Source organism: Lottia gigantea (assembly GCF_000327385.1).
Source record: "Lottia gigantea unplaced genomic scaffold LOTGIsca_8, whole genome shotgun sequence".
In the NCBI taxonomy this organism is placed as follows: domain Eukaryota; kingdom Metazoa; phylum Mollusca; class Gastropoda; family Lottiidae; genus Lottia; species Lottia gigantea.
In genome coordinates, this window is record NW_008710662.1 from 3,836,837 (window position 1) to 3,890,257 (window position 53,421).

General features: G+C 30.6%; 2 protein-coding genes across 2 annotated transcripts; both read right to left on the reverse strand.

Moving 5' to 3' along the window:
- Positions 1 to 4,255: 4,255 nt before the first annotated feature.
- On the reverse strand, positions 4,256 to 42,981 carry LOTGIDRAFT_211133 (hypothetical protein; the record flags this gene model as incomplete). The annotated part of the gene is made up of 16 exons (XM_009067067.1): positions 4,256 to 4,408; positions 10,753 to 10,893; positions 11,136 to 11,243; positions 13,057 to 13,137; positions 13,349 to 13,487; positions 13,951 to 14,013; positions 14,441 to 14,532; positions 14,888 to 15,061; positions 17,002 to 17,127; positions 17,506 to 17,737; positions 19,291 to 19,447; positions 20,073 to 20,201; positions 22,044 to 22,152; positions 40,421 to 40,503; positions 42,640 to 42,671; positions 42,830 to 42,981. 16 exons carry the CDS (start codon positions 42,979 to 42,981, stop codon positions 4,256 to 4,258), a joined length of 1,971 nt encoding a protein of 656 aa, XP_009065315.1.
- Positions 42,982 to 46,117: 3,136 nt separating this feature from the next.
- On the reverse strand, positions 46,118 to 49,168 carry LOTGIDRAFT_108334 (hypothetical protein; the record flags this gene model as incomplete). Its single annotated transcript, XM_009067068.1, has 8 exons — positions 46,118 to 46,249; positions 46,490 to 46,620; positions 46,943 to 47,118; positions 47,394 to 47,499; positions 47,787 to 47,978; positions 48,327 to 48,519; positions 48,715 to 48,853; positions 49,086 to 49,168. Coding segments are annotated over 8 exons (1,152 nt in total), but the record flags the coding sequence as incomplete, so codon positions are not given.
- Between the last annotated feature and the right edge of the window lie 4,253 nt (positions 49,169 to 53,421).

Consider the following 53,421-nt stretch of genomic DNA (forward strand, 5'->3'; position numbering starts at 1 on the left):
CACCTTGATATCTAATTTCCCGGAAGTAGTAAATCATTGTCCTTGAATACTGTCTTATCAAGTAAATCAATACGGTTTTCTCTAATTTTGGCTGTTAGTTTTACTGAAGGGTGGTAATTATTGAGAATATCAAAATAGTCCCAGAATACTTCAATGGTCTGAGTCTAAACTATAAAAATGTAATCGAGAAAGCTTAAATAAAATGAGGAAGTAATTGGCAAGAGTGGAGACGTTTCTCGTTCCCATTCTGCCATGAACTTATTTGAATATGACGGCGCAAAGCGTTTACCCATCACAGATATCTGAAGATAAACTTATTCATTGAAAGTAAAGTCATTTCTATTAAGACATATTCCCAATAAGTCTAATAGGTCATTATCTGGGCGGCTAATGTCAGGATTTCTGTCAAAAGCCTTTCTTATATAGCGCGGAGATGTAGGCTATATGCTTTGAACATCCATTGAAATTAAGATAGCATTGCTGGGTATTTTTAAATCTTTAATTTTTGAAACAAAATCTTTTATATTATGCCGAGTGCTTTGATGCCAAAGGTTATAGAAAATGATTTATAATCTGACGATTGAGCAATCCGGTATGATTTGGACCCCTTTTTTTAGATTGTTAGGAATAAACCATTCTGTTGATGGATCTTTGTGAATTTTGGGTAAAGAACAAAAAAGTCGCTGCCTAATTTGCAATCTAGGATTCAAGTGTATTTATATAGTTCCTTTCCACCAATTTTAAAAGAATATTAGATATTTGAGTTGCTGTTTCTTGATAAATCGCATTGTCCAAATTAGCATAATGTTTAACATTTGCTTCAGATTCTATAATGTAATCGTCTCTATCGATAGAATTACCTTTGTCACTTTTTCAAAATCAACGATCGAACAGTTCTGTATGATGATACGAGAAGTTTATAAATTTCGTGCAAAGTCTTCTACCATTAAAGAGTTGTGATTCTTTATTCCTTAGAGTGCTCTGAGGTCTTTGTCTTTTTTTATACTTTCCTGGAAGACGCGGTGGCTCAGTGAGTTAGACGCTTGCTCAATCCCGACATAGGTCCAGATAATACCACAGGCCGCTGAAATTCTGTTCATATTAATAAAATATAGGCAATGTGGAGAAAATAGTGTCAACGCATAGAGATAGATAGCTTGCCAGGCAAGGTAATATACGTCCACTGGCAGCTTTGATTTTAAACAAAACAGTAACAATTAGCATTATGAAATATTCAACGCTTCTTTTGAACTTTTTGGGGCGATACTGTATGCAAGTTTCGAACAAATCTGCCAAGAATTGGGCCTTCTAGAGTGTTTACAGGCTAAAACACTCATGCCAAGTTTCGTCAAAATCTGTCAATAGTTCAACCTTCTTGAACGTTTACGAACTACAAATTGAACGCATTTCAAGAACAAGGGCAAAAGCTCATTCTAAATATTTTCGATTCGTCTGATTTTCAATAGGGTTCATCCTTGGGTGATTACATACAATCGTACCAAGTTTCGTCAAAATCAGTCAAGAATTGTGCCTTCTCGAGTGTTTAAGAGTAATTGTGGACGTACGCATGAATATACGCTCCACATTTCAAGTGGCTGCCTGCCTGCCTGCCTGCGGATCTGTCTGTCTGTCTGTGGACACGATAGAGAGCTGGATTCTTGATGGATTTTGACGAAACTCGGTATGAGTGTTTGTAATCACCCAAGGATGAACCCTATTGAAAATCAGACGAATCGAAAATATTTACTATGAGTTATTGCCCGTGTTCTTGAATTGTTTGTGGACACGATAGAGAGCAGGCTTCTTGATGGATTTTGACGAAACTTGGTGTGAGTGTTTGTAATCACCCAAGTAAGAACCCTTTTGAAAATCAGACGAATCGAAAAATATTTACTATGAGTTATTGCCCTTGTTCTTGAATTGTGAGATGTAAACGAAACTCATGAAATATGAAAATTTCACTCTCAGAAACATTCATTTACTGATAACATTTGTCAACCTCCAGGACAAATTAGCTGCCATTACAAATGTGGGCGTATTATGATGGCAGCGCTATTTTTATAAACATTGCCCGCATTTTATTAATATAAACAGAGCTTCAAGGGCCTGTGATACCTACGCATTTTTCAACCTGGTTTCCCCCTGTCAGTGATGCAGGTAAGAGGGGCTGACATAGAAAAAGCATCTTGTCGTCCGGATGGAACAATAAACCGAGGCCCTGTGTGCTACAGACTGCACGTTGAAGATCCGTAGACATTTGGAAATCGAAAAAGAGCATGCTAATGCCGCTGTCCTAACAAAAGTTCCCTCGTTGCACCCTGCATGGCGTTGTCCGTCTTCATTAGCCCACATGGTGTAGAAAAGAAGAATGTAAATTCATTTCTTCACATCTTCCACAGACGTTTAACAATCTCGAAAGCCTTGCGGCTTCTCTGTTTGAACCGTGGTTTTACTTTTATTTGTACTCTCCACTTTAATCCAGCCATCCAGAGTGTAGGCCCTATCTGTCTTCGTCAAGAAATACATCAACTCCCCGAAGCAATTTTATTGTATATTCTAATTAATTTTTTATCTTTACTTCTCTACAAGTAATTCAGTTCTTATCAAATTGATTTACATGCATCTCTATTCGTGTCCAAAGCCATTGCTTCTATATGAGAGTATCTATTGGTTTTTTTCAATATCATAAAAGCTGAGTTTGTTTGACTGCAAAGAATTGTTTCAACTGGTCGAAGGCTGATTCTGGTTTAAGAACTAATGACATAATGACTATTATTTAAACTGAGGCTTGGGATGAGTTTTGTCAAATCAACATAAGGTTGTATTCAGTAATTGTTCTTTTCATGGCCTAAAGGGACAAAGGTGCCATTTTAGGGATTGATTTTAGTCTTGAATATATGTTAATAGTCTTCAGAAGTACTAGAAATGTACGAAAATCACATAATTCCTTTAAAATTACTTCAAACTGGGAATTTTACTCACTATTTCTATATATGTATTTTCTATAAATCACAGAGTATCTTAAATTGGCGAGTCGTCATTTAACATTCAAGTCATTTAACATTCAATCGCAGATAATTCTGGATACACATAGATTTGAAGGTTCAAATTTTGACAGTGAGCTGTGAACACTATTGCTGAGTTGCTTAGATAAAAAATTCCCATTTCTGAGACTAAACTGTAATTAGTAAAAGAAAATGGTGCATCTGTCCCTTTAACATCTAATTGATGAAGTATATTATCCATTATCTATGGCTGTAGCTCCTTCATGCCTTCCAGCACCTGATCCATAATTCTTTTGAACTGTTTCTTGAAAACATTTAATCCCAAACCAAATGAAAGTCTGTCTGAGCCAATAGTCTGCATAAGCCATTTAAATCTTCCCATTGGTGTGTGGTGGTATGGAGCGACTCAAACTTTATTTATAGAAATTGAAAAATTTAAAAACACCTCGCTTATTATAATCGCTAAGCATTTTACGAGGATTTCTTGGATCAATGTCTAAAATGATAAAAATGAGATGTAGCATTTCAGCCCTAAATAAGGCTTCTTAACTGAATTCTGAATGGGATTTGAACGACACTTGAGCAGCAACAGATTTTCTATTGTGGTTGTTTTAACTTCATCAATTTCATTTTAGCTAAAATTCTGGAAAAACCTTGTATTGCTTCAAACACATAACATGAAATATAACACATTTGCTAATTTTTCAAACACTTGCAGATTGTTACAGAAGGTAAATGATGACCAAGTTTAAAAACCTCAGCCCGCTCTTTACCCACTTGCTATTGACTGAGTTTTCTAAATGGTTCATTTTTTGAACTGACCCCTGATCTGATAAAAAGACAACAAAGTAGTAAAAGAACAACCATTTAATGGATGAACCAGATTGGTTAACTGATTAAAGAACAACAATAATAATAATAATAATATTAACAAATGACGTATATAATGAAAAAAGAATTAGAGCAATAAAAATGAATATAGATGTAACAAGTTAATAAAGCTAAATGAAGTAATATAATCAAGATATCAATAAAGCTGATAAATTTCAAATTGGATCAAGATATTAATAATAGAAAATAAGCATTACTATATTATAATATTGAAGTTGAATACAATATGGGTTTATTCAAGTATTTACATTATTTCTGTTAACAAGTGAATATTGAAATAGATCTAGTAATGTAAAATGAAATGCTGTAATAAAGAACACAGAGCAATAAAAAAGAGCACTTAAAAATGATGGTTCCATTTACACTGTTACTACAAATTCTGGATTAACATAAGAAAATCCGGAAAATTCTGTCTGATCAAGATTCATTATAAATAATTTATCTGTTGGGGTCATTTTAGGTGCTTCTGATGTGAATTCACGATCAAAATTACTAACATCCTTTCGACTTTTCTGAAATAACAAAAAAAATGATATATGAGGCAAATAATGCAAAAATACTAAATAATGTGTAAAATTAAATTAAAATGGGAGGTATCTTAAAAGGGGGACTAGAGGGTTGGATTTATAGATTTTAAATACCAATCTTAGATTCACAATCTGAAATATGGAGCAATATTTCAAGCCTACATTTTTTGGATACAGTTATATTAAAAGGTAGACAAATATTTTAATGCTTAAATCTAAAATTTGTTTTTTTTTTTTCTGCTTGTCTAGTGAGAAATTAGCTCTAATTGCATTTTGCTGAATTTTCCTGATGATTTTTTTCAATATCAATTACAATTTTTGTATCCACAATCAGTAATGAATATAAGTAAATAACTATCTAACTACCATTTCTCATATAACTTTATAAACCAAAATGTGGTTGCAGAGAGATAGCTCTAAAAAGATGTTTGGGAAACTTCAATATCAAGACTAGAAAGGAGTTCTAAATAAAAATTGAATCATGAGTGCAAATTTTCAACTCTAATAATCAAAATTTTGTTAATTGTCTAATATATACCTATTATATATCTTTCTAAAACTATTTTGGCACATTTGTTTCTGTCACTGTAATATCCCTAACGACCCCCCACGCCCATCTCTCTAAACCTTATCACACAACCTACTTATAATGAGGAATTTTTCACTTTATTCCAAGATACAAAATAAAAAGCACACTGTCAATATCATACTTCTTTATTATATACTGTTTTATTACAAACCTGGACTTTATAAACAGCTTTTTTTAATCAAATTAAAAAACATAGTTTGATACAATGACAATTCAGATTTTTATAACTATGATCACAAATCACAGTACTTATTTTAAGTACTGCCAAAATGCTATCAACAAACTCTGTTTGAAGTAATGTAAGATATGATCTAGCAACCGTTGGTCTAAACATATCAGAGGAGGATTTACAGATTGCTAAAATTACTAGTTCACAGCTTGACCAGCTATGTGAAATGGTGTCACTCTTCATAATGAAGTTCAATTAAGCTCTTTGTTTCACCTCAAGGTAATTAATTACTGAATTTCTTATAACTTTCCTTTGAGTACAAAATAGTAAAAATTACAGTAGTCAGATCAAAAACTAAAAATGTCATTATTTTCAATAGCAGATCTTTCTAATATCTTCAGATATAAAAATTGACAAGTGTTTCTTATTTTAACTTTTTTTTATCAAAATGCAAAACATAAAAAAAAACAAAAACAGCAACAATTACATTCCGTCACACATAATGGGTTAAAGTGAATTAGATTAATGACTGTAGTAAGAGTGGAATAAGAGCTTCAACACAAGAAAGAGGTGCAGTCAAGGTTCAATCCAACTTTAAATTTACATCACATATCTGATTTGGCAGAAGTGATTAGGGTATTATTTTGGTGAGATCACATCTCAGATGGCAGGTGACATTAATGGACTAGCACTGATGTACCTCTACAAGCCTCCAAAACAATTCTTCAAAAGATGTGCTATTCAAAATATGTTGAGATAGTGATATAAAATTATTTGGATGAATAAAAGTAAATCAACTTTTGAATTTGTATGGATTTTGAGGTGAAAGCCTAGAATAGATCAAAGGTCCAGTTTGGTGAATAAGACTGATTATAACTGTAAAATATCTATAAATATGTAGATAACATTATATCTGTCTCTTAACTTGTTTGTTGTAATAACCTGATAAAAATTTGTGTGAACAAAATTGTTTGAAGTAGCCTTAAACTTGAGAAAGTTATAATAAGACTACCCCTTTCACACTGAAGAAGTAATTGGTTCTATCAAGTTTTATTTTCAAATAACTTCTAGTTGCTTTCACACCGGCAAATAAACTTCTTCGATTTTAATCAAATTTTTCTATTCAGTTATAATCAATAATCCAGTTGTGGAGTGCAAAAAGGGTACATCATTACTATTTAGAAGATGCGTCCATATCAATATAATGAGTAAACTTCAGTTTATCAACATCAGTAAGATACAGGCTTAAAAATAGTTTTGTGAAGTTGTTTTACACCAAAATGAAAACAGAAATGTAGAGGAATGGTTTTGAAGTATAGCATGAAGTGTAATTAATCCAAATAAATCGGAACTCTCAAAGAGACCATGGACCTGGTTGGAATAACTTTTGGGTCAGGATATGAAAGTTCTTATTAGGAGATGAATTATCATTATCAAGACGAAACACAATTTGACCTTATTTTGAAGCAAAGATATGACTTTATCTAACTCCATGATGGGAAATGGGTTAACATTGTTGGATTTATACTTTATATTAAATACTGGAAGCACACACAACACACACAAACATCATCATAAAATCATTGAGCATAACTTGAGAACAGGTCTGTAATTGAAAGACTTGGGTCATTTAAAATCATTTCTTAATCACACACACACTCTCTCACACAGTCACACTTAAAGGCAGGCAACAAACATATATCATGTTTATAAACACAGGTTTTCTATCATTGAATATACCAAATCTTCTGTCAAATACAAATCTACAAAATTTTAAAATTTCAATTGGGTCATAATAATTTGATTAGTTTCCAATCTGACTAGATCATTGAAATCTTGTGTTTTGATGTCTCCTGATCTAGAAATAATGTTACCAATATTCACAAAGATTTTAATAAAGTTTTTTCTGAAAAAATTATACCAAATGGCAGTGAGGTTATCAATTGCTTTATTGGCAAGTGCAAGTGAAGGATAGATTGACTTTTTTTTTATATATTTTTCGGCTAATCCTAAAATATATTTTCAAGAAAATACTTAAACATTTACCTTAAATTAACAAAACAACTTTAAAAATCTGTAATTCAATAGTCTTGCCATTTTAAAAGATAACGCCATGAGAACACACTAATAAGAATTTCAAATTCTTTACGACTTACAGAAATTATGACTTTCTTACAGAACTTACAAAACTATTCATATCCTAGTTGTCATGCAGTGTTGTGCAAAATGTATAGTAATGTAAAAAGATAAAGTTAAGTTTGAAAATTACACTCTTTATGAAAAATCTACAGCCAAATAAAAATCAGGAAATTCCTGGAAATCAGGAAAACGATTCCTCCCTGAACTGACATCAATGGAAATAGAAGAACTTCACAATATCAATAAAACTATATATTGTAGACCACCATGTTTAGTCTATATCTGGTTTTAATGAAGTTGGCACATTAATCTTTATCTTTATAAACATCTACATACAAATCATAACCCAATCACTCATTCACCTCACACAGAAATTTGAAAGAGGAGTTTTTGACATCATTGATATGTCAATAGGTCAACTTAGTCATGTTAATGTCATGTAAAATAGAAGAATAAAAAAACCATGATGCATTCATGTTATTAGAATAGAGAAAATAGAAAAATATTAACAAACAAAAACGTAACAAAAATAGAATTAAATGAAATAAAACAAAAAGGAATCACATCAAAATGCTAGTTACATCATAAGTAAAAATGACATGTTGACTTCAGACGGTTTTCGGTGGTACACAAATAAACTTAATAATTTTCAGCCTTCCAGAACAGATCTAGTTGCTACAGGCTGTGTTTTTCAAAAGAAGCTAATTTTTTTGTTCACTTTGATTCTGGAGCCCAACGCTTTTAGAAATATATGTAACTATCATAAATAATCATAATGCAGCTTGCAGGTTAGAACATTGTTAAAAGAAGCTTTGTTTTGAAGAAATATAAAACTATATTTGTTTTTCATTTTCAATATCATGAATTTTTTGCTGAATCAAGTTTCTCAAAAATTTAAATCTATTTTTTATCTTAACAAATTCTTCCAATAATTAATTTTGATAAAAAATGAATTTAACTTTTCTTCCATTTATTTCATGCTGTTAATTAAAACACTCAATGATCAGGCCTACTGAACACAATTAGAAACATTTTGAAAGTGTATTTAAATATTTCAGTATATAATTAGTTAAATCTAATCAGTTCCACTTAATGAACAATAATTAATATTATACTTTAAACAATAAAAATATACAATAATAGAGCGGAATAATAAGAGATAAATAAATTATTATATTTGCTTGATTTGATAAAAATGATATCTAATGGTTAAATACAATTTTAATACCTTAATAATTTGATCCATTCTGAATGGCTAGTTTTAATTTTGATACTCATAACCTCAAACATTACAGCAATAATCAACCTTAAAGGGATTATAAAGAGGTTTCCTAAAAATGTTATGTGTATAGGGGACACTGATAGCATCAATTTGCAGTTCTTGCACTTGCAATTCCACTAAAACTATGTGTTTTATGACATCACTATCATAATGACCTTGCGATAATGATAAAATGCTTACTATTAGTGGAATTGCAAGAGGCACAGACGTCCAACTGAAAATTTGAATGGTGCAAATGGATATCAGCGTTCCTGATACACATAAAAGGTTTAGGAAACCTCTTTAAAATCCCTTTAATGCTTTTGCTTGAAATTATGAATTTTACATTTGTTAAAGAAAGTGCCAATAGAGATATTTCAATGAAATGATTAAGAATTCCAAATTGTGCTGTTCTAATACTTTTAAGGATATACACTAACAGACATACATCAATCACGTTATCCATTCATAAATTTTAATCATATTCGTTGAGCAAATAAAAATATGAATAATGCTATATTTAGGGTATATAAAAAATTATTACAATAAACAATATTAAAATACAGAAAGAAATATTTAAAAAAGAAACAAGAAAAATTAAAAAAGGAGAAATTAAAAACAGTTAGGAATTAAGATTGTCAATGAAATAAGGATTAACGAAAGTAAAGTTCCTGAATGCATCATCGTCTATATTCATTATCACCAGACTGTCGATTGGTGTCATTTTCACAGGCGCTCGAGTAAAATACTTGTCGAAATTCTCAGCTTTCCGTGAATCATGCTACAGAATGAAAAGAGAAAAATAAAAACAAATGAAAAATAAAACATCAAAAATACAGCTAGCTACATATAATTTTAGAATTTTTCAGCCATAAAAAAATTGAAGGCAGTAAATGCTTAATTTTTTAAAAGATACATGTTCATGATGTATTAAGAAAGTAAATAAATGAATAAATAAATAAATGAAATAATGATATAACTATAACTATACTATAAATCATTCTAGCAAACATGCACTCTAATAACTACTAAATATAGTAATAATCTTGGATAAAAAATCTAGGTCATATACTCCAACCTAGCAGCATATTATACTATCATCAGGCATATTTTGTGACTGTAGCAATATCTGTGATTTCCCTAATTTGAAGTAAAAATTTTCTACAAGTCAGTCCTATATCCGAGCTCAAATGATGCGAATTGAACTTTAATGAATCATAAAAAAGTCCTAAACATACAATTATATATTCATTATGGCAACACTCTTTTCACCAAGTGGACTAACTTGTAATTTCTACTGTATCAAGAATTCATTGTTCAATATCAATGTCCAAGAAAATAGAGCCTATATATGATTCACAGTAAATAATACCAAAACTGACTGATAGGGAGAAAACAACATAAGATTTGAATGTAAGAGTAAAATGCAAATAAATCTTTACAACAGTATTATATCTGCAACAACAATCTTTGTATAGCTTTAGATAGACTAATACTCTTTTAAATCACAAACATATAAGATACAAAGTCCTGAGTAAATAGAAGATATAAGAACAACAATAATAGAATATTAAATTTACAATAACAACAGAATCAGTAAACTCTATTCCACTCTTACTTTTATATCATATATCATTTATCCTCCCATATATATATATATTTATACAAAACTTGATTAAATGAACAAGAAAATTTGGCTAAAATTAATGTAACATGTTGGAAAGAAAAATTATCATATCATTTATAAAAATTAAAACAAATTTTAAAAAATAGGCCAACCATTACTTGTATTTCAAAGAAATGGGAAAAATATTAATGTAGATCTTCTGTATTAGAAATTATTTCTGTATGCCTATACAAACCTTCCCAGGTCCCAGGGCCACAAAACATTCTTCATGCTCAGCTTAGCTTTTACTCAAATTCATAATGACCCCCACATCAAGGAAAGGTAAAATTTAAATAATAATGTCATAATGCCAGAAACATTGTTTATTGATAAATAATTTTACCTTTGATAAAATCAGTTTTACACCTGTAATAGTTGCTTCAAATTTTTTAAATTGCAGCTGAGTGTAAAAATAATGGTTTGAGACCCCAAGGGGGCTGTAATTGTTAGTTAGTTAAGCTTCTAAAAACTACTACCAATTCATGAAAATATAAAATAAACTTACAATCTTTGGTTTATATGGTGGTTGAACATCTTTTGTTTCCATATTTATCCAGTGAATTCTTCGGAAAAATGCATGATCTTTAATATCTCTTTCACCATTAGCCCCACAGCCTAAACGCTTAGCAGGGTTCTTATTTAACAGCTGAAAAGTCATACATTAAAATACATACTACATAAAATACTGACATAATAATGAAATGAATTGAAATGATGTGATGTCCATTTTGTACCATTCCTACAACTTTTGTTTACTAATCAAAATGCAATTCCAGTTGTTTTGTTTCTTGTTTTTCTTTTTGTTCACAGAATAAGCAGTTAGTTATCAGGAACAGATGAGACTTCTGATATAGATACAGTAAGTACACCCTTTCATAAACAGCTTACCCCTTTACATATTGACACAGCTTCTTTAGACATGGATTTAGCATAAGACACATTGTGATCTGTGATAGATGTAAATAATTCTTCTTCATCTTCACCATCAAATGGTGGCTGAAAAATAATTCACCATAAAGTAATGAAATGAATTCAATGGGATCAATTATCAATCTCCATATTCAACTCGGTCATCACTTTTCAATAAGCATCAAAAGATGTTACATTCATGAAAACTAAGTAAAGTGGATTGCAGTGTTTCTAAATTGAAACAATTCAAGAGATGTTTTGACATCAATTGTAAGGAAAGAAATTGATTTGAATCAACCTAGTCTGTAATAGAAAGTAAGAGATAGTATTTTGGAAGTCCCTAATTCTCAAACAACATTGTAAATTGTCAATCACTGATTTTAAAACACCCTGTATAACTCATTTCATATCTATCTTATGGATTTTATTGTGGACATGGATTGTAAGTTGTCATATAAAATGCTAAAATTATTTTTGCACGAGAAACAAGTATAAAAGTAGATCCACAGGCTTCGCGAGGTTCTGATGCAATGCGTAACAGTTTTGATTTTACGCTTAAAACTGTGCTGCAAAGTATCGTAACAGTGACATAATATCCTATCATAATTAACTGGATATAGATCGCCCAAATTGTTCCGGTCACATGATCACCAAAGGTCAAGGTCACGATATACGACCCTTCAAAGTATTCATATTTTTCAACCGAAAATAAATAAAAAGCAAAATCAAAATTCAAAACTTGGTTCTCAATATTATTTAGCAATCGATAGTAAATACCATAGATATCAAATTTACACAAATTGGATTACACCCTGAGGCCCCATTTCGATATATTGAAAATTACGCATAGTTACTATAGAAGAAAGTACAAAATTTTCGACTATTAAAAAGCGCAATTTTGATCGAAATATCTAGTGTTATATATCATTTCAAAGGGCAGATGAACACTAGTAAAATTCAATAAGAATTTTTGGTGTATGTAAATAGGTCACGTGTCAGAGCTCTTTGAAGATAAAAATCGTAATTTTCAATCGGCTATAAAACCGGAAGTAAACATTGCACAGCACAAATGAGTATATCACTGGATAGATATCATCAAGAGCAACAAATTTTGTTCAGGCCACAAGGTAACCAAAGGTCAAGGTCACGAAATAGGAGCCTTTGAAATTTTGGACATTACCGAAAAATTTAAACCTGAAATAAAAGAAAAGCAAAATCGAAATTCAAAAATCGGCTTCCAAATTTATTTTCGCAATCGATTGTGATATCCAGATATACCAAAATTATGAAAAACGCTCTATACCCTGAGGCCCCATTTTGAATTTTACAAAAGTTTGACATGTTAATATGGCGGCTACTCTGTTACATCCGGGTCGGATTTTTTGATTTGAAGTTTTTTTTTGTATGGCCATTTGTAACCTATTGCAAAAAAAAATTTCGAAATATCTTTAAAATTCCTGAAGTTGAATTTTATATTTTACAAGCGAATAGCGTCAAAACCGGAAGTGATATCCAAATTTTGAAAATTAGTTTATGTTCGCAATGAAAGTGTCTATCACTCTGTATGTTTTCAGATCGAAATAGAATTGTAGAAGTTAGAAAAAAGGTTAAAAAACTCAAAAATTGGAACTCAAAAAGTCAGCGACAAAAGTCAAAATTGTCGATTTTCTCAATTGCTATCTTGTAGCGCGAAGTAATAAACAGTAAAGTGTGAGCAAAGTCAGACGAGTATTAAAGCTGATTAATGGAAAAAATTGAAAAAGAGCCATTGTCCAACATTTTGACCAGAAAACAACAACAGACAGTCTGTGGCATGTTGCCTTCTTAGAAAACAAGCGAAGGCAAAATTCGAAAAAAAAAAAGTCATTCAAATAACGCACTGCAACTAAAAAATAGATACCTGTCCAGCTAACATTTCATATAATAATACACCATATGCCCACCAATCAACTGATTTACTATATGGTTGGTATAAAACAATCTGAAAAAAAAGATAGAATTTCTTCTCCAAAACTAAAACTTACCAGGTTTTATCATAAATTGTTCCCTTTCAAAGTAGTCGGCAATGACAGAAATTTGCCAGAATTGTGGTAGAAATATACCATTTTTTAAATCATCAAGTGTTATAGAGTATATGAACGATTCTAATACTTTAGAAAGGAATTTGTTGTTGTTGAGTATGATTCCTTTACCTCTGGAGCGATGTAATCTGGAGTACCACAAAACGTTCGTGTTAATTTTTCACCAAACATTCCTTCTTTACACATACCAAAATCAGCTATTTTAATATGGCCTTCACTATCTAACATAACATTATCTAACTTTAAATCTCTGTAATATATAACAACTATTTAGTTAGGAAACTTACAACATCAAAATTTACTGGAGATCATCTAGCAACAAATCAAGTTGTTCTTCAACATTTGAATTTTGGAGACAATTTTCATATAAAACCAAAAAGAACAAGCAGACAAACTACACACTGAGCTACATAATAAGGAAAGTCTCAGGACAGTCAGCTAGTGTATTGGAGTGCAGTTGTGAAGCAAATAGTGAGCATGGGTTCACGAGGTTTGGCCAAGGACTAGATGGAAGAATGATTCAAATAATTCTGCACAAGATTATGTTACAGTTTGAGAAAGCTTGATAAGCATGATAATTAAATGATTCCTCATTCTTTGATCAATATTTCAAAACTATTAAAAATGCTGTTACAGAAAACATCAATTGAAAAGCTTGTTTCATAAACATTGTAATGTCATCAACTTGACATTCATGTCTGATAAGTCCTTACCTATAAACTATTCCTTGTGAATGTAAATAAAATAATCCAATAGCAATTTCTGCAGCATAAAATCTGTAGGATATAAAAAATATTGATTATTCTATAGGAGTATTGATTAGTAGAATGAAATGGCATCATTTCTATCTGTTAGTATGATACTAGTTCTATTTATGTTTTTAAGAGTTAATTGTTGTGAATTCTCATATACAGATTACTATTATTTCTAGATGACAACTGGATAAGCATATTCAAAATTTTATGCTTAAAGAATCATTAGGCATGGGGCAAAACAGAGTGGTCAAGGGGAACTCAAAGGCAAATTTTTTCTCTATAAAATTTGAAAGTGGGGGCCAAAGCTGGGCCAGCCTCAGTTAAGGGTGAGGTGGGTACATAAAAAGTTTCGTAACTCTTTTTTACAAACACTGACACATAGATTCTAGAATAGAGATAATGGCACACTCAAGATTATTCTTTTCTTTTTCTAAATGACTAAACTTACGCAGCTATTGGTTCTTTAAATTTTCCTTCTTGTTGAATTCTATACATTAAATCTCCACCATTCACATATTCCATTACAAAATATAAACGATCCTAAAAGTAGAAAATATATGTATTAGTACATATAGATATTATACAACTGCCTACATAAGCTGCAAGCACAAGTTTATTAGGGTCCCTGAAAGTTATGGTCCCTGAAAAAATGTTCATCTTGTTGAAAAAGTTTATAATAGGAAATACAGTGTATAGTATATTTTTGATTATCCAGTCATTTACCGTTTGTCATCAATGCTAAAATTTACACGTTAAACTGTGATAACTAATACTGATAAGCTTAGCTGAACAATCCCCATACCTTTGAAGAAATGATTGACCTTTGAAAATGGTGAACCATGGCCTTTAAGAGAAGTTTTCTGTTTGAAAAGAGTAATTAACGAACAAGTCTTACCATGGTTTGAAAACATGAATGTAATTGGACAAGGAATGGTGGTTTATTAGCTAGAGCTAAAACCCGTTTTTCTATCATAGTACATTCCACATCATCATCTTGTATAATAACATCTTTCTTCAATATCTTGATTGCATAAAGTTCATCAGTACCTTTTCTTTCAGCAAGTACCACCTTAAATGATATACAAGTACCAAATTTCAGATATTAAAATAAAAGAGTGGTTTATTTTGATCAGCAATGGTTTGAATTTTTTATCAAGTGACACACATCTTATATACACTTTGTTTACTCATCTTTCTATATTTCAAAGCAGAATTTTCTGCTGGAATTTGCATCCAGAAGTTTTTTGTCAAATGGGGGATGCTAAAAGGGATTGTAAAGAGGTTTTCTAAACTTTGGTGTTTTGGGCACATTTGCACCATTCCAATTTTCAGTCAGAGGTCCGTGGTTCTTGCAATTCCACTAAAAGTAATGTATAATGTCAGTACCACAAAAGCTGTTATTGGTATTTAAGGACCTTGGTGATAGTGACATCATACAATGCATAGTTAAGTGGAATTGCATGAAGCACAGACATCTGACTGAAAATTAGAATGGTGAAAATCAATGCTATTATCAATAAACAGAACACCATGAGCAGAAAAAATGGAAAGAAGAAATACAGATACACTGCAGTAACCTCAAGTGACATTTGATTGAAGAGTGATTTATGAATTGTTTATACAGTATAGCCTTGTTCACAATATTGACTGATATAATCTTATGTTAAATGTTTATACAGGCATGTTCTACTAATCAATAACCATTTTATTATCAAAAATATCTTTAATATGAATTTCATGTTAACATCATTTCACATCAATTCTTATCGATAACCAGTTCAAATAATTAATTAAACACATTGCTAGCTGCTATATGGTTTGATCATATTCTCTTTTAGTATTGACATTGTGGACTAAGTCTATAATATGACAATTCTATATCCATCTCTCTTTTCAATACATACAGGTAGACTTTTTTAATATTTCAATCATGAGAAGTGGAATGAAAATTAAGCTGTAAGCAATCAATAAAACATACAACCTCACTTTAGAGACTTTAATGGCTATTTATAATTTTCAATTAATCATTTCTACCCTAAAGCTTTATTTATTTAACATCATATCAAATACTGATTGTTAAATCAATTTTCAAGAAACATGTGAAAAACTTACAATTGGTAAGCTCTTGAACCTTGTCATGTTTTAAAACTATGTATGATAGATTGCTTACAGAGAGTGAATAATTGATAAATAGAACAAGATAGATCATATATTTAATAGAAGTTGGAAAAGTAGTAATAAAGAACATTAAAATGTAAGGTAAGGATAAGTCTTATAGATAGCAAGGATAGACTAGCAAGGATAGACCAGAAAGCATGTAAGATTGTAAGGTCAGATTAGAAGACAAGACCAACCAAAACCCGAAATCCAAAACAAACTTTTGGTAAAACAGCTGATATAGCTGAAAATATCTGAATTTTAATATAATTATAACATATCAACATGTGATAAACTGAATTTATTTGTGAGAGCCAGATTATAAAGAAAGAAAGATAGAGCATAATTAAATGGTGAATAGTAAATAGTTAGAAGGATAAACCATTAAAAAGTTAGCAAAATACCTAAAGACACAAAAGATGTAAAAATAGCTCATAAAGGATGTACCAACAGATCTAGATACATGGAGGGGTAGAGTTTAAATGGAAAGATTTAGGATATATCTTAAAGTATAGATCATAAAGCATGATAAGACAGATGGTGTGTTTGGAAGGGTAGATCATATAGCATGTAAGAATAGTCATAAAGTATGCATGAAATATTGTTATCAAGAGTATTTGAAGTGAAGGTGATTTAAAAAGCAGCATAAATTCTATAGATAAAATTACAATTGATTCTGGAATGTCAGTTGAGAGAAGAAACACTTATGTTGACATCAACTCTCTATATATTAATTGAAATCCACTTTTAATTTACTGCTACATGAGAATGGTGATCAATAATTCAGCAGATATTGTGGTTCCATTTTATTTTCATTATGTGAGCATTAGATAATTAATGTCAAACACTCACCTTTCCAAAACTACCTTTTCCTAAAACAGTGAGAAAATTAAAATCACTAGCTCTAACTATATCTTGTTTTGATATATTTTGTGCATTATCTGGTGGCTGTATTTTTCGTTCTTGAATATCTGTTTTCTACAAAAGAGAGCAGTCAAAAATTGTTGGTCAAAAACAAAACTTATTTTATTCATTGAAAGTATACAGCTAAACAATTTTTTCAAAAACTAAACGCAATCTTCAAGCTCTTGCTGCCAGAGTAGAGTATATTTTACATTCGTCAATAACAATAATAGCAGCAGCAATCATTTCTTGATGACTATCAGGTTAAATTCTTTCATCAATTTTAACTCTTCTTCTAGACTATGATATAAATATTTCAAAATATGGTCTCAGAATTGGTTAACATTTTTGCGAGTTCAAAACTTTTAATCATGCATTATAAAATACAATTTTCAATTGGGGGTTAATTTTATAGATTATAGTTTAGTTCTACTCAGCAGCTGACTTGTTTACCTGCATTCTACTTCTGAGCTCTTGAATGGTAGGAGTAACTTCATCTGTAACAGGTATTCCATAGAATTCTCCTTCTTCTTGATTGAGCAATTTAAACCAGCCATCTACTGGGTTTTTGATTACTTCTGATACTCCAAATGATAATGATCCCATAAAATCATTCCGCGACGTTCTGTCCCAATCCCAAACCTCAAACGAGATTCTCTTTGAGTGATCTTCAGGGGACAAATCACTAGAGAATGGGAGAAAATAAATATACAGTTGCAGTACATATAATATACTTCTTTTTCACAATGTCAAGCTATTACGATTTGCATTTAATACCTTGACTTCAAAAATTTACTGTTGTGGGCTCTGATTGGCTGTGTGCGGTACAAATCTCTCCATTTACAAACATCCATGATACAAGAAAGTAAGCTATTTGTAGTCAAGGTATTAGACACAGTTCACAAAAGATTGACATTGTGAAGATGACATGTACGTATAAATTATAAATTAAATATGTAAATCTATCTGATCATTGTTCAAATCAAATATGTATGAAATCATTAATGAGCATTTGGCATGCAGTTTGATTAGTCTGGTTCCAGTCTCTTGAGAAAGAAATATCATTTTATATCATTAGACTAAGTAATATTAGTTATAGTACACTGACAGGCTGTTCCTAGGATATTAATGTTCCTATGTTATCAATAATATTTACTGAAAAGTTCTAGTGAAATTTGATCAACAATCTTTCACACCAAATTTTAGTTTTGACTAATCAAGTTAAATTTCATTTGCATTTTAAATACTAAAGATAGTGGACCACAGCATATAGGCCCACCACGCCATGCGGATTGTAAAAACAAAACATCCATTTTAAGTTAAATCAAAATCGGTTGAAAACTAAGAGAGGAATAGCATATTAAAGATTTGAAAACTTGATCTTCATTTTATGAATATGTATACACATACCAAATTTCATTTGATTCCATCAAAAAATCTAGTTTTTAGAGCGTTTACAAGCAAATGTTGACAGACAGACGAGCCGACAATATACGTCCACATAGAGAGATGTGGGCGTATAAAAAGCAATTCCAACTGTTAATGGTGTATTTCGATTATTCAGTCTAATTAAAATTAGGCCTATATTCCGTTTGTATTTTATTAGCTTCGTTTCGAATGTTTTATTAGCTATCAGCTTTGTACGTAAGCGATTTCAGTGGTTACGTACAAAGCTTATAGCTAATAAAACATTCGAAATGAAACTAATAAAATAAGAACGGAAGTTAGATCTGATTTTAATTAGACGGTCGATTGTTAATCGCTTATTGATCTTTAGTCTGCCATCGATAATCAATCTCAAATTGTTAATCGATACCCAGCACTAATTAAGGTAAGTCTCAATGAAAGCACTGGCCTAGGTCACAGAGCAATAGATAAACTTATCTTAAGTGTTGTAGACTTCAGATCAATCTTGTCATTGACATTAGTTCTGTAAGGTTTTAGAGATCGCTGAGAGTTTCTGTATATTTCTAGCTTGACATAAAATTCTCATGAATAATATAAAACTTGATTTAATTCACAGATCATTGTAATAGATTTTAATTTTGGCTAATCATAGTAAATATTGGATCTAAAAGGGGTCATTTTGACTCACAAATTGCGATGCTGCTTAAATTGAACCCTGTACTATATAAATTGTTTACCAGTCAACTCTATATCTCTATACAAACTTTTTATATAACCAAAAATAATATTAAATATCCCTGTATCTAATTGCAGAACATTTAAAGAACTTACAAGGTAAAGGTTTCTTGCCAACATGGATTTAAACTGGCTTTAATGGTTTTGGTTTTTCTTTTAGATTTATGAGAATCATCTGGAACTAACTTAATTTTACAGTATGGATCTGCTAAACCATTAGGGTCCATTGGACAAAGATTCTTGCCCTCTCGAACTAGAATTCACAAGAGATACATATATAAATAAGTATATTATATTTCTCGATTCTTGATTAACTTGAGAAGAAAGTGACAGATCCCTCAGGAATCGAGAGTGAATATGTAGACAGTTGATATCAATATCTTGAATATCAAACCTTACAACAATCACCAACCTGTATGTTAGAAGATAGGAAATAATCATACTCTACGTTGGTGGAGAGTCAACTTTGAGATTTAGAACATTCTCATTTAAAATTCTCATTAAGCATACAAATTAAAGAATTCACTAGAGTAGTAAGGTCACTTCTTGGGTATTGAGAATTCCTTAACTGCTGGAGACCAAAAAGATTAGAGGTAAATGGAATCTGGTCTGATTGGTTAACAAACCAGCAAAAGCATCAATGAAACAAATCCTCAATGAACTAAATCCTTCTAAAACTCTTATCTTTCCTATTATAAAGCTGAAACAATCAGTAAAGTCGTAGTAATACCCCTGTATCCAAATTATTCTCCAGAAATAAAAAATGTCTGAAAAGTCCAAAATTAATTAGACACAAGAAGAAAGTTTGCAAGTTTTATCAAGGATTTTGGGACTTTTGTATACTCTATTCATTTATCATATAAACAATAAACACCCACCCTCAACAACTAATTTATTTCCTTGAGGTTTAATAATCAGATATATACGTCCTCTACGTTCAGTAAAATCAATACCACATAATTTTGGCACATGTTTTTCACATCTTTTATGAACATTCATATCACAGGCTGAAATATAGAAAGCAATTTCAATACATATTGACTTCATTATTAACAAAAAACACAAGATCAGTGAAATACATTCTGTTTAATTTCATTTCTTTCTGACCACAGAAAATGTTTCATTTTGGAAACGAAATATATTCATGCTAATAATCACAAATGAAAGTATATGCATTTTGTAATTCCATTGATTGTTTTTTTGCTTAAGATGCTCAAAATTAAATTCAGCCATATCACTGATTCTACTATGATCAAGTGTGATTCAGCCACATTTCAATTGAAATGAACTGTTTGCAATCATATGGGAATGCATTTTGGAAATTAAAGAATATATTGAGCAAATAATTTGCACACTTTTAGAACTTATACAATACACAATGGTCATAATGGTTGCTCACTACTATCTTGTCAAATTCTGCTGGCTAGTTGAACATATTGATTCTAATTGCATTAACTTAATGTGTATTACTAAAAAAATTAATATTTTCTTTACGCCATTCCTTTTACAAATATCTATAAAATAGTTCTAATGGACTGAAGGGAAACCCTAGTTAAATGCTACATATACTGATAACTGATTGTAAAAATAACCTTGCACTTCCCTTTCAATTTTCATTTTAGTAATAGTTGTGTTAAAAAACACCTTAATAACTATCATGACATGAACTGTACCTAAATTGTGTTCCTTAAAGACCACCTGATGCCTTCCTGCAATTGATTTATTTTAACATTTATAATGAAGTAGTAATTATCTTGACCTACTGTATTTTTAATGAACTTCAAATTGATTTACAACTAATCAAGACACAATATATAGTATTCTTCTATATTTCCATATGTTCTCTTACTCAAATCAAAATAATACCATTGCAATTGTGTATAGTCTTTTAAAGATTATTCATACCCATTTGGGCACACAAAAAAACAATTTTGAGAGGAATATTGTTCTAGACTATTTGGGCATCGAAAAATGAATAATTTTTTTCAACTGTCAAGGTACTTTGCAAATGCACAGATGTTGTGCTCCAGTGTTAAAATTATTTATATAGATTTTTACATCATGATGGTAGAGTTTTATATTATAATACAGTATTTGTAAGAACATTAGTTAAGAAGAATAATATGATAAAAGAGAATCAGTGCTTTAAGCAGAATCCTCTTGGTATTTTATATCTAGAGAGAATTAATATGACAACAACTTTGATATAAAACATTGCTTTTGTTCTTTTATGTGTGATTGGACAGACTTAAGATCTTTTCTAGCCATTTTTAGCTCAATAATTCCACAGCTTATTATAGTAACATTTTTACACAGCTTATAATGTCTGTATGTAACCTACATCAGTGGAACTCCAGTAATTCCTGACAATAGAAATATCCCAGTAAATCAGAGTTTGTTCTTTCTAAAATGCCAGGAAACTATTTAAGCAATAAAAGAATAATGTTTTCAACATAAAGGACATTAATATAGAACATGTTTTATTCTTTGTTACTTTTGATATATGAATATTCTCAACAAATTTTATTGCTCAAATATTCTCTGATTTTGAATATTTTAACTTCTGAAAAAATACTGCATTTAAGCAGTGAAAATTGTAGATTGTTTTTTTGGCAAAGCTCAAGAGCAGAGTTTACTTAAATAATAAAATATCTTATCATATTATATGGGATTTTGAACTTAAAAAACCGAGAGATTTAAACAAAATAATTATTGTCTTAGGGGCTAGGGAATATTTTAGCTATTGTCTAAAGCTGATAGACGGAATGTGGCCTCACGAAAAATGAAATTACATGCTGAAATGTCTGGTATATAATCATTATGATGACCTCTATATTAAAATTACTGACCATCACATTTAAGACCTTGATGTAACAGACCATATAATAATGAACCACAATGGTCACAAAATGTCGGACTGCCATAGGAATGAACTTTAAACTTATGTAAATTGGTAGCCTGAAATAGAAGAAGATAATGATTATATGAGAATTTTAAATCACTAGAGAATTCTAGACATTTATATCAATCCAGCTCTAATGGAAAAGTGTTAAAAAGAGAACTTAAAATCTTTGTAGAATTTTGAAATTTTAAGTGACAATTGTGAAGTTATCTTTGGTGAGCGATTGCATGTGATATATTTTGATTGAACTTCGTCAGGTAACATACACCCACTGGAATTTTTGTTTAAATAAAAAAAAAATGGCAACCATCAAATATTTAACCTAAAGTCATACACATCTACACAAATCAACAAACATTGGATGACATTAACATTTCATGTGAGCATATAAAAATTGGATTTTTGTTTTTCACAATCGAAAATCCAATAATTGGACAAATATTTTTTGAAAAGTAAACAAATGCAATTTGCATTCAATGATAGTATAAGAGCGCTTTACTTTTCAAAATATAAAATCCAATTCAACATACATCTCAAATTCATACAAAGCCCATTCAGTCTCTTTAAAATCTGATGAAAACTGAGTCTTTTCACTTCATCTTGAAGGCCATATCATTTTATTATTATGCTTTTTAAATGAAGTAAACAGTTACTTGTAAAATCAATGGGATTCGGACAACTTTGTTTGAGAAATTCATATAAGTGAATCATGGATATCTTTCTTTAAGTTTATCATGTATCTGCTCAAATCAATCCAGTATGTGCAGAATAAAATGACCAGTTTATCTAGTTCTATAAATCCCATAACCACAGGATGGAGTGATTATTAATTCAGACTCACTGGCCTGTAACCAGTTTAGATATTTATTCACTGGTTTCAAATGTTTCCACTTGACTTGATAAGTTGTTGAAACTTTCAATTAATGAATTGACATGTTTATAAGTACTGTACACACTGAATATTCATCAATTACTACCCATGTTTTTTATTGATAACATAGTGAATCGTTTTGGCAGCCAAAATCCTTCATACAGTAACAGCTTTTATTAAGAGGTACTTTTACTTGTTGTGCCTTTATTCTTACCCAAATTGTATGTTTCATATAAAGATACACTTGACATTCAACTTTTCAAATTCAAAATCAAAAGTACCCACAATTCAATTAAAATGTCAAATTAGACAGTATTCTAGTCATGATAATAACTGCACCATGAGAAAGTCTAGTCTAGATTAGTTTGGCTCAGCTAGTTAAGTAACAAATGAAGACAACTGCCTTCAGGGCCTCCAGCACCTTCTTAAGTGAAGCAACTTCCAGTAATCTGAGTGATATATGTCTTATAATCAAAGACTTTGGAAAAATCAAAGGGAATGTAGCATACCAGTCTGAACATAACGCACACCAAATAGATATAAGCAAGGTTTTACTTTCTGTTTTAAAGGGACAATAATCAAATATTAGACTAGTCCTCGATTCCATGAGCCTAAGTTAACTGGGTAAGTGTTTTAGAGCATGAAATTTCTTTTCATCTTGGCAAGAAGACATATATTAAAAATAAGCAATAATTCTCCTTTAAAGTGGAACTGGAAATTTGAACCCTGTTTCTCCCAGATTTTTTTTTTAGTAACGGGCTCTTTAAATACACACAATTAGAGTACTGGCTTTGATATAATAAAATAAAGAGTGATAATGCCAATAAACAGACAAATTCTAGAGAGAGTTGACTTTCTTTATATTCATAAAGTTTTCTGTTTATAGCTATCTACTGTAGTCTCTATGTAATATAATATTATAGCTATGTAATAAGTGTGAAACTGTGGCAGCACAATGTGAAGAAGAAAACGTGCACATTACACATTTAAAGGAAGATTAAGAAAGTAAAAGATATAAAATCAATAAAAGAACAAGTATAATATATCAAGTGTTGAAAGTATTATTGGCTATAGGGAAGAGTGATCTCCAGAGATTAATTAACAACTAGCCAACACCAGGCAAAAGGATGTTCATTTCAACACCTAGTTATGAATAAATAATGACTTTATTCAACAACTTGTCAATCTTATCCTTCTACCATCATTAACATTGCTAATATTCACCACAAATATTTCAATATCATTGTTGAAATATTCACACCATTTATATACAGATATCATGGAATTCCCTCAACATTAATAACATTAACAAGTATATGTCTAGAACATTTCATTATAAAACTTGTTAATAAGTGATGACCATCGTTAGAAATTATTTATATACTAGTAGTTTCATCTTTGGGACAAACAAAACAAATGTGGAGTGACATTTTCCCCAATTTTCCATATAAGTTTTCATTCCATTTTGACAAGCGATTTACATATTTCCAGACTTTGTTTGTTTCATTTTGTATATCAGCAATATTTGATTTTTTATACATTAGCCTGAACTTTTTGCAACTAGATAGGCCTTGCAATTGACTGATGTTACTCTGAACTATGAATGAAACATTCCAAACTGTGAACTGTGATAGCAATTCTGAACTATGATTGGAATTCTGAACTGCAATTGGAACTCTGAACCATGATTGTAACATTGAACTGTGATTGTAACATTGAACTGTGATTGCAAATCTGAACTGAGATTGCAACTCTGAACTATGATTGCAACTCTGAACTATGATTGCAACTCTGAACTAAGATTGCAACTATGAAGTGTGATTGCAACTATGAAGTGTGATTGCAACTATGAACTGTGATTGCAACTCTGAACTGTGATTGCAGCTATAAACTATGATTGCTACTCTGAACTAAGATTAAAACTCTGAACTAAGATTAGAACTGATTAAAACTCTGAACTATAATTAGGACTCTGAAATTTGAATGAAGACAGAACTATGATTGAGACTTTGAACTGTACCGGTATTTGGAACTCTGAACTATAATTGCTACTGTTGCATTCATGCACACATTCTGACAACATTTTTTGCTGTGACTTTCTTTGTCCAAAAAACTCTCTGACATGCAGTATCATATCAGACATTTAAAAAATTAAAAATCCTTTTCAGACAGTCCCTTTGATATTGATGGCATTCATGAGCTATTACATAGATTGTGGTTTGATGTGAAAACCAGGTGTTGTTAAAAGAAAACTTTTCACAAATTCTGATATTTCACCAAGTTTTACTATAAAAATGTTAGTATTCTTTAAATTATGGCTTGTACATGTCAAATACAACATTTCGCTAGCCTCATATCTATCAGTTCAAGCCAACACAGTCAAATCTGAAATTATATTTGCTAGATATATCTGACCTAACAACCTTTTCATATTTTTTTTACAGCCATATCATTTGTCAAATCAAAATGAAGTCAACCTTAGTGTATTTTTAATTTCACATTATATTATTATGAAAAACAATATTTGAAATCTTGATATCATAAGTACATGACATCTGCTGCAGAGTTCAATCTAGATAAAAAAAGTTTGATAAGCAGACGGTCACACCAATTCTTGTTTTTGTCTGATCAATAACTTTGATTTAACTTTCATAATTATTTAGAAGCAAATGAAAGTATCAGGTTTTATGTTATAAATCGCTATATTACTATACACTAAATTCATCTATTTACTAATGATTGCGAATCCATTTTGAGGGTTTATTTTCAAATATTTCTGACTACTTGTACCCTCAACCATAAAAAACTATCACATGGTTTCTTTTGACCCAAGATTGACAATAATAATGTGAAGAAGTAATATAAATGTTTAATGGACATGTTTTGATAGTTTGTGTGTGTATGTGTGTAATATAGGAGATTCAGTAATCCAAGACTCCTTCATTATGTAATACAATTAGAGATTAAGCATACTTTACTGGTAAGTTTGTTCTATTTGTGAAAAAACGATAAATTTGAATGCAATCTTCTAATGAAAAAAAACTGACATATCTAATGTTGAAAAACTGACTTGTATCTAATGGTGAAAACTGACTTAAATCTAATGGTGAAAAACTGACTTAGTTCTAATTGTGAAAAACTGACTTAGTTCTAATAGTGAAAACTGACGTATATCTAATGGTGAAAAACTGACTTATATCTAATGGTGAAAAACTGACTTAGTTCTAATGGTGAGTTCTAATGGTGAAAAACTGACGTATATCTAATGGTGAAAATTGACTTATATCTAATGGTGAAAAACTGACTTATATCTAATGGTGAAAAACTGACTTAGTTCTAATGGTGAAAAACGGACATATATCTAATGGTGAAAAACTGACATATATATAATGGCAAAAAACTGAAATATCTAATGGTGAAAAACTGACAATTTTGATTACAGTTTTATCTTAAAAGAGTCAGAGTCACTTAGTTAGCCAGTATTAGTTATCTATAGTATCCTATCAACTGAATCAAATCTTAAAGTTACATGGTGTCAACAACTTTAGTCCTGTTAATCTCAATTTCTATTTGACTTAACCTATCTTCATGTTTCTATTGACATCCACACAATCTATACTGATTAATTCAATAGAAAGGACAGATCGATTTTCATTGGTAGACAAATATTTGAGAGTGTGTTAGAATCTCGTCTCCACTAGTAGTCTTTTCAAATATTCCTTAATCTATGTCAAAACAAGAACCTATCACGTCTAATGGCGCCACAAAAATCTCGACATTTAAAACATCAAGACAATGTCAGTCTGACCTTATTTTCACTTGGCTTTTAAAGTGAAACAAAATGTTTTTATCCTCTGCTATATTAAAATATTAATTATTCAGTTTAATCTCAGTGTGTGTTAAAGAAATGGCCCCAGATTTACTGACACAGATCTCCATTGTTTGTGACTACAGTTAAAGTGGTTTTATGTGGTTAAATAAATCTACGCGAAACAAAAAAGTTATGTTCATTTGCTTGCAAACTGTGCAAATTACATATCTAAATGCATGTTGGAAAATAAAAAATTAAAACTAAATTTTCAGTTATTAAAGACTGCTTTACACTGCTGTTAATGCAATGAATTGAACCTCCTTTTGTGATTAACAGCCATTTTTCCAACAATCACTTGAGCTACAAACTTTAAACTTCAGTAGAATCTTCTGCTTGTATAGATCTATACCAAGTATATATAATGCAAATTCAAAGACTGGGTCACACCTCCTACCTTGATTATTTAAGATCCAAACAGAAAATCAGGGAGAATAAAATCCATTTGATAGCCATGTTGTCTAACCAAGTTATAACATGATAAAGACTAAGTTTTATTGTGTTATTCCATTAAACCTCCTTTCTAATTATTGACTATCCTAATAAAAAACATACCACCTTATGTTCCACTTGTTTTATTTTCCACAAGGCCTGATAATGAGAAATAGGGTAAATGAAATTACAACAGCATGTAATATGATCAAAGCCTGGCTGTTGTTTGATTAATTCCATGCATGTATGCGTATGAAAAGAAAAACGTAAGCAAAAATCCATGAATACATCATATCAAACCAAAAGAAATTGCACACTTTATTTATCAAAGTGGACAAAAACTATGTGCATGAAAACGAGTAAATTAATGTTTATTATCCTACTGCATTGTACTCTGACTCAATATCATGTTCTTTATGAAACATAGCCCGGGACAAAACATTTCTAATACTCAGCTAAAAATTTAAATTCATAATGCCTCTTGCATCAAGGAAAGGTTAAATTTGAAGATTAATGTGATAATGCCAGAAACATTGTTCCCTAAGGAATATAGATTGATATATTTTTTCTTTAAAACAATCAGTTATGCTTCTGTAATAGCTTCTTCAAATTTCAATGAGATCTCAGCCAAATCTCATGGCTTTATGAAACTTGACAAAAATAAGTTTAAAGCCACCATAAATGTATGAAATATGACCAATAATAGTCCTCAGAATATTGCTAAAAGCAGAAATCACAGAAAACCAAATTGCTTTAACTATGACTAGGGTCAGAAAAATATATGTTCTTTTGGCGAAAAAAATGAAATTTCACATATTTTTTAATCATACAATTTTTTTGATTGATCTTCTATACAGATCCTAACTGAAGTTTATATAGAATACAATGTACTTTCAAGGATTTTATTAAGTTGATATTTTTCTTGATTCGTTAAGATAATTATATTCTAATAAGTCTAATTAATCATCACAGCTAGTTCACCACAGACCTGTCTTAGCCAACTCCTGATCAAAGTACTTTGTCTAAAAGCATTAAGTCACTTTGACAACAAATACTTTTAAATTGGCTAAAAGATCACAGACATCAATTTTAAAGTTTCAGGGTCAAAACAAATATAAACTATAGTAGAATTTAGTGGTTCACTATATCAATGAAGTACACTGAGGATAAAAAAAAAATAGACATTCATTGTTTGTGTATAATTATGCTAAAATAGAGAAATTATATGATAATTAATATATATAATTGATAGTTATTGTTAACTTATCTCATACTATTTATATAATCACTATTTAATTTAATAAGCTTCCAATAGATAGATAGACACAATTTACTTTGTGTACAGAAACAAGAATTGATGTTCAGCAGCACCTGAACAAAGTTTCTTTATCACTTTAAATAACTTGACAAAGGGGCACAGTATACGATCCAATTTTAATTTCAATCACAAAATAAATAAATAACATCCAAAAAACTAAAACTGGCTTCAATTTGGCATATATAACTACTAAATAATACAATTATCAACAAAAAATTGTGTAATGCTTATATTGGGTGAAAGTCAAATGAAAATAATTATTTCCAGAAAGGGTAGTTTTTACAGGATCCATGGCATTGAACATTATCAGAATATAAAGTAGCCAAAAAGAATGTATTGTTCAATACTTTTACAAATAATGCACTATCTAAAGATTCTAGACACTCTGTATATCTGTGGACATGTGTTTTGAATATGATATCCAGTATCAGGATAGCTATCTTGATTTAAATGAATGGACAAATTAAATAATTACATTAGTAAAATAAATACTAGGTATAAATTATTTATGAGTATATCTATAGCCTTATTCAACTCAGAATAATATTCAAAGACTGGCTCAAGTCAAAACTTTGGACAGTTTTTTTGAAATTGTGTGTTATCATCTGTCTTTTTCACTGAAGGTTCCCTGACACCATAGCAATCACCAGTAGCATATGGCTGCAAATAAAATAGGCATCATAAGTTTTGTACTCTCATGTAACTTATATGTGAGTTGCGTTCAGAACTCGTGACCACTTTTATTCTTTCCAGCCATATGTAAGTAATAATTGCTATGGTGTGAGGGTACCTTTAAGTATTATATTGATTTATGAAAATACACAGTTTTTTTTTGTAAAAATAAGGTGAGGTTATACCCTTAAATATTATATATTACACCTTTAGAGATGGATCCCTGCTGAATAAAATTTATTTTATCTTTTGATCAGGTGGTGTTTATAATGAATACTACATGTCTTCTTAAGGATTGTACATATAAAGTTAAGTGTCTCTTCCTCAGAGATTCTCTTCTTAATGAGATAATTATGAATTAATTAGAGATAAACTGATATATTTCACAACTACATCAGCTATACATTATATTTACATGAGTATTAGTCTGTCATAGAAATATTTAATGAAATGAAAGAAACCATCATAGTCTGAAAAATATTTTGAATACATACTAGCATCTTATTTGTAGATGAAGTGATAAGATGTGAAGAATGAAATAATACAGAGTTCTACATCCACTTTTCTGCTATACATTATGCTTATGAAAAGGAAAACACCCGGCCATGAGGTTAATTTTTCTAAGACTTTGCCATTAAACACTTTGTTTACACTCGTTAAGGAAACCAAAACACTTTGAAAAATTTTTTTATCAACTCCTTGGACCTGCATCATTTACACAGAGGAACTGGGTGGAACTGGGTGTAAAAAAATCAAAGCTAAGCTTTCGACCTAAGTCAGGATCAACCTCAAGATCCAAAGTTGAGAATGCAATAAAGTGTCCCTCTCCCTAAAGCCAGCCTTACCATCATTTAATAATTGTCAAATTATGTACATCTCTTTGAAATCAGGCATTCCCACAGGGAGTTACAATATGTTAATGTTTCCTTAAATTTTCCTTATTTTATCCTACATCAAAATATATATATATATAGACAAATATTGCTTTCTTTGTTGGAACAATGTCAAACTGTCTGAATATTGTAGGATATCATATAGCATGAATATGGATAGAAAATATGGCGTGTAAAATACTATTAGACCTGGAGTAAATTGATTTCTAATTTCTAATATCAGTATTATCTTTATCATTATTACTAGGGCTAGTTCAATATTTCTACTATAATAATATATGTCATGTGTTCAACTCTCATTACACTATTCTTATATTATTTTCTAGGTAATATTTAAAGGCTTATTGGTGATAGAAAAAAGCCTTTTGATAACCCCATGTCATCTGCTGAATATATCAGAAGTATCAAATGGTGACAGGTTAATGTCTGTATATAAATGGCACATTTATCTTATAGTGCAATAACTAATTGATGTTAGAACTTGGTGTCATGATAAACAAAAAGGGGGGGATTTCTGCTTTAAAGGAACACTCCCAAAACTTTCCATTTTTTGAATTTATCAATCAAAAACAAAAAGGGAAAAAGGTGATTTTATTTGGGCATCTCTGCTTTAAAGGAACACTCTCACGACTCAAAATGTTTAAATACTCAAATAAAATGAAAAGGAATAGGATAATTAAGGATTGAGTCAAATTAAGTGCCATGTTCACAAATAATTACTGCATAGATGCAAGAGACAGCAACCATTTGATTAGCCACTCGAAGATATTATCTCATCAACTATTGTAAAGAGAGATGTTGTTCATGTCATATTTCCAGTATAACAGCCTGTCAGCAATTCAATTTTGTACCTGCTTTGTACTCACTCCATTTTAGCGGAATCCATTGTTAGCATTGACAGCAGTCATATTGATGAGAGTTTTTATTCAATATTACTATTTTGGTCTCTATAGACTGAAGTTTAACTAGAAGCATTTATCAATAGCTCCCATCACTTAGCTATGGAATGCTACAGACCACTAGACTTGATGAAGATCTACTCTAATAAAGGATGCCAAATTCAGCTACCATTGTCACCCAAATAAATGTTATCAGGTAGTACAGTGGTGCTCCCTGTAAGCTTCAATGTGTTGAAATGAGAAAATTGCCAAACCAAAATAACCAAAGAAAAGTTAATGACCTTTTTACTCCTTTTGCAATTAAGCAGGGGTTTGAAAGTCCAGTTTGGCACATCATCATATTGAACATATTAAATCAACATCTTAATCAAGTGTCCTTCTGGAGAAAGTTAAATCTCGGTCTAGAAGACAAGTTCAGTGGAAATTAGGTTTTAAACAGGCAACATTTTTTAAATATACCTGGTATTGAGAGAACAACACTTTGAGGACCATACAATAAAGTGCACACAAGATATCCTCCTGAATATAGACTCTGTCTGTAAAACTTATCTTTATATCAAATTAATTTTTGTTTGAAATCTTTTATAGAATATCAGAGAACCATACATAACAAAGTTTAACAGTACATTAGTACTTATCAGTTTCTGATAGAATTCTCCCCAGATTGAGGTTAAAATGCAAACAAAGAAGAACACAAAACTCTCTCCTTTCAACATAGTTCTAAACAAAACCACTGACATTGTAGTGAATCTTTCATCTGGTGTAAGTGAGTAATTTGTAAATTTATTGAAATAGTAGTCGCAGGCTATAAATATACTGCATTCAGTATCGACATCCTAGTTCCAAATAGATAATTCATTCCCCTAATGAAATTAGCTCTTCAAATATGGAAAAGTGAAAACAGACACTAGTGAGATAAAGTGGTTTTTCACCTCAATGACAAGAACAAATATTACATTACAAAATAATCAAATTAACATTAATGATGGTTGTTCAATGGTCTGTATTAATCTAAATTGTAATATTTTAGCAGCATATCCTCATGTCATACAGTTGTTTAGCATTGGTAAATTCAATGCATTTTAGTCATTTACATTGTATGATTGGATCCTTCTCAATAACTGGCAAATCACAAATAAAACTACTTTGATGACCAAACATATAAATCAACTTAATCTATCAAAGTATATTAAAAGTATATCTACATAATGTAGGATACAACTACATCTTCTTAATGTAGGATACAACTACATCTTCTTAATGTAGGATACAACTACATCTTCTTAATGTAGGATACAACTACATCATCTTAATGTAGGATACAACTACATCTTCTTAATGTAGGATACAACTACATCTTCTTAATGTAGGATACAACTACATCTTCTTAATGTAGGATACAACTACATCTTCTTAATGTAGGATACAACTACATCATCTTAATGTAGGATACAACTACATCTTCTTAATGTAGGATACAACTACATCTTCTTAATGTAGGATACAACTACATCTACATAATGTAGGATACAACTACATCAGATACAACTACATCTAAATAATGTAGGATACAACTACATCAGATACAACTACATCTTCTTAATGTAGGATACAACTACATCATCTTAATGTAGGATACAACTACATCTTCTTAATGTAGGATACAACTACATCTTCTTAATGTAGGATACAACTACATCTTCTTAATGTAGGATACAACTACATCTTCTTAATGTAGGATACAACTACATCTACATAATGTAGGATACAACTACATAATGTAGGATACAACTACATAATGTAGGATACAACTACATCTTCTTAATGTAGGATACAACTACATCTTCTTAATGTAGGATACAACTACATCTACATAATGTAGGATACAACTACATCAGATACAACTACATCTACATAATGTAGGATACAACTACATCTTCTTAATGTAGGATACAACTACATCTTCTTAATGTAGGATACAACTACATCTTCTTAATGTAGGATACAACTACATCTACATAATGTAGGATACAACTACATAATGTAGGATACAACTACATCTTCTTAATGTAGGATACAACTACATCTTCTTAATGTAGGATACAACTACATCTTCTTAATGTAGGATACAACTACATCTTCTTAATGTAGGATACAACTACATCTTCTTAATGTAGGATACAACTACATCTACATAATGTAGGATACAACTACATAATGTAGGATACAACTACATCTTCTTAATGTAGGATACAACTACATCTTCTTAATGTAGGATACAACTACATCTTCTTAATGTAGGATACAACTACATCTTCTTAATGTAGGATACAACTACATCTACATAATGTAGGATACAACTGGATTTATATAATTTAGGTAAAAACTAAATCTAGGAGGGTAACAGCTAGGTTAAAATAATATATGGGTTCGGTAAGATCTACGAAAGATAGGTTACAACTACATCTGCATAAGGTAGGTAACAACTAAATCTACACAAGATAGACAATTTGACCTGCTGAAATTAAGTTAAAAGAAAAGGTGCAGTAAATGTGTAATAACAACAATAGGGAGGCAGACTACAAAAGATGACTGGATTTTATCAATTGCCACAGTATGGTAAGTTCCAGACTTTGTATCAGACGTCATAGAAAAGGAAGTGAAAATGGGAAAACTATGTTTATTGAATCAATAAGGTTGATATTTATTTCTGCTCGACCAATTATATTGACTATTCATCAAAAAATAAACATGACTTAATCATATTGAGTACATAGTCAATATAATCAGCAACTTATATAGTCTCAATTGATTCTTATAAACCTAATATACATGTCCTTATCAGAACAACTCCATCATAACAACTCGCCATAGCTTCAATTCCTTAACTCCATCAAAATAATTCCTCAACACTATCATTAAAAAGGTGTGTGCATGTGGGTAGGTGGATTATTTTCATATTATTCAGATCTTAGAACCTAACCTACTTTTCTTCCAATAAGCATTCAATTGTCTACATTTTCCATAAAGGAAGAATTTATTTCATTAAGAATTTCTCAATCACGTGACATTTGATTGACAGCTAGCGTTGAGTATATTATTAGGTAATATTTTCTTTGCAATTTGAATTACTTGAATCTATCATAATTAAGTCTCCAACAACATACTCATAACAACTCAAAATTTCTTAATTCCACAATAACAACACAAACTATTCTAGGTTAGCGAATATCAAAAAGGCTGCTCTACTTCCTATTTCCCTATCCCACAATTTGTTATCAAGAAAGGGTTATACATGCTTTGATTGGTTAAAAATATTGTCATTAAAATGGGTAGAAAACATATTAGATTACAATAGATGAAAGAAATCAGGCAGAAAAAACATGACTGTTATATAGATATTTTAAAAGTATATCCAAGCATATTACCACTCTAATAATAACTAAATTTCTTCAAGCTGATATTAGACACTTGGTAGTGTAAATTCCATGATAATAACTCTAATATAACTAGATATTAGCAGGTTAATGATGGAGGAGTAGAGAAGTTACTCCAGTGGGAATCATTACTCTACTTTCCAGCTGATAATTCAATTAAAGACATGGGCATATTTTGAATAAGATTGAAGTTCGAGACTGACAGGTTGATTCCTTGTGATATTGATCTTGGCATGTTCTGAATTGGATTTTCAATCTGAAGCTCCATATTGTAATGAATTCATTGCAAAGGGATTGGTTGCCAGACATAACAACACATGCCAACATTCAAGATATGTTAAGATAGAACTGACATTTAAAATTGTAAACAGTTTCATGTGCAATATCTTAAAGAGTGATTGTTAATTTGGTAATAAAATTCCCTACAAGCAAGACAATTCCGTTAATCAAAATTAAAAGTATGGCAAAATCGAGAGTAAAAGTAGTATTTAATACATGTACATACAAAAAAAATTCTTTCTGCTATCTATAAAATTTTTCAGAATAATGTTTCTGGTTCATGCAGATTAAATAAAAATGAATTGAAGGAAGTGAAAAACTGCATTTGAAACACTGACAGGAAATGAAGACTTTATTGGCAATACATCTTAACCTCACATTGTCATTCTGAAAAGTGAAACAGATAGCTGAATTTCAGGTGAAATTGAGATCATTTGGCCTGTAGAGAGAAAATTTAGAATACTCAATCCATCAACATTGTAAGAGTGGTATTGACTATGAATTCTGATGTCAAAAGATAAGAATAGATGTAATATTTTTAGTGATTTTAGTCATTGTAATGTTAATGAATAATTAATGTCTTAAAATAATTCTACTGATGTATAAAGCTTTCACAATTACTAAAAGTAATGTGTTAAAAATAGTGTATCATGGTATCAAAAAAACATACTTGATTTAAATACATTTACTTAAAAACCAGTGACAATTCTTTACTTCAGAGTTCAAAACTTGTTAATTTTTCTCAGTAGTTGAAAAATATCATTCATCAGTTTATCCTTGAATAACAGTAAATATTTACAAGTTTCATTCAACTACCTAGTGAAGAGGTTTTCTAAATATTTTATATTTTATGTGTACCAGGAACACCGATAGTATCAATTTGCACCATTTCAATTTTCAAACGTCTGTAATTCCTGCACAAAAACTAAGTGTTTAAGTGTTTTAGTGTTAAAGTGTTTTATTACGTCACTATTCACAAAATATGCTTTATAACATAAGGCCCTTCGTGATTAGTGACATCATCAATCACTTAGTTGTAGTAGAATTGCAGAAACCACAGACTTCTGATTGAAAATTGGAATAGTGCAAATTGATGCTATCAGTGTCTGCGATACACATAAAAAATTGCGAAAAGCTCTTTACATTTTAAGTGTTTACTTGCTAGTTAAAGACATGGATATCTTATTAAAATTGATCATGAAAAGAAGACTACTGGTAATGAAAGTAAATGACACTATCTTATTGAATGGCAAGCTTGCTCTTTATGTCCTTTTTTTTTTAACAAGTTTCATCAAAATCAGATAAAAACTATTGAATCTATTGCATTCACAAGCCATTTGAGGGTGACAGGACAAGGTTGATAAGCAGCAATGACTGGAGTGACACTAGGCATATTATGTCACCTGATACTACTTTCATTATGAAAAACATTCTCATATATGATTGATATACCTCCTCGTATGAAAAAGTTATTAACTACTATCAGTTTTCCATTTGCAGTTTGGATCATTAGTACTTTGCACTTTTTAACATAATGTAGGCTAATAAAAATCTGCAAGAAATGTGAAATTCTGAATTATTTCTAAAACCTCCGTTTTGTCAAAAATAACCAAAACTCATTATTTAGTCACTTTAATTTTGTCAGTTTAAAAGCATTTTGTCAGTTAATCAGTTTTAAGTATTTTGTCAGTCAGTCAGTCAGTTTTAAATATTTTGTCAGTCAGTCAGTCAGTTTCAAGTATTTTGTCAGTCAGTCAGTCAGTTTTAAGTATTTTGTCAGTCACTTTTAAGTATTTTGTCAGTCAGTCAGTTTAAAATATTTTTTGTGTTAGTGTTAAAGGGACATGTGGGCCATTTTAAATATAAGTAAATAGTCTTCAGAAGTACCAAATGTACGAAAATCGCATAATTCATTTAAAAATTACTTCAAACTAGGAATTGTACTCTCTTTTTCTATATATGTCTTTTCTATAAATCACAGAGTATCCTTAAATGACGTGTCGTCAATTTAACATTCATGCATAGTTAATTCTGGATACACATAGATATTAAGGCTCAAATTCCGACAGTGAGCTGTGAACATTATTATGGTTGGCTTAGCCTTAGCTAAAAAAAATTCCAGTTTCTGAGATCAAATTATGATTAGTCAAAAAAAATGATGTTTTTTGTCAGTTAGTTCGTCCTTTGTCACTATGGTAAGTTTAAAAGTCTATAAGTATTTTGTCACTTACAGTTTAAATGTGCTTCAAACTGCATTAAGCACTCAATTAGCTTTCATTCACAATTGGTTAATAATGGGAATTATTATTCAGAATGTAATATCAAGATAATTTCAAGCTCAACCCTTCACACATTCTATGTCAGTCATATTATGAATAAATGTAAAATAGCTTATAAATATTTGATTATTGTAATCAACAATCTCAACAGTGTTAAAGTAAGGTCAATAATTTTTTGTTTGCATTATGAAGCTTGAGAGATACATAGTTTATTGGGGGATAATGGACATGCTGGTTTTGAACTTTATGAGGTTTTTGTCACTATATACAATGCAATGAAAGTTACTTGTTTCAAATACTTTAATATTATTGATAATGTAGACATTAAAATCCAAATCTAGACAAAGTTGCAGTGAAACACACACTATATAAGACCAAGGACTTAGAGATGTCAGATAGGAAATAGGAAATGATACAAGTTATAAGTATTCAGGATACACTACATATGCTAGAAAACCTTTCAGTCCCTAATATCATTAATGATATAATATTTAGTATGATCCATGGTTTAACAAGTCATATTATATAGTTTATTTAGTATGTTTTAATATTTAGTATGATTTGTGTTTGACTATTTAGTATTGATTTGGTATACATTTACAATGTTTTAGTATTAAGTAGGACAGAAAAGTAATTTAAAAAGAAAAAAGGCCACAATTCATGATGTTCGTGTTATTAAAGAAAATGTCAATAAAAATGTCTACAATCTAAAAGAGGAAGTTTTCAAGAAAATATAAGTTTAAAACAAAACAGAGACCAGACAGGAAATTTGACTTAAACCAAGCTTAGCATGACAAAACTCTCCAAATATAAATTGCATCCATATGAATTAGAAAATTTATTTCATATTGTTAATACATATAATATCTAACACATTAGGACTTTTTTACAACTAAATTGATGTCCAACAATTGATACACCAATACAGCAGCAAAGTGCATGACACAAGTTGCAAAATACATAATTTCCCATTAAAATCACAGACTAATATATAATACATCTTCCAAGCAAAATATAGAGGGTCTAAATTGTTTCTGTAAATTTTATATGTTGATCTGAAACAATCAACCTTCAAATATTTCAAAAAGCCAAAAGCAGTCACCCGTTTTAAATGTTACCAATACACATAAGAATACCAAGTTTAATTTAGTATCTCATTAACATTTGTGGTCAATCAAGGAACAAGACTGTCCTGATTTAAACTCTTATTAGAACAGGGAAGAAACTTTGGATGTCTTTAAAATCTCATAATTCAGTTGCTCTGAGCAATTATTTTCTTTCATTTCAGTTTGCTCTTTAACAAAAAACAGAACATTCCCAAGGATTTTCTTTTAAGGACAGATTTACCCTTTTCATACCTTAGTGTCTAAAACAGAAATTGTTCTGCTAAACTACCTAAAAAAAACCTCAAAATTTATTTCACTGTGCATAGTGCGCACCCCTTCTGAAAGGGGCCCATTTTGGGTTAAAAAACAGTGCATTATATTCGGAAATATACAGTAATATGTTCACAGCTTACTGTCAAAATTTTATACTTCCTATTCACATTCATAATTATTCATGTTTGAAAGCTTTTTTAAATAATTTTAATGAGTCATCTTTTTAAGAGCCTCCATTTTGAAGAATTGTAAAAGACTTCATAAATCAAAAAATTATCGTACAGCAAAGTCATAGGTTTAGATAAGATAAGCTTGTAAACGAAATAAATAAATGTGAAATTTAGAGTTTGAGATATTTTTGAAAAGATAATACTATTTGCATATTTCTGAAGACTATTTACATCAAACCCAAATCAATCCATGAAAATGGCGAACCATGGCCTTTCATGTTTTTGTCCATTTGAAGTGAGCCTAACATGTTCAGTTGACCAGGTCTGTTGATTTATTAAGTTGATTTTGGTGTAAGTTTCTGGGGAATAGAAACATTTAAAAAGTTGAGTAGCTAACATTATTGATACTGGTTATTGACAAAAGTTTATATGACCAAATTGATTCTACTATATCAAGTAGAGTGTTATTATATATTACTGTGTTCTATTTCAACTGTCATGTGAATTATCATAATTTATCAAAAATTTTTACTTTGCTTGCATCCTTAGGACTATTTTTTTTTTGCTTCTTTCATATACATGTATATAGGCTAATTGATCTGATCTTTAGTTCACTAAAGGGAACATGGTTCATACCTGGTTTTCTTGAAAGATTTACAATGGAGGTTTTCTAGCCTATGGTAAATATAATTATTTGTTTGCTTGAACAGTATTTACTATAGTAAACTATCATTAATGCAATAGACTTGAAGAAGTATATTTTTCTTGTATTTTGAATATGCATTACAGATTTATTGCCTCTAAAAATGAAGACTCATAATTCCAGATGAAATAAATGTAAGTTGTGAAAAGCTCATCATGTGCTGATTCAGCACCTTGAAATGCTTAGGACTATACTTAAAAGTTTAAATGAAATGGTGTCATAAAATATTCAATATCACTTAAAAACCTTTTTGTTTAAAACCATTAAAAGCTTAATCTAGTTGGTGAACTTGAACAATTACCATTTTCATCACATACACAGGTACAAAACAATGGGAAACTTGATGTAATTCCCTTACAGGGATATAAAACTACAATTATACTATTATAACCTGCAGATAAAAGTCTGATTTGAATAGAGAATTACTGCCTGGGGTGAACACTCAGTAGGGAATTATTTCCTTAGTTGATTATTGCATAATGAGAGATATGTCCATTAACTACTATTCTTCCCTTTCAGGAGAGCACACATATTTTACTTATGTAAGAATTTATGATTCAATGTTATGCCAAAATGTATCTTTTGAGGGTTACATAGCCTTTAGTAAATTTCTTCAGAATGCATTCAGGAAATCATTTTTAGCCTTTAGCTTATATAGTGCCAAGCCCAAGTTGGATAAAGATGTTGTAAAATATGGAATCAGATTGAATCATTATATAAGACTAATGGGCTTTCAGAGAAATGTTCGGGCAAAAGTCAGCAACCTGTACTTTTTACACATTTGAGGCATGCTGAATCGAACTGATATTCTGGGTTCTTGACCTTTTAATTTGCATAACACAATGGTTACCCTAATACCTGCTGTTTTTGAAACTATATCCTAACATACATTTAAACTTTTTGCAAATGTTCTCCCGACATGCCATTTTCATACATTTAGAAAAAAAGATGATTAGTAGTAGAAAGTATCTAACAGTTTAACAATAAAATTCTTATCAAGTCATGAAAAGTCTAGTTATGTTCAATAATCACATGAATCACATCATTACTTATTTATCATGAAAGTACAGATATAAAGGATATAAACTTTAATAATATATAAAATAGACAAAAGTTTAACTTACATCACTGTCAGGTCCTTGATCCACACCAGGACATTGAAATGAGACAAATTCATGACATCTCTTATGTACTACAAAACTACACACTGTAAAAAACAAAACTTTCATTCAGTATTAAAGTTTGTAACACATAATGAGCCTTTTTTTATCAACATTTTTATATAATATATATGTATCTTTTTTACATACAACACATGTTTGAAGAAACCTCTATATAATGTATAATAGTACAAAAAATACTATTGACATACTGATTATTGATAAAATATTGACTTAATTAAATCTCAGTATATATATATATGTTGATGATCGAAGATTAACATCCAATGTTTGAAGCAATGTTCAATATAACTGCTAAATAATTCAAAACTGTAGCAATAATTCAATGATATAAATATATCATTATTTAATAATGATCAAATTTTGAAATATCAGGCACTATTTCTAGAATTATCCATAATTATAGATAGTTAATTTTAACTGTGTCGTGTAGGCCTATGATCAATTTAATTAATTTACAAGGCTTAAAGCTTATTTGAAAAAAAAAAACAATCAATTTGGAGTTTCAAATCACGAATTCACGCGCTTTGGAAAAATCTCCCGACTTTTCACCCAATCTCCAGATTTTTCAAGGCAAATCTCCAGATTTTTTTTCCTGACCTGTACACATGTATGAATTATATTAGGCTGATGATTCAAATAATCAACCTAAATCATAAATCTATAATCTCTGTTAAATTATACCTGGCTAGATTATACCTGGTTAGATTATACCTGTACCTGGCTAGATTATACCTGTACCTGGCTAGATTATACTGGCTAGATTTTACCTGTACCTGGCTAGTTTATACCGGGCTAGATTATACCTGGCTAGATTATACCTGTACCTGGCTAGATTATACTGACTAGATTATATCTGGCTAGATTATACCTGGCTAGATTGTACCTGGCTATATTATACCTGACTACCTGGCTAGATTATACCTGAACTCTCTGAAAGAGATGCCTAGTTGACAATTTAGGTTGCAAAGTGGCACCAGGTGTACAAGAAGATTAAATATGCACTGAATGTAGCAACATTTCTACAGTCCTTATTATAGTGGAAAATACAACATATGAAACAAAATATGATATATAAGGAAGTAAAATTCAAAATTGTTGTCAATGAAAAATAATAACTTATACATCAATACTTCCTGTGAATCTGATATACACCTACTATAACAGGAAATGACACATAATTGAATACAATTTATAATTCATTATTGTTTTTATCTATTACAGTTCTATTTTCGTTCTCTTTAAAACATAACATTTATTTTTATAGTCAATCTACCCAAATGTCACAATATCATCACTTTAATGTATCATGTATGGACAGTGGCACATTTAGGCATTAATTTTTTGGCATAATAGTGTGCTAGCAGCAGTTAACCACCCCCCCCCCCCCCTCTTCCCCACCCCCCTCTCATTACATTCAGAGTATCATTTAGAATTTACTTCTGGCATAATATAACATTGACAGTCTCCAGCCCATGTAGATGTCAAATGTCATAATATAAAACATCATGTCTAAAGGCATCAGACAGCTTATTTCATTTCATGACTTTTTATCAGTTCAAATCAACATATTTTCTTATACTGACATTTTCAATTTGAATCTAATTTCTAAGAATGGTTGTACAATTCTTCATACTGTTATCCAATTACTCAAAATGTTAAGTTAAAAATAAAAGCTGCTGATGTTTATTCTTTATAGTTAAAGGGACAGATGCACCATTGTGAGGGTTGATTTGACTCTTCAGAAGTACTAGAAATATACGAAAATCGCATAATAGTAATGATTGGTCAAAACAATGCGGCATATTCTGTCCCTTTAAATTATTCCAATGACATTCTGAATTTTATTTGTTGATTTGATCAAGTTTTGTAAAAGGTATTTTGATAGTTATAAACAATATTAAGGCAGTGCAATATTAACTGAATATGATATTCATAATAATGACCATTCTCATCACTAATGTTATGAATGTAATATTATATATTTTCATATATTTCCCAGTAATATACACAGAAGACTTAGCTGTATATTACATATTAGTACATAACACCACATTATTCTACAAATACCAGCATAGACAGATAACAACATTATCTTGTATACATTACAACATATATCATCACATTGTGTTACATTGTAGTAAACATAATTATCAACATACCTTGACATTGGAATCCTTGTTTTCCAAATCCCCTGAAATAAATTAAAATATACTCTATTAAATATGTTAAAGTCGTTAAGGCGACAAAACCTTATTGATGATAGAAAATAGCATCGGTGAATTCAATCTGAAGTGCTTCTCGCGTGCCATTAATAGATCATCTTCTCTATCATATACACTTTATACATACCAAATAAAATCCTTGCAATGGCTACAAAATGTAGGTTGCTTGAAAAACCTCGGCACAAATTTATGATCTTTGACTTCAAACACATTTTTATGTCGAAATCCGCCCCTACGCTGAACACCCTTAAAGGCATTAGGAGCCGATTCTTCAGCCATCTTGACAGTGATGTTAGTCCTATCTTCTGATATTAACTATCCATATTCCAGGGCCTTTCACATATTATCCTCACTATTTCATATCGTGCCGTGTGCAAAATCATTTATACAGAGGATTTAACATTTGATTTCTATCTCACTTCTATGTGTTAAAACGACTTCGCTCTTTTTTATATGACACAATTTGACGAGTTTTTTTCTCTTTAACACACGACGCCCCCATATCATTCTAATAACACTAATAATTTAAGCCTACATGTCTGAGAGGACTGAAGAAGGAATAGACAATGTTAGCCTATACAATTTTATTGAGGGTTAAATTTTTTATTGACGTTTTTGGTGGGGTAGAACACAAGATATGTTACATTCGTGTCGATGTCTTTGATAGATATTGGTTTTCCATACTAAATTTTAAAGGGATTGTGAAGAAGTTTTTCCCTGTGATAAAGCATATATTTTTCAATTAGTGTCATCAAACTCTTATAGTCTTAATGGAATTTCAGGAATCACCAATCCGCCCCCTTGCCCCCTGTAATAACGGGCCTGGATACAAGAAAGGTGATCTTCCGCTTGACGTCAGTAGGACTGTTTCTGGTCCCTTTGGAAATAGTATCGAACTGTTATAATCCAATCGTTTAGTTAATATTCTCGAGTCTCTTATAAGACGTAAACTTTAAAAATATCTTTAACTTTGTTACTTGCATACATGATATATCTTCATTTACGCTACGTCTGGCACAACAATCCCTTATCAGACACACAGGCGTATTTAGCAGTGTGGGCCATGTCCCGCTGCCTGCAGATGCTTTGAAAAGGTCAATGGGCACTTAATGAATTTTGACTTCGGAGAGACACCTTCCACCCCAACAGACATTTTCTAGATACACGTCAGATCAGATAATATTTGACTTTCACCCTATCGTTGAAATTACCTGCCAATAACCAGTTCTACAGTCGAGACGCATACAACATTTAAATTAGTGTAACTTTTACAGCAAGTAAAACCATTAGATTAAAATTTGGGAGTCAAACAACAAAAACGGTTCTTCTGGTAGGTGCTTCTGTAGTGTTTCACATGCATTCGAAGCATATTGGAAAGGCAAACTGGGTAGTAGATTATCCAAACCTACACAAGGGTTTTCAAAGACCAAAAAAGGGAAAACTGTTTTCGATGACCATCAAGGTCCAAATTTGTTTTCAAACGCCTGTTTTTATTTTACTATGTAAAGAAGAGGTCTTTCTTTAATAAAACAAGTTTAATAATATGACATTCTGTGCATTGTTGAATTTAATTCGCTAGTTTGTTTCATCTTCTGTATCAAATTTCATTCGTCAAAAAAATAAGAATAATGTTATATCATACATTTATTTAGAATAAGTTGTGAATACAGTTGTCTGAAGACATTTAACACAACCACATACTACAATATTCCTGATATATATATTGTACATGTACATATAATGGGACTGTTTATTACAGGAACTGTTCATAGAAAGATTTTGAATATAGCACAATAGTTACAGTTAAGACATTGTATAAATCTTAATTGAATCAACTCACCATAGTGTTTAGATAATGTAAGTTGAAGCTTTTGAGATTCACGAGGCCAAACATATATGAACTTCCTAGTAACCATTTGTATTTTGCAACAATTTGTATTTCAGTAGATTAGTTTAGTTAAAATCCTTGAAAACTGTTGAATTATCATCTTTAGCCACAACCAAAGTTTTCAAGAGAATCAATTCTTGTGTTTTATCACATACAGACAAAATTCTTTTTTTGATGTTGTAAGAATTTTTTCAAATAGATCAGAATCGAAAATTTTCATCTGAGGTAATCAAATGATCAAAAATTATAAATATTGTATAAACAATTCCTTTATCTCCAAAATCAATAGGGTATTTTGTTTGAATCAATATTATAAAACCTATACATAGGTAAATACAAGTAAATACTTTTTAAGTAGATATACTTGAGTAATACTAATATGGACTAAATAAAAACATTTTGATTATCAATAATATCACTTAGTATTATATACATGTAAATAACAGTACCATTCAAAAGTCATTTTATCAGTTCAATAGGATAATGATTTGATCATTAATGCTCATTGTTTAAGTACATTGTAAATAAACTAATGTTTATCAAAATTGGTTCAAATAAATATTCAAAAATTAAAATCTTATAAAACTTCAGTAAGGAGTTTTGGCAATTTCATAAATGGTACAAAACATCTGAATTTTTAGTTTAAGTAAAAAATTTCTCTTAAGTGTTAAAAATGAACTGTTATAAAAAAATCTGGCATAATTCATTGTCCTGTGGAAGGAATATGGATTTCATTATAAAATGCCTCAAACAATTAATATACATATAAAATGATTCAGCATAAAAATCAAGTCTCTTTGGATCCATAAAAAAGAATCTTGACCATTCTGTCCATAAAAAGAACACACAGAGTATCAATTACCTTTTTTTTAAAAAAGCGCCTAAAAAATTCCAAACAATAGGTATTAATTTTTCTTTCCAACTGTAAATGCCAAAAGAATTATTTGAGGAATTCCTGAGTACTCCAAAAGAATTAAAATTATCTATTATACACAATTAAAGAACATTTACACACATAATATATACAAAAAATGATTTATTTATAATGAATATTATATACAAATGAAATGAAGAGGATATAAGAGTGAAAATAATGCTTTTTTGATTACTGTATTGATTTTATGATGTATGCTCCATCAACATGATTTCATTGTAATGACAATATGGTTCAAATTCTTCTACCAGCTTTATGTCACCAATGAGTATGTAAATGATATCCAAGTATAAAAATAATCCCATGGTTTTGCATAATACTTATCATGACCTCATCTATAGGACAGACCAGCACGAGCAATGGAACAAGATCACATAAAGGATAGAAATTCGGCATCTTTAAATTGAATGTCTACTTCTTTTAGATTGAATTCTATCAAACTTGCTTTCATGAGTTCTACTGATCATTAAAAATTATTTGGTATTAAGTAAGTACAGTTTCGATTAAAATGATCTGAGCACATTTATGATGCCATTTTCAGCAGTAAGTCATTTTCCATTCTTCACTAGTAGTCTTTATTTCACTCACTATTATTAAGATTTTACTAACAAATCGCTGTTCTCACGTATTTTACCCAATGTCTTCTTTACACGTAATGCAGTAAGTCGTGCAGCAGGATTATTCGTCCAACATTCTGACATAACTTTTGATAAAACTTTTAATGCCTAAAACAGGAAATAAAATACATAATACATAAAGTTAGTAAATTGAGAATATTCCCAAATGTTCATGCTGTCACAAAATTGTTAAGCATCTCACTTGCTAGGTCATATGACATTGAACCAATTCAACCTGATTAAAAGATTTCTTTCAGATTAAGAATAATAACTTAAGTTACATGTAGAAAAGGCATAGAAAATTGTGCCCTGTTACAGACACACTTTAAACTAAATTCTGAAACGTACCCAATCACTATGCCATCTATTTGGTATATTAGGTCGTATTTTATCCACAGAAACAACTTTTCTCATATCTTCAAAACTGGGATCACTCTGTACACAATCATAGTATGGGATCTGATAGTCATCAGCTATACCTGATAAATAAACAGAATTAACAATGATCATATTGAATGTTGAAATGGACTAAATTTTAGTCATTAGATATGCAGCCAATGTAGTCTTGAGTTGCTAGTCAAAATATGCTGTACAATGATGTATCGATACACTAAAGGAACTGAATCTGCTCCACTTCCTGTCTGGAACCTAGCTTTGTATATTTGCCTTTTCTCTTTAATTTACTATTAAGAATCTCTTGGTAATCTTTATTACAGATTGACAGTGCTAAATGGTGTACAATGAGGGACATTTTGCCAGAAAAGCAGCAAAGACATTTTTAGTATACCAGTTGAAACTTACCTCCTGAAACACATCTTCTACCTATTTCCCATAAAACTAAACCAAATGAGTACATATCAGCTTGTTTAAATGAATCAAAATGATGTCTGTTTAATGTTAAATCTAAAACCTCAGGTGACATGTAACGTTTTGTTCCTTGTCTTGTATTCGGGGCTATATCAACTTCACTAGATTCACTGTAAAATATCAAATGTTGGTTTTTATGTAAGAAATAGAATATCAGAAAACACTAACATTTTTAAATTGAATCCATAAAAATCTAAAGCTGTTGCAAATGCAATTTTTAAAGCAAAGATGTTGATAAACATTAGAAGAACCCTTATGAGTCTTGAAAATATTGATAATGTATTTAAAACAAACAGAACAGTGTCTGGTTTCCTTGTGCATGACCATAAAAAAAGATCACTAGTATCAGTGAAATACTAAATCTAAAAAAAAATCTTTTGTATACCTTATGAATCGAACCGCCAAACCCAAGTCAGCAATACAACAAGTACCATTCTTTTTAACTAATATATTCTTACTCTTAATATCACGATGTGCCATTGCAGGTTTACCTAGATTAGATACAAAGAGTCAATTACCTTTACACTTAAATACAAGATTTAACTCAAGCTGTTTTTACATACTATTCATAACGACAGTCAACATACAGGCTGTATGAAAATCTAATATTCATTAATTTGTGGATTCACTAACCTAAATCTTTTTTCAGTAAAATATAACAGTTCAACAAGTAACTCACTAGCCCTGTCCCTTTTACTATATTGTTAGTAACAACAAAACTAGACATGAGCAGGATTGGTAAGCTTATCAGATATGATAAATGGAATATTATACATACCTCTAGTTCCAAATATTTCAGTGTGTAGATGTGAAATACCACATGAAGCTGAGTGAGCTAATTCGATCATTTCATTAGTATCCAATGTACGACTCTTCAAATAATCATATAAGGAACCGTTTTCATGGTAATCTGTGATCAAAAATAACTGTGTCCAAGATCCTGTTCCTTTTATATCAGCAGCAATAAAACCTAAAACAATAAAAAATAATTTCAATATCATCTAACAATACCAAGTATGATCAAGTAAGAAAGTAAAATAAAGTAAAATAACAAATAAAGTCTGTACAACTAACAAATAAAGTATGTTCAAACAAATAAAGTATGTTCAACTAACAAATAACATTTAAAGTATGCTCAAGTAACAAATGAAGGGAGAAGACTGCCAAGAAAGACAAGTAAGGGAGTTAATTCATCATAATACAACTTAGATCTCGCTCAGAAACCAGAGGATCAATGCGATGATGCAATAATTAAATTTAACTTTTACAAGTTGGAAGAATGTTGATCTGTATCTAATATGATTTCTAACTTACTTACCTAGAATATTATCATGTCTTAATAACACAGTTTGATAAAGTTCAGTTTCCCGAAACCAACTTGCTTCTTCTGTTGTGAAGAAGATTTTGACAGCAACATTTTCACCTCTCCATTTTCCTTTCCATACTTCACCATATCTACCCTTACCTACACTTTTCACTAAATTAATTTGTTTGGCAATGGTACGCTGAACCTACAAATGTTAAAAATACTTTTTCAATACTCTATGGTTGTAGTTTCCATTTCTTTGTAATTGGTTTTTATTAAGAAACATCTGTCATATTTTTTCAAAACCCACATTAGATTCAAAATAAATGCAAAATATGAAATAATAGAGTTTTACATCCTACTTTTCTGCACCATGTCAAAATATTAGACTAGAACTTACAAGTAATGGAAGACCAGAACCACTGCCTGAACTATGAGAATGCTCTATTAATTCAGATAAAGTTTCACCATTGGTTATAAAATTTTCATTTTCAGCTTCTTCTAGAATTTGTCTTCTTTCAGTTTCTCTTCTTCTGTACCTAGATTAGCAATTATATTTTTAACAAAAATTTCAGCAATACATTTATACATAAACTTTAATAAGAAAATTTGCATTTGAATTGAAAAAAAAGTGGCAAGAACAATGTTGGATTAAAAAATATCCATTTATGGACTATGTCCAAATGTTCATACATCACCGAATTATATTTTAATCCATATCAAGGAATATTTGATAAAAAGATTTACAAGGTTTTCAAAAATTATACTAACTTGAGATACACAAAAGCTACAACTACTATCAATATAATTAGACAAACAGTAATTGATATTAACAATGCTATCTGGGTAATACTTTCAAATTTTTCTGTTGGTACTGACCCTAAAATATATATTCATTAAGTCATTAAAAACCTGCATTATATTTTTTGTAAAAAATCAAACCCTTCGAAAAACAGAATCCTAATGATGGAAACCATTACAAATTTGCTTTATTCTACAATTAGAAAATATTTTCATAATCTCACAGGCACACAACACATGAACTTAAGATTTTGAACCTGACAAAAAGAACAATTTACCTGGAGCAAGTGTAGTGGAATATACAGGTAATTCTATTTCTAAATGTTTATTACAGAAATTTTCTTCACAACAAGCTATTTTTCTTGGTTCATAATGAGGTGATATATCTGCTTGACACTGAAAGTAATTAAATTTAACTTTTAATTATAAAAGGCGAAAATCATTGACTTTAGATAGTAACATTGCCTAGCTGGACTATAAAACTTACTTAGCTCATATAAGCTCACATGAAAATGATTACTAGTCCTTTGAATGGGGTAAAAGGTGCAAGTAAAGAGAGATAGAATTTCCTTTCGCTTCAAATTAGTCCAAACCATTCATTTTATATGCATAAGAATCTCGATAAGCTTACCTGTAATAAGGTACCAGCATCAGGTGCTAAACAACCAAACGTTAATCTCTCAACTTCTTCATCTTCTATATGTAATAATTCTATAGCAGCATAACATCTGCTCATAGGACTTTCTGTTATACATGTTCCATTCTGCTCTGTTTCATGGCAAGGATCACAATAACACTGTAATCCTAGACCTGTAAAAAAAGTTATAAAGCTGAGGACATAATCTCAAAAGTTGAATTCATGTAACACACACTAAAATCTCATGATCAGAAAAAAATATCATAATCAGACCTACATGACATACTTACAGCTCAAGCAGTCGACCAATAAGTTTAACATCATTGATTGAAATAATAAGCATCTTTAAAAAAAACACCAAGAAAAATGTTTTTTGAAAAGAGCTGGTAAGTACGAAAGTTATGTGCAATAAACATAGCCTGTCAAGGGTAAGCTTATAACAGCTAATGCATACAGAGGGTTCAATAACTCATCTGGAAATTTTTTAGAATACAGAAGATCACATTATTAGTAGCCGTCTGTTGGAAGCTGATATTTGCAATCATAAAAGGTCTAAACAAAAAGAGTGTGGAGACATCATTTATGTTAGCTTTTAGATCTAGTGTGTATATTTAACTAAAACATTATTTTGAATAAAACAGTATATAAATAAAGAAAGGTGCACGATGTACTACAAATGTACACTTCGTACAATATTATTGTTTTTCAGTCAGTTGAGTGTCAGTTTCTTTTCCACAACTGATGCAACTTTCTATTATAGTCACAGACATGCTTCTCATCACATACATTTTTTGACGAGAAAAAGTACTATATCGGTGTTTAAATTACCAAATGAAGCAATAATATTACCTGGTGAAAAAGCATTAAGGGCCAATAACAGTGCAATTAGGATCTGTCGATCACAAAGATCCCATTGCATTTTGGCCGCCATCTTTTTTAATAGTGACGTCACGCTATTCTTACAAATATATAACCTCCCTCGGAAAAATTTCATTTCCCCGTGAGAGGCGTTAAAAGTTATCGTTTTAGAAAAGTTTTAACTATGTTCTCTTCTATTTGCTGCACCCCCAATTCTGTCTGTAAGATTTATTAACTCCCATTAACCAGATTAAAAAAAACAAAATATCAGATATTGTGTAGACGAAGCTCCAAAAGCTTAGGCTACACAGGGATAGCGAATAGTCTACGAGAGCTTAAAGTTAACCGAACAAATGTGAAAACCTCCGGGCCATTGAGAAGTAGGGTTGGAAGTTAAGGTTAGCTAGACATTAGTAGGCGAGCGACACGGGGAAGATTAGGATTAGGCATTTGAGGTTGTAACGAAAGCAAAGACACAGGCGTAACCTCCAGTGACAGAGTATTGTTGGTGTAGTTATAATTAAATTTGAATTTAAAATGTAAATATATTTAAAGAATACTGGTATTATCTATGGAAATTATAATAAACATTTTCACTGGTGACACTTAAGTTAACTTAAAACGCCCATGAATTATGCATTTTCCTCTTAAAACATTATGCCCATTAAATAAAAAAAAAGGATCTCTGGGGAAATAATGGTGAGAAAATTACTCGATGGTAAGCTTTAACATAAATAAGCAATAACAAGTAAAGGAAATGTACTAAATCTAATAACAAATGGTATAATCTGGAAATCAACTTAGATCTTCTTTTCCAAATTCTTGAATCACTGAAGACTTTTTATTCAATATTTTTCCAGAAATTGAATGGCAAGGTATTCCTCAGTGTCTCGACTTCCATAGAAACTGGTTGAACTAAGTCCACGGGCCCTAGAAAAAAATGTAGGAGATGATATGTTAAAATAAGAGTCAATAGTTCGACCCTTGGCCTCTCTAAAACTGTCATTTAAGTCTTTTGCCTTTGTCACAGTCATTGGTAGTAATTGTAAAATAAGAGGTTTAGTCGACACTACCAGACATGTACCAAAGAAACTAAGATACACAAGAGATACAAAATTTCCTATTACACATTGACATTTTATGGGTTTTTTATATGCGAAAATGCCCTGTCAAAAGGGAATTCGATCGAAACAATATTGTCTTATGGGGTATTGCTTTAGATAACTCGAATAATAGATTCTTATCAGACAATCTAAAACAGGTTTATTTGGCTAAGGTACGACTCTATACTATCTTCACAAGTTTCTATTCCTATTTACCCAGTAATAAACATGTCGTTATACTTTAAAGATCGTGGTTGATCAAGAGGTTGGACTTTTTAGTTTAACTCGTTATCTATTTTGTTCTGTTCTCTGTAAATATTTGAGGTTTTTTATTAACATAGAAAGTCATATTTTAAAATCTCATCCATTTGGAATTGGAGTCGCATTAGCATGGTCTTTTTGTTATTCTCGAGGTCAATCAGGAGGAAATGATCTTGGTTTAATAGAAAGACTAAATTTGAATATCTGGTAGGCATGGATTTTCTGGTCTGATTCTGTAAGATGAGGACAGTTTTGTTCGAAAACCAGGCCAATTGGTCAACAACAAAAAGAAACGCTCGGGGCAGGATTCCTGAACCTCCGGGTGTTAGGACGCCAAAAAAACACTGTAACCAGAACCTAAAAATTGTGTAGCAACAATGTAAAATGTCCAAAAAGTGACGGACACGAGATTTTATTAGAAGTTGGGTTTTGAGATGACAATAGCAATAGCATATCGAAATTTTACACGTGAGTCCAATTCTTCAAATTTCACGTGGGTAGAACGTGGATTTTAAGGCCGGAAAGGCCTGTATATTGCAATAGAAGAAATAAGACAAACAAGAAAGATGGCTTGACAGGTAATACACTTCCACTGGCAGCTTTGATTTAGAACAAAAAAAACTTTGGCAGTATAGTAACAATCACCAGTATGAATTTAACTTTCAGAAAAATATTTAGTACGAGTTATTGCCCATGTTCATGAAAACGCGTTCAACTTTCAGCTCATAAATAATTACAGGCACGATTCTTGTCGGCTTTTGAAAAAACTTGTAATATCGTTCCATATGGCATGTAGGGGTTTCCTCCCTTTACAAGTTCATCCCTAGTGGTTTCCCCCCAGTGGTTTCCACCTCTTTTTAATCCTACTGGTTTCCTCCCCTAATTAACAATTACAAACCTGTTAATCTTCATCAATTATTATGATGGATTAACATAATATCAGGAAACCATTGGAATAAATTACATTGTTATTCTTAGATAGATATAACATTTTATCTAACTCTATTCAAATTTGACTTGTTCTACGTTGCTGATTTGTGTTGAAATTGCAATATTCTTGTAAGACCAAGGCATGCCATGATTTGAGGTGAAAAAAAAACGTCATAGACAATGTGATACAGGTGTATTGATAGTTATTTATTTTATATAATTTCAATATAATCTAATACGGCTTTGCAACAAAATTGAATCTTTTCATTAAATTAGTTTAATTCATCACAAATTAGAGATTAGGTGGTTGAAAGACAACAAGTTATTCTTCAACAGAAGTCACTGACACAGGATGAAGTACTTTTTACATAGACCTGTCACAAATTAAAGTGAGGTAAAACCAGTTCTCATGTAAAGTGTGAGAAAAGAAAGACTATGTGGAGGTACCTCCTTTCATACACCTAATTAATCATTAATCTTTTAATTACAATAATTTACAGTTATCAACTTTTTTAAT